The sequence below is a fragment of the Grammomys surdaster genome, unplaced genomic scaffold (genome assembly GCF_004785775.1).
Source record: "Grammomys surdaster isolate TR1022 unplaced genomic scaffold, NIH_TR_1.0 210, whole genome shotgun sequence".
Taxonomy (NCBI): Eukaryota; Metazoa; Chordata; class Mammalia; order Rodentia; family Muridae; genus Grammomys; species Grammomys surdaster.
In genome coordinates, this window is record NW_021604655.1 from 1,768,170 (window position 1) to 1,840,110 (window position 71,941).

At 46.4% G+C, this 71,941-nt stretch overlaps 1 protein-coding gene across 1 annotated transcript; it reads right to left on the reverse strand.

The window, feature by feature from the left end:
* Nucleotides 1-7,160: 7,160 nt before the first annotated feature.
* On the reverse strand, nucleotides 7,161-28,142 carry Batf (basic leucine zipper ATF-like transcription factor). The gene is made up of 3 exons (XM_028771894.1): nucleotides 27,830-28,142; nucleotides 25,411-25,515; nucleotides 7,161-7,667 (listed from the first exon to the last, which is right to left on the reverse strand). Exons 1-3 carry the CDS (start codon nucleotides 27,890-27,892, stop codon nucleotides 7,458-7,460), a joined length of 378 nt encoding a protein of 125 aa, XP_028627727.1. The 5' UTR covers nucleotides 27,893-28,142; the 3' UTR covers nucleotides 7,161-7,457.
* Nucleotides 28,143-71,941: the final 43,799 nt, after the last annotated feature.

Below are 71,941 nucleotides of genomic sequence, written 5' to 3' on the forward strand. Positions count from 1 at the left end.
CGTGACTCCTTGGGGTGGGTCAAACGACTCTTTCACAGGGGTAGCCTAAGACCATCGGAAACACGGATATTCACATTACAATTCATAACAGTAGCAAAATTACAGGTATGAAGTAGCAACGAAAATAATTTTATGGTTGGGTGGGGGGGAACGTCACCACAACATGAGAAACTGTATTAAAGGGTTGCAGCGTTAGGAAGGTTGAGAACCACTGGGTTAGGGTGTCAGGGTAGGCTGGTGGGTCAGCATTCTAGGGGGCAGGAAGCTCCAGCTTGGGCACATGCTTCTTTCTCAAACTTTGTGATGCTGACAAGAAGGGGTGCTGCTTTGTCGGAGCGGCTGCTGAAGGCCTTCTGTAATGTTGGGCAGCATCCCTGAACTCTACCCATTAGATGCTAGTAGCAGCTCTCCCCCAAGGTGCAACAACCTAGAGAGTCCAATTACCCCCAGTCATGAGCCACCAGCTGGGGGAGCTGATCTCCCTTGTGAGGTTGTTTGTCCCTTTGGCTCCCAGAATTTGATTAAGCATCATTTCACAGGAAGCTAACTCAAGCTTGTGGCCAAATGTGCTCTTTCCCCTTCATTTAGAAGACATCCAAAGCAGGCAGGGAGAGCTTACATCCTCGCCATGACTTGAGTGTTATCAGGGACCTAGAATCTCTTTCCTTTCTTTCTTTGCTCATGGTTTCAAGATAGTGGCTCCCTTTCCAGTAGTACACCTACTTTCAGGCAAAAAGGGAAGAAATGCGTGTGTTCACTGGGACAGCTTCACTGTTTCGTCTTTAGATTTCTTTATTCTTATGTGTAAGAACATTTTGCCTACATGTATGTACACCATGTGTGTCTGATTCTCTCATAGTTCAGAGGACTCAAGATCCCCTGGCATTGGAATGATGGGTGGCTTTGAGCCACCATGTGTTCTGAGAACTGAACCTTGATCCTCTGCAAGAACAACAAGTGCTCTAACCACTGACCCACCTCTTCAGTCCCCTGACAGCTTCCGTTTTAAAAGAGCTTTCTTGTAAGACCTACCTATTTAAAGTTCACGGTCAGAACTGTGTCACATGGCCAGGTGTAGCTGCAATGTAGGCAGGAAGATACAACTTATTATCTTATTGCCAAGAAAATGTAAGAATTACCAGTCTCTGCCATTCCTCCTGACCGTGGTTGTTACTGACAAGCTCAGCAGTATTTCTGCAGGACTCTGCCAGGTGAACCCTCTGAGCACAGGATACATCCGTGCAGATTTTCCTTGAAATCCTCTAAGAGAGGGCTTCTTAGTGCTGCTTACCAGTAGATTATTCAAGCCAGCATACAGTCTTTGTTTATCTTTTTAAGGGAGTTAGCTCAGATCATATATCAGCATAAAACCAAGATGAAGATTGGGGGCTGGAGAGAGAGTTCAGGTGGCAAAATACTTTGCATGCAGGCATGAAGGCCTGAGTTCATATCCCCAGCACCCACTTTAAAAGCTAGGTGCAACAACATGCATCTATAGTCCCAGTGCTGAGCACACCAAAGCACATGGCTTTCTGGCGCTCCCTGGATGACTAACTAATCAAATACCCCAGGTTCAATGAGAGACTGTCTCAAATGATGACAGGAAGAGTAGTTCAGAGATACCCAAAGTTGACGCGTGTGCTTCTGTGCATGCATGTACACACACACACACACACACACACACACACACATACACACACGGGGTGGGGGGAGAGAGAGAGAGAGAGAGAGAGAGAGAGAGAAACACAGAGACTGAAAGACAGAGACAGAGAGAGGAAAACACAGGGACAGAGAGACAGAGACAGACGAACAAAAGAGAAAAAAAAAGGAGAGAAAAGACTATAATGGCTAGTTTTCTGTCAATATGACAAATCTAGAGTCACTTGAGAGGAGAGAACCTCAGTTGAGAAAATGCTCCATAAGATCAGGCTGTAGGGCATTTTCATAATTAGTGATTGATGGGGGAGGGCCCAGCCCATTGTGGGTGGAGACACTCCTGGGCTGCTGGGCCTGGGTTCTAAAAGAAAGCAGGCTGTGTGTGAGTATGCAGTGGTTAGATGGGGGACAAAGAGAAGGGGCGCAACTGAAGCATTATGAAGATGGAACTAGAGACTCCAGGGTAGAGAGGAGTAACTTGTTAGGAGTGGCCAGCCTCACCACCTGGGACCATGGTGAGGTCCCAGCCTGAGTTGCCGCTGAGAGTCACGTCTGAGTTTATGTCTATGCAGCCGTGGCTGGGGTCACAGCGGCGGCGGGAATTGAAGCAGCAGCAGCAGTGGTCGGTGTCGATGTGAGTGGTTCAGATTACTTCTAGAGAACATGGGGATGTGTATGGCTGGGGCAGCTGCTGGGGACCGTGCGGATGTTCAGGGACTGTGCAGAGCTGGCCCCACTCCTCGTCAGGGGCAGCACTTAGAGCCGGTCCTGCAGCCCTCCACAGTGGAGCTGCTGTGGGTGAACCAGCAGAGGGCGTGAATGTGGGAGAGCTGACCCTGCTGACCCCATCACTCCACTAGTGTGGAGTGACATAGGCACCGAGACGATGGCCCCCACCCCACCTCCGATAGTCAGGAAAGCTGCCCAGAGGGTCAGGAGTGTGGGAGAGCTAGCCCTACCCCTCATCAGGTGCGGCACTCAGGAGAGAGGACCCTGCACCTCACCTAGGCAACACTGTGGAGCTGGCCTTGATGGTGAAGGTGTGCCAGTGAGCCGATGAGAGGGCATGACAACAGGAAAGCTGACCCTGCCTCCTGCTGATGGTGCGGTGGGTGGCCTAGCCAGAGTAGTGCTGGCAAGCTCCCCCTGGTGGTGTAGATAAAGGAGAGCCCATCTGCCTGGGTAGACCTGAGTGGCAGTGCTCTGACCAGCTTGGCTGACCCGTAGGCCCAGATCCAGAGCTCTGAGTTGGTCCACCCCAAATCTATATCATCTGCTAAAAGTTGGGACACGCAAAAGGGTCAGTCCAGCTGTTCCAAAGCTGCAAGTGTTCCGTGACACGGGTCGACAACAGGATAACCGTGAGAAGTCCCGATGAGGATCCAGTATTGATGGTCACAGAAGCCAGAGATCTTTAACCAGACCAATGACTCATTGCAATGAACACTTGCAAGTGAAGATGTGTGAACAGAGGGATATCCTGTGGGACACACTGTGACATACTACAGCTTCCACGATGAAAGGTTTTCTATGTTTTGGGTTTTATTTATTTGTGTGGTTTTTATTTGGGGAATGTTGCAAAGGTGAAAGGGGAAAATGAGAGAGGGACTGGGGTGCATGATGTTAAAATCACAAGGAATCAATAAAAAGTTAAAAAAGAAAGAAAGAAGGTGGTAGGGAGAGAGAAAGGAAGGAAGGGAGGGAGGGAGGGAGGGAGGAAAGAAAGAGAAAGGAAGAAGAAAAGAAAGAAAGCATGAGGAGCAAGCCAGGAAGCAGCATCCCTCCATAGCCTCTGCATCAGCTCCTGCCTCCAGGTTCCTGCCCTGTTTACAAGTTCCTGTCCTGACCTCCCTCAGTGATGAACAGTGCTGTGGAAGTGTTAGCCAAATAAACCCTTCCCTCCCCAAGGTTTTGCTCATGGTGTTTCATCACATCGCATGGTGATCTTTTCTAAGCCACATATCCCACAAGAGCTTTAGGACTGACACATCTCTGCCCCCTTTCTAGTCCTATCTCCCACTCTTTTTGTGGTACCGAAGGCTAGGGCAGACACTGCTCATCTCCATGGTAACAACTCTAATAAACATCCCTGAATCAGTGCTAGTGACCTACAATGCCACCATCAGAAGGAGCACATTCCTTTGAGTCAAGCACTATCCCTTGGCAGGTCTTAAGTTGTTAACTCTCTCTATGCTTACAATCCCTACTCTCAGGAGGATGAGGCAGGAGGATTTCAAGTTTGAGGCCAACCTAGACAGAAAGACTCTGTGTCTAAAAATAAAGAAACAAAGCAGAACAGGAAGTAGTGTTGGTCTTGGTTCCCTACACACACACACACACACACACACACCCGCTTTCACTGCTAGGACTCCCTGGAGCCACTTTGGAATGCTGAAATCAGTTGGAGGGAAGGGAACCTGGGCAGAGGGATAGAGACAGCCTACCTGTCTTCCAAGTAAGTGGCATACCCAGATGCCTCATCTCCTGTGTCACAAAACCACAGCAACAACTGTGACAGGGGCTGGAAGTATACATTCAAATATACACTGCCAGTAAGTTGTGGTCCAGCAGGCGGTAACCTGGTCTGTCTCCTGTTGTATTCCTTCTGGTGGGGAAAGAGATCCTTAGGACAAAGTAGGCACACTTCCCCAGAGCCCACAGTGCTCTATGTCTCCAGGATGCCCAGACTCCCTGAATTAATGCTCCTCCCATGGCTGCAGTTCTTCCCAGGATGGTCCTTCCTGGAGCTGGAGTCCTTCCTGGGACTGGAGTATGGACAGAATCTGATGCTTTGGACAGGAGGAGCCAAGGGCGGGGTAAGAGCAGATCGGCTGCAGCTGGATGGCTGTCTCCTCCACTACCTGCACTGATAAAACTCCATGGTGTCTAAAAAATCCTAAATGTGAAGCTGGCACTTCAGGGCAGACGTGAAGTCATCTTTGCCAGAGAAAAAGAAAATAGTCTTTAGGTATTGAGACCTATAACATGGGTCATTTGTACTTTGTCCCAGGTCAAGCAGGTGTTAGGGGAAAGTCTGGCCCATCAATGTAATTTGTTGGTCCAGAGATTGTTTTAGAAATTAGAGAGGAGTGTGGTAGAATGTATTTGTAATTCCAGCACCCAAAAGGCTGAGACAGAAGAATTGCTTCAAGTTCAAGGCCAGCCTGAGCTATTTAGTGCCAGGCCAGTCAAGGTTACAGAACCTGCCTCAAAATAAACAAACTCATAATCCAAAAACTTGTATTTCAATGCTGAAGTGTGGCTCATCAATGCTGAAGTGTGGCTCAGTGGGAGAGAATTTGCCTACCATGTTGGAGGCCTTGTATTCCATCCTCAGAACTGTAAAGGGGGAAACACACACACACACAGAGAGAGAGAGAGAGAGAGAGAGAGGAGAGAGAAGGAGAAGAGAGGAGAGGAGAGGAAAGAGAGAGAAAGGAAAAAGGAACTCATGTACAAATTACGATTTTAGCTTTTCTAACAAACTGGGAGATGGAACAATCACTATGCCTAAATTACAGCCTGACACTGTTGGAAGGAACTACAGAGACATACTCTTTTCATTTTGTTATACTCTGATTCACTGCATTCACGGTGTTCATGTGTGCTAAGAACTGGTCCAGCCAGGGTGGGTGTGAGGTGTCCTGAGCAGCTAGCTAGGCTGGGATGTCTGTACTCAGTGGCTGCCCCTCCCAGTCTCTGTGTAGAGAGACAGCACCTCAGCCGTCCGCTCTTTCACCAAGCTGATCAGAAAGGAGAAGTGGAACCACCCAGGGTCATTAGAAAGTGGGGAATGAAAGGGGAAGAAAAGTTGAGAAGTTGATGCTGAGGGATGGGAACAGCGCACGTGAGCTCACATTTCTAGTTCTGGCCCCAAGTCTCATTCAGAAGATGCCCGGGCCAGTCATGTGCCTTGTGTGGGGTTTCTAGGGGGAAATCACCATGCTACAGCAGGGGTGGGGAGAGACATCTCTGACTGGAAGGAAGCCTGCCTATGAAAGGCCACGTTGTGGTCAGCTGCAAAGAAAACTGGACCCAGAGTTTGGTGTCTTAAGATGATGACAGAGAGATGACACATGGGACACCTGAAGTGAGTGGTTTCATGCTGGGGCCACTGGGTGGGAAAGAGAGGGCCAGGACCTCCAAACCCCAGTCCTGTAGTGAACTGAAGAGAAGGCCGCTCTCCATCACATATCCCAGACATATGGAGCCTCTGCTCTGGAAGGTGGGAGCCCCAGTTTGTCATTTTGTTGGGAGACCAAAGATTAGGATTCCAGAGATGACACTGAAGGAAAAAGGAATGCTCTGTGGAGGAGTCCTGAGCAGTTTCCACAGACTCTGAGTGAGACTCAGTTTAGCCCTACTCTAGGGCATGGAGAGGCAATGGCGTCAAAGATGAGAGCCCATTCTGTTCCCACTGCCGTGATTGCTATGAGATCCTCGCATAGACAAGTCACAAGGAAGTCACAGGCAGGAGGCAGATTTGTCAGGCCTCTGAGAAGTTTAATGTTCACATCAGTTCAACACTGCCCTCATCTCAGAGGGTAAGAGAAACTGAACAGGAACCATCAAAATGAGGCCTCAGGGAGCCACAGCCACTGACCAACAGGTCAGGACTTTTTAACAAGCACGGGGCTACGTCCTCTTTCCCCTTCATGAAAGCATGGCAGTAGAAGGTGGCTTCTGCTGATCTGCTATTCTGAGGGACTATGGGCTGGGCCTACAACAGAAGCCTGGGCCTACAACAGAAGCCTGGCCCTGTGCAATCTACCTCATTGGTGCCCAGCCAGTCAGCAGAGGCGGATAGGCTCCAAAGCAGCCTTGGAGGAGACAGCTGTTCTTGCTCCTGTGTAGTGCTATGGGTAAAGATATAACATGAAGACTAACAGACTTGTGTCCTGGGGACTTCTGAGAAACAGGCAGCCATCAAAGGGAAATGAAGAACCCTGGCTCCAACCAGATGTCCAAACTGAACACAGCCCCGAGCTACTCAACCTTGGGACACTCAGTGCACAGGTGGCAGCCACCCTATTTTCTAAGGGTATCTTTGGCAGGGTGTGGCAAAGGGCTACCTATGGCCTTGAATGTGAGGCGCTGCCTTCGTGTTACTCATATTCCTGGAATGGAACTTGGCCCATGGCATCCTTGAGACTGGACCGCAGGGACAAACGGAAGACACTGACCTGTCTCTTGCATAGCCTTTTCTCTAACTGCAGAGTAAACCGGCTCCACCATTTAGAGAAAGCTTGGGGCAAGAGGCATGGTTGGGAAGGTCATACTGAGCAGGTCTGCGGAGGACTGGGAGGGAGATGTCTAGAGCTTGAAGATGATTTGAAGATACCAGCTTCTCAAACAGGGAACAAGTCACGGGGCAGACATATAAGTGGAATTCTTAGAGCCTGGAAGAGCTCCCTGAAGCCAAGAAGGAAAACCAGGTGCCACATCAAGAGAAAGTGGGTCGCAGGATGCTGATGGGGGAAGTGAGGGGAGCTGCTCTGCAGGGCTGGTTTCTTAGAAAATATTTATTTAGAAAACTATCCACCCCCTGCCCTCCTCCCTCTGTGCTGTGCGTCTCGGGCATCATCCAGACACTCCGGGGTTGTTTCATCAGTTTCTGGGTCCAGTACATTGACTATACTTTCCAGGGAGGCCTTAAGTCCCTCTGACCACTACAGTTCTTGTGTTCAGTACTTGTCCAGGCCTCTGCCACTGGGCCTCTGGATAGAGGTTATGAGGGCAGCCAGGCCTCAGTTTGCATGCCCCTCCTAAGGACCATGGGAGTTCTCTTCTTGTCCAGAAGCTCAGGGCTGGAAGCGTGGCGAGCTGATATGAGGCTGGTGGAAGGCATGGGCGCTGTATACCACCTCAGGGGGTGAGGGGGTGCCACTGGCCAGCACGGAGCACAGGGGCTCGTGGCTGCTCAGCACTGACGTGAAGTACTTCAGCTCCTCTGTCAGCTGTTTGATCTCTTTGCGCAGAGCTGCGTTCTGTTTCTCAAGGTCCTCGCTCTCCTGTAAAGAGACAGATCTGCATGATGACTAGTGTCAGGGGACATGGGAAGGCTGGTGGGGCAGGAAGGTGGTATGGGGGGGAGGGAGGAGCTAAAGTTTTCCATCAGCACAGCCATGAATAGAGCAACTTAGAATTCCTGTGCACATGAGGATGTATGCACACATACACAGATTTGTATGGGGGTGCCTATCAAGTGGGTAAATATCAAGTCGACCCGTGTGCAACTGCTGATTGTTGTCTATCTGACTAATAGGAGTAGTAACTTCACATAATCTGTCTCTTGCCAATCACTATAAGAAAACACCGGAGGCTGGGTAGTTTATTTAGATCAGCGGTCTGAAAGTCCAAGGACACGGCAGCTGAGGGGTGCATGGTGGGAAAATGGATGGGCAAGTGGGGAGCTCAGAAAAGGCGTTTGTGTGTAAGAGAGAGGCGGGGCTTGAGTTTCTTTAACAGTCCACTTACAATACCCAGACCTATCCCTCAAAAGTGAGAGAGCCGAGCTGGGTGTGGTGGCACAGATCTGTCATCCCAGCAGGAGGCAGGAGGATTGGGAGTTTGAGGTCAGCTCAGGCTAGAATGGAAATACAGTGAGATCCTTGCCACCCTGTCCCTACATGGATGAGGATAAAGTGCTGGGAGATATGCCTAGTGTACGTGTACATGAAGCGATGGAGCCCTAGGGTCCATCTCCAACCCTGAAAAGGAAGAAAGGGGGGGGGGAGAAAAACAAGAGAAACTGAGAAAGACATTAATTAGCACCTCTTAGTGACATAATCCCCCTTGCCAGCACCACCTCCTCTCAGCACTGTTGCTTCACTAGGGACCAAACACACATACAAGTTTGGTGGGGACAAACCTCAGAAAACCTTGCCTCTGTGTGTGCGTACGTGTGTGTGTGTGTGTGTGTGTGTGTGTGTGTGTGTGTGTGTGTACGCACTCATGCAAACATGCCTGTGTGTATGCCTCTGGGTTGTGTACAGCAAGCATATGCCAAGAGAAACTGGCAATCGAGCCAGCCCCAGAGAGAGCAGAAAGCAGCCTGTGAAACATTTTCTGCCTCTTATTCTCCAGCACACACCGAGTGCCTTGTGTCTGCCCCTCACGCCCTGCCTGCTTTGCTTCGGCTAGGATGTTTACAGCCTTTCTGAGTAATGAAGAGCTATGGTGAACTTGGCATTCTAGTCCGCTCTCTCCTGCCCACAAGTGTGGGCTTTGCAACCCTGTTCCAAGGCATCTGTAAACCTTGGACAATACCCAGAAGACACTACGTGCTTCCATATACATGTAAGTCTCTGATGAAGTTTATCAACATAGGAAGAGATTATCAATAAATAATCACAGAATGGAACCTTTATGACAATATGCTATAATCAGAGTTATTTAGAATGTATGAATTGTTTATTTCTGGAACTTTCCATGCAGTATCCTCAGACCACAGTTGACAGTGGATAACTAAAACCATAGAGAGTGAAACCTCAAACAAGGAGGAGTCCTGTACTCTGTGTCAGTGTAGAGACAACAGCGTCTGATCCAGAAACATCTTTTAGAGCTGTAGGGACTGCATCCTTTATCAGTCACCAGTGCTCTGGTACATAGTAGTTGCTGAGAAACAATAGCTTTTCCAGACAATGGGGTTCCCAGACCCCAATAAACAGAACCTTGCTAAGTCTTGGGGCCTCCCCAACTCCCCTGAGAGACAATGGGTGCTGGAGAGAGGCAAAGGATTCTCCAGCTCAGAGGCTTCCAGACAGCTCTTCTACAGAGCTGGGATTTGAGGAGAAATTTGGACTCTGGAATCTGGGCTTCTTTTCCACGTGTGTTTGTGTGCACACATGTATAGTGCAGGTGCACACGTGTGGCACACACATGGAGGGCAGAACATCTCCCACAGGCACCTTCCACATTCTGTTTGAGAGAGGGTGTCTCTTTGACCTGGAGCCACTGAACCACAGGCTTCCAGGGATCTGCCTCCAGTCTCACCACTGCCCAGATTCCAGGCAAACACTCCCTCACCCCGGTTTTTATGTGGGTGCTAGAGAACAGAACTCAGGTCCTTCATTAACACTTGACCAACTAAACCAAACCTCAGTTCTGGAAGTCTGAGCTTTTAACAGGTGTCTTAGGTTGTTTTAACAACCAGACAAGTTTGAAAACCCTAGTTAAATATGATACAAATGATTAAAGCCCGCTTTAATTATTTAAGCATGTATTACATGCCGGTTTAAGCGCCAAATGAACTTAAATGTTTGTTGACTGACTGGCTGATAACATCAATTGTTGGGATGAGAATGTTGACTCAAAAGTATAGCGGTTAGCAGATGTACGATAACTTGACATTTAAAATTTGCCCTAAATGATCCTGCAGGAGTGAGCTGCAGGCTAATGAGAGATAGATTTATCAGTTATACTGTCGATCACCTAAACCCAGTACAGCTGGGGTTTCCTTTTTAAGTTGTGGAGGAGCATAGGACCCCGACACTGCTCATCGAGCCGGCTTCCATTTCTTTTGAAGGTCAGATATGAGAGAGTGCTCAGCCTCAGCGACATTCTGAATGCTTTCTTAGTTAACGGAGGTCCCTAGTGTGGTGCAAAGGAAACCCCCATCTCTAGAGTGGGGTGAAGGGAAGCCGAAAGCTGGATGGTCAATCCCGGGCTGCTGCTCCTGCAGGCTGTGGCCAGCTGGGCATTTCACCGGTTTTTTGTTTTCTGGCACATCCCAGAGGGAGATCAACCCGTTACCAGGAAGGCGGCACCCCTTTACTGAAAGATGGGCGAAATGAACCTGGTGGGGCGGTATGCTAAGACGGGAACTGGGGCCCGGAGTCCTGGCCCTTTCCTCGCCCCCTCTGAGAGTTTCCACTGGTTACAGCATTTACTGTAAGTTCCGTGCTCCGAAGAGCCTGGGCAAACCCCAAGGCAGCAAGGAGGGACGGACTGGGTGGGCGGGCTCCGATCTTCTCCCCGCCTAGAGGCAGGCCCAGTTTTCTGGAAGTGACTGCAGGGCAAGTCGCTAGCAGGCTCTGAGGAGCTCCCGCTTCTCCTGTCACCTCCTGGCTCCACAGATGCCAAAGCCCACGCTGAGGCAGACCTGACTAACCACTGCCTGCTGCTTCTAACCATGAGGCAAAGTTTGCCTTTACCTCTTAAAGCCAGACTTGCTGCTTGCAAGAGAAATGTCTGTAAGCTCGGGCGGGCCCCCCCCGCGGGGACTTGCAGACACTGGCCACTCCCTAGAAAAAGAATGACTTGCAGGAGGAAGTGGCTGCTCTGGGCCCCATCCCTCTATGCTGCAGAGGGCAGCAGGGCCCCTGGAGAGGACTCATAAAGCTAAAAGGACAGTTGGGGGCAGCTGCTTATCCACAAAGACAATGACTATACCGCCCCCCTCAACTTCCCCAGTGTGGGAAGGGACAGAACTCAGTGAGGGAGAGGAATGAGGAGGTGTGTTAAGGATATTTCCTTCTACTAGACGGTGTGGAGATCAAGCGAGCCTGCCTCCCTCCGGGCTCCACCGTAGCCTGCTCTCTTTACCTTTCAAAAGGTGGTTAGGCCCATCCGTATGTCAGGCCATCTCACAATGTCTGCTGCAGTCAGTATGGCCATCCTACCAAGGAAGCCAACTGAGACCTGGAGCAAAACCATACATACTGCCTAGGTTCCTAAAATGCCCACAGGCTTGGTGGCAGCAGCTCTGAAAAGGTGCTGCGGTGCCCTTCACACGTGTCTTCTCTGAAGCACAAAAGCTTCAAATGCTGGATCCAAAGACCCACAGCCAGGAAGATCTTCTGGGCTCCCGTTGGATTCCTCCTTCTGCCTCTCCTGTATTGAGAGCCTGACTACAGGAGTAAGATGGAGACCCCCCCAGGAGCAAGGAGAGTTCTCAGCCTCCCCCCCCCCCCAAGAGACAAAACATCACATAATACCACTAGCTGAGCTGGCCACGCCCCTGAAGCCACAGATTTGCCCACTTCTATCTGCTGCCCTGGAAGAGCCCTCCATTGAGAAGTCAGGGCCCGGCTCCATGACCATGATCATTGGTGGTCTTGGCTGGGTGGCCCCAGGAGGATTCACTTTTCCCCTTGAATACCAGTTGCTTCCCCTGAAGACAAGATGACTAGTCCAAAACGGTTCTCAACCTTAGTCTGTCATTCCTGATGCTGGGTTCTCCAGGGAACACTAGCAATGTTAGTGAGGTGACAGGTTCTAACTGACTAGATTTGGGTTAAGCCTGCCATTCGGCTGTTACAGGCTACACAGGGCTTCTGTTGGACAGCTAATGCCAAGGGCTACAGGAATGGGAATGTCTCCAGTTTCCCCTTGAATTTTCCAATATTTCAGATCCCAAATTGGCTACCTAAATGTATTAGTAGACTAGAATCTGTAATCCCCCAGCCTTCTGATATTTTTGTGCATGTGCCCATGTGTGTGTCTGGCACCACCACAATTTAAACAGATATATATATATTTTTTTAATTTAATTTTTGAGAGTCTTATTATGGAGCCTAGCTGGACTAAAGGTGACTGTGTAGACCAGGCTGGTCCTCAGTTCACAGAGTTCAGCCTGCCTCTGTCTCCTGAGTGCTGGGATGAAAGGAGTGTGTCCCATGACCCATCCTTTTACGTATTTTATAGCCATCATCCTATTTGATCTTTGTAACACCACTGCATAACACCTCCCTTTTACAAAAGAGGGAAAGCTGAGGCACAGAGAAGTTAAGCAGCATGTTCATGTCAGAAGGTCACACAGCTTTTAGGCTGCAGCACAAATACCTGCCCTTTGCCTTCTGCCTTGGGAGAACTATGAGCTTGGAGTATCTCCAGCTCAGTTCACAGGCCAGTGTTACAACCTCCCAGTTTCCCTATCTCATGCTAATCCAAACACTACTGTTCCCAGCTCCCCCTCCCTCACCTGTAGGGTCACCTGATGCCACTTCTATCAAGAGCTGGGGGTGGCTAAGGAGGAGGCTTCAGGCGTGGGAACATTCTGGGAAAACCCCTGTTGGAGGGGCTGAAGAGGGGGTCATTCAGAGCGCCAGAGTGAGGGGAATCCCCAGGCTGGTCCCTCAGCCCCAGGCAGCTGAGCTGGAGAGAGATTGGGAGCAGCTGGCACCTCCTGGCTGGGGTCCAGCCTGAGCTCAGCAAGGGGGAGCTCAGCAGGAGGAGCCCAGCAGAGACTCCCCGGGCCATATATCCCTGCTTGGCTCAGCTCCTGGCCAGCTCTTGAGGAGTGCTTTGACCTTCCTGCATCTTCTTTAAAAAAAAAAATATTGTATTTTATGTGCATGTCTGTTGTGGTAAATCTCCAACCCAAATAGACCAGTCAAAGAAAACACAACTCAGTAAGTATGAATATAAGCTGCACGCCTAGATTGGGCAGATTCACCACTTCACACTCTGTTCCCCAGCTATGAGACCCTTATAACTTGTGGGTTTTCCAGACCCTGCGTTTGTCCTTCCATCTCCTGTTCCTCTGTGTCTTCCTTCTCCATTGTCCTCTCTCTGTTGCTTATTTTGACCAATAAAATCCTGAACCTTTAGTTCTAGTGTTTCCTCTAGGCTATGTTGCCAAGTCTTCACCTTATCTCTCTGTTCCTCAGACTCACTTATAAACTTCAGGAATTTCTGTTCTAGCATCTCTTCCAGCTTCTGTCTCCAACCTTCATTCTCCTCTTTCTGTTGCTTATTTTGACCAACAAAATCCTGAACCTTTAGTTTTAGTGTTACTTGTAATCTCTTTTCTAAAGCAAGGCAGTTGTGTTCTAGGATCTCCTGTTCCTTCCTGCAGTTTTCACAGGGCACTGATCAAGCCCAGCTGCAGGCTGAGTGCTGCTCCCGACTCTGGCCATAGCTCTCTGTTTGGGGATTGGGAGAGGAAGCCTCTCTGCCGTTCTTTGTAGGTCCCTCAGATTTACTCAGCTTTTTATGGGGGTTTTACCTAAGGTTAGTTGAGTTCTAAGCATCAATTTGTTTAGTAAATCTCCAACCCAAATAGACCGATCAAAGAAAACACAACTCAATAATTATGACTATAAACTGCACGCCCAGATTGGACAGATTCACCACATGTCTGTATACATGTATGTCGGTACACCATCTATGTGTTTGGTGTCTGTGGAGGTCAGAAGAAGGTGTCGGATTCCCTGGAACTGGAGTTACAGATGGTTACGAACCACTGTGTGGGTGCCGGGCACGAACCTGGGTCCTTCTGAAAGAGCAGCCTGTGCTCTTAACCTCTGAGCTGTGGCTCCAGCCCCACCTTCCTGCATTTTCTAATAGCCATTTCCAGAGGTTGAAATAACCTCTTGTTTTTTTCCTGTCCAAGGAACATACTATCGTTGGCATGGTGAGCTTCCAATACACATGGCATTTGGAGCTGGTGCCACCACGTGCCAGACATCAAGTGCCCGCAGCAAGTGGAGCCCACAGTTCTTGACAAAGGTTTTCAACTGTGAGGTGGGCTGCTCCCCAGGACAGGGAGGACCAGACCTCCGTCTGCCACCGTTGCCTTTCATGCAGGGGAGGTGTCACCATTCTTTGGGTTCTGGAGCTGCCTTCATTCAGCTCCTGGCCATCAGTAGCTGGTCAGACACACCAGTCATGCTCTCACAGTCCTGTCTATAGTCACAGGGTTGGAAGGATGTCACCTGGGCCTCATTTTTCCATGGGCCTACTGGAGGTTGGCTCACTCAGCATCACCCCCCACACCCCCACTGCTTTCAGCTTGAGAGACGCAAATATCCAGCTTTCTTGCACCTGGGGCTAAGTGCGTGCATGTGTGTGTATGTGTGTGTGCATGCATGTGACATATGTGACATAATTAGGACTGGTAATAGGTAGGTAGAGGCACAGGGACAGGGCTTCTCTTTTCTCTTACATGGTAGAGAGGCTGAGCAAGGACAAATCCATCCTCCTTCAACACAGTGAGGCCTGGAGGGTCAGCTGCCATATTGCAGCCTTGAGAAGAAAGCCGATGACGGCGACAGAGGACTTTGTTTCTCCTGTCTCTAACCTGCTCTTTCCATGTCTGAGCTTCTTGGTATGTGAGGGAAAAAAAAAAAAAGCAAGGCTTGCTGCTGCCTCCCCTCGATGGCCTATTTATTACTTGTAGCTGACGGGACTCCTGATGGATGGCTTGCTACCACAGGAAGCCCAATATGGAAAAACAAACAGCAGAGACTTGAAGTGTCTGTCAGCCACAAGGTGCTGGGGCAGAGGACTTGGAGGTAGACATATGTAACTATATGGATTCATTCCACACCAGTGGTTCTCAGCCTTCCAAATGCTATAACCCATTAATACAGTTCCTCATGCTGTGGTGACCCCCAACCATGAAATTATTTTCACTGCTACTTCATGACTGTAATTTTGCCACTGTTATAAATCGTAATGTAAACATCTGATATGCAGGATATCCAATATCCCGTGGGATATTGTCACAACCCAAAGGTCGAGAGCCACTGCCCACACATTGTGCTGCATGTCCCTGTCATCAGCCTGTGGCTCCTCATCCATTTCTGATGCCTCAGGTTGCTTTTGGCCCAGAGTCTCTGCCATTTGGTCACTTTCCCCAGGCCACCCCAGCTTCTGCTTTGATTCACACCTCATCTCCGATGTCAGGGGCTTGGGAAGGTCTCTCTGCATCCCTGCCCTATCCCTGTCCTGAGGTCACTTTCAGCTTTGCAGTATTTCATTCTTTTGACAAAGTACTTTTCAAGCTGTGTGATTAACAAGCACACATGCAGACTCTACACTGTCTAGACTCCACCCTCTGTCCCTTAGAAGCCCCAATTTCACTGTTCCATATGGGGCATAGGCATCAGGATTTTAAAAATACTTCCCTGGTGAGTCCAGTGCTTAGCCAAATTGAGAATCATATTCACTACAGATTCTTTTTTTTTTTTTTTCAAGACAGGGTTTCTCCGTGTAGCCCTGGCTGTCCTGGAACTCATTCTATAGACCAGGCTGGCCTCGAACTCAGAAATCCACCTGTCTCTGCCTCCTAAGTGCTGGGATTAAAGGCGTGTGCCACCGCTGCCCAGCTTTCACTACAGATTCTTAAAGAGTATAATAGCATAACTAATTATTAAGTTTATTTCATGTTTTATTGCATTAAATATATTTTTCTTTTTTTCTTTGTTTCTTTCTTCGTTTTGCTTTTCAAGACAGGTTTTCTCTGTATAGCCTTGGCTGTCTTGGAACTTACTCTGCAGACCAGGCTAGCCTCTGTCTCCTGAGTGCTGAGATTAAAGGTATGCATTGCCACCCAGCTATGTTAAATATATCTTTTCATAGGCAGCATAAAACAAAGAGTCTTAGGAGTTGAATGAAATTTTCTGTAAAAAATTTTCTAGAATACTTTGAAATTTCGACATGATAGATTATTGGTGAAAACAGAGCTCAGAAAACAGCTCTTAAGGTGTTAAACTTATTATTATTATGTGTGTGGGTGAGGGCAGACACGAATGAGCTGTGGCAGGCCTTTGGAGATCAAAGGTCACGTCAGCAGGCTGTGCTACAAGCGCAATTACGGAGTGAGCCCTGCTCAGGTTCCAGCACACCTGGTTCTTGGGATGGAAAGGCAAGAGGTGGGTTTCTGTGTGAGTCTCATCAGTTAAAACTAGATCTCACTAGGTCCCTTTGGATGGGTGAGTTCCCCAGGACAGAGAAGTAAGCTGCCGTTGTCTTACATGCATTGGTCCTCAGTGATGGGATAGAGACAGCAAGTTACTTGATTGGCAGCTTGGAATGTGACAAATGCCCGTGAAAGAGTCTCCTGAGTAGACCTGTGACATCTGTAATTCAGAGCAGTTACTGGAGAATCTAAGAGGTTCCTTTTTCAAAAGGCCCAGCCATATAGAGAATAGCACTGCCTTGACTTTGAATGTAATTTCCCTCCTTTGTACGTGACTTTCCCCAATCAGACCAACCCAAAGAAGCTCAAGCGTTGATTTTAGAGTTCTCATGAACCCACAGACAGAAGGGCATAGTTCTTTCTCACAAGTGACAAGACACCAGGTTGATTTGTATGTCAAGGCTGGCTTTTGCATGGGCTGAGCAGACAAACCAATGTCCTAGTTGGAGTTCTGCTTTTCTCCCTAGTAGAGATGAAAATTCTTACATTTTCCCTCTAATTCAAACTCATACAGCTTCCCATTTTGTGATAAGAATTTAGGTTCACTGTTCAAAGGCCCTTGGCTCAGGAGGCTTAGGCCTCATGTTGCTTAGGAGGTCTAGGCCGGGTGGGGAGGGGTGGGAGTGGCTTGGGAGGGATCATAGGGTGGAAGATGTAACCTAATATGATTGTTCTGATTAATGGCATGCTGTCAAACTGCCTTGTTCATATTTATACCACAGACAAGTGCTTTTATCAGCCTTGGCCTGAGAGAAGCATCTGTCTGCTATGGTCAACAGTTAATGGAGGGAAAGCTCTCATCTGTATGTGACGTGGCCAATAAACTCACCGCAGCTGACATTACTTGACAGGATCAGTGAACAGTCCAATGGGCAGTGTTAACTGGACTCAGTGGATTAAAACACTCACACAACATACATACACACCAGACATACACACATACACACATACCAGACACACATAACACATACACACGCCACACATACTGCACACATACATACACATAAACACATACCACATACATCCACACACCACACACACGACACACACACATACACACATATACATATATAACACACACCACAACACATACACACACACAACACACATCACACAACAGAGAACATGGATCATGGAGGAAGGGAATGTGTGGGTGAGAGTGGAGGCAGAGAGTGATGAATATGTACTGCCTATATACATGAAACTGTCTAAGAACTAATAAAAGCTGGTCTATTAAGAAAAAGTCTAAGTCGAGAGCAACCCCCAGCCTGGATCACAAAGATCTTTGTTTGCTCCAACTTGCCAGCCTTGATCCTTTCACTACATACCTGTTTTATCCTTGTCACTCTGGCTCTGGCTTCATTTTCCTTTTCTGATGTCTCACGTTGTGAGTTTGGCCTCAAGCCTCTGCCATTTGCCCCCTTTCCCCAGGTCTTCCTAGCCTCCTCTCTGATTTGCACTTGATCCTCAGTGTTGGGGTCTTGGAAAAGCCCCTCCCCATCACTCTCCTAACCCTGTCCTCAATTCACCTTCCGAATCCTATTGCATTTTTTCTCTCAAAGCGTTTTTTCATGATGTGTGGCTAGTGAGATCCTGTATTTGGTTTCCAGACCTATAGTTGAATGTAAAGGCCATGAAACCAAGGGCTTAGGCTTGCATGCTGCCCACAAATGCAGGAGGCTGGCAAACGCTTGCAGAGCAGATGGATCATTTGTGCTGGTGGGAGCTCCCAGCTAATAAATGAATGTGGGGCACCTTCATGTGTCACTTGAGCCCTTCCAGTTGCTGGGAGTGGCCTTTTGGTCCTAAGAAAGTTGGCTCTCTTCTTGGCTTTGAACTTTTTCACTTCCTTTGCACCTGTGAGTGACCCAGGTCACTGTCCTTGGTTCTTCCAAGTTTCCTGGGGATGACTCAAGGTCACTTGGTCCTGGTATGATATTTACTAGGTCCCTTTTTCATTCCCTAAAGAGCTCTAGCTTAGAGGATAAATTATAATCTCCTACCAAAACCTCAGTTTCCTTCAGAATTCTCAACTTAGGCCATCACTCTCTCACACACACACACACACATACACACTATGTATATATGTATATATACACAAATATATATGTATATATATATATGTATATATTATAACTATATTAAAGATCTTAATTAACCTGAGATAGGCTCTCACTATGAATCCTGGATGGTCTCGAACTCGCTATATAGACCAGGCTAGCCTTGAAATCAGAACCATCTGCCTCTGCCTCCTAGGTGCTGGGATTAAAGGCATGCATCACCATGCCTTGGCCTTCAAGAGCTTTTAAGATGTAAAAGACCCGTGATTCTAGTTCCTAACATGTTTGCATTTCTACTTACTAGCTCCCTGCCCTTTAAAACAACGTGTGTATGTCTTTCTGTAGAAGTCAATCCTAGTGCAAAGACAGTTTCTTTTTTTGCCTTTTTAATAACTTTGTGATGGCTGCACTGTCACAAATACTGTATTTCACGGCCACTTCATCAAGTACACGATCAGCAATTTACTTGAAATGGTTGCCTGGCATGGGACATTCTGATGGCTGTCAAAACGTCCCTGTTATAAATAGTACTAGAAATGACACCTTGAGCCACGCGCACTGGGCTCTGGCTTTGTTCTCTTCTCTGGGATGAATTTCTCAGAGATTAGTGGGGCAAAGGGCATCATCAGCCCCCAGTTTTAAGGAGGAATTGTTACGAGGGCCGTATAAGACAGCATAACCTACAGTGAGTGCCTGGCCCAAGATGACTACAGCTCCTGAGATGTAACATTGCTGGACCTTATGCCAACCAGAGCAGTCACAGAGGTGCACTGGGTGTCAGGCTTTCTAACCCAAGCAATCATGTCAACTAGTTTTGTGAAGATTTCTTAATGGCATCTTACTGGTGCAAATTGTCAATTTCTAAGAAAGCAAAAACAAAAACAAAACAAACAAACAAAGAAACAAACAAAAACCTAACTGGAGGAGACCGGACTGGTCTAGTGGCATCTACTGGGTAGAGTTTTACATTTGCAGCACACAAGACAACTATATAGTAACTAGAAGACCTGAGGGTATAGGCCTGTGATCCCAAGCTGCTTTGGAAGCTGAGGCAGCAGTATTGAAAGTTCAATGTCTGCCTGGGCTATACAGTGAGTTCAAGGCCAGCCTTGGTGGCTTTGTGATACCTTGTTTCAAAATTTTAAATGTAGAGGGGGAAAAGAGGGGTTATAGTTCAGTGGAAGAGTATTTGCCTAGCATACATAAGGTCTCAGGTTTGTCCTTTAATACCAAGGAAAAAGAAAAAGTATTAGACTCAAACTGTCAATCACCCTGAGGTTGAGAAACCCTGTCTCAATGTGTATTGTTTTCGTCATCAGAATAGAAAAGTAGGTTATTTTCATTTAGGTAGGAAAAATGTGTGCAAGCTTTCTGTGTAGTTTCTGCCCACTTAGTGATGGGTGTCATGATTTTTGTTGTTGTTAAAAGATGTTTTTCTTTCTTAGTATACATATTAAATTATCATGCATTTAATTTAATGGCAATATATTTTTCAAAAATATCATCAGCCTTTTGGGATCCTGCTTTTACATCTTCTAAATAAAGAGGCATTTAAACTCTAGACCTAGGCTAGTGAGATGGCTCAATGGTGAAAAGCACTGGCTGCTCTTACAGAGGACCGGAGTTCAAATCCCAGCACCCACATAGCAACTCACAATGATCTGTAACCCCAGTTCCAGAAGATCTGCCACCCTTGTAACAAGCATGCAGGCAGAACACATAATCCACATAAAAATAAACATAAACTTAAACTCTAGGCTTTATCTATCTTAATTCCTTTTATGGTCTCTTGCTGTTGGTGAATGTTTTAGAAGTAATGAGAGTCTTGTTTGTAAGCATCCTGACCATTAGTCTACTTTTTGCTAACCCTTTGCAAAATGATAGGAACAGCAAGCAAAACAAAAACAAACAAAACCCCAAACAAAACAAAAACTAAGAATGTCACAAAACAGATGCTGGCTGGCAGGGAGGCAAGAACTTGGGATCCTTTTGTGTCCCCCAAGAAAGACACTGATTTCCTCATTGGTAACATGACATATTGGCCTAGAATCTTTTGAGTTTCTGTTTTTAATGCTTTGATTCTATGAACAAGATAGCGTGGCCACAATTATTGGCATTTCCTCTGCAAGCCATTATACAGCCCCATGGTGAGACTGTAGAATGACAAGCAGAGGGGAACCTTTATCCTGTGGTCCAGTCCACTGCTGTGGGAAGCAGGAGCCACACGGAGGTGCCACCGAGGAAGGCCTCTTGATGACACCTGTTGAATGGGGTAGCTGTCAGTTGGTGACCTGGCATCAACAATCCAGTTTAGTCAGGCATTCTTCAAGACTGGGGGCCTCCCGACCTAACAGACCAGCCCATCGTCCCTGGATAAGCAGCTGGAGGTGGTAAATTGCCTTACCATGCTCTTCCCCAACTAAAATAGCTGATTTGTAAAGACTCTGAAACTATTTCTGATTGCTTAAACAGCACATATACATCATAAAAAAAACTGCAAAGAGTACCAGGAGGAAGGCAAGCTACCCAAACCTGGGCACTCAGAAGCAACCACCATTGGTATTTTGGAGACTATGTTTCCACTCCCAACATGCAGGCTTTACACTAGCAGATGGTGCTTTGCACACTCCTCGGGGCTTGTTCAACTCGATCCAGCCTCGTAGACATCTATGTGAGTCAATACACATAGACCTCCACCGTCACTTCCAGCGCCAGCCTCAAATTCTATTGTATAAATGGATCACAGTCTGTTCAACCATCTTCCTAGTTCTATGGCATCCGTAAAGTGTTTATTGTTCAGATATCCATGTTTCCAGCATCCTCATCTATCAACTCTGCCTTACACAGAAGTACTGTGTCTGAAGGTTATTCTTGTGTACAGTATTAATGGAACAATCTTCTAACAACTAGTGTATAAATATTATATATATACACATATATCACATATTTGTATAGAGAAAGAGCTATGTATGCCCACACACATACAGCCTGAGAGAGAGGAAGAGAGAGAGAGAGAGACAGAGACAGAGACAGAGACAGAGAGACACACACAGACAGCAGTAGATAGACCTTTACTTTCTTGACCAAGCCTAAAAATGAGCAGAGAAAAATAAGAATTTCAGAGGGCATTGCTTAAATAGAAACAAAACAAAACCTCAACAAGAGATTCGAGGAAGATACATATAGTATACTTATGTTTACAAAAGAGGGCTCTGAAGTTCAAGCTATCTAATCTTCAGCAGATTTATTAATGCAAAGATTTTTTTTTTATAGATCAAGTGCAACCCCACTGGTAGGACACTTAACACACAGAACTTGATCATGGCCAGGAGTTCAATGACCATCTTTTTAAAAAAAAAAAAATCAGAGTGATAGAGATACCAAAGAGGCATCTGATTCACTGGCTTTATGTTAAACGTTTAAAAGGTGAAACTAGCCAGAACGTTCCTTCATGTTTTATTATTTTACAGATCTGTGAGTTCATTATGTTAATAAACCTCAGCCGTGGTCTCCCAGAGACAAAGAACTAGAGAAATGTTGGAGGACCCTCCCAGCCTCCTCTCCCAGGCCACCTCAGCAGGCCAAGAGCAATAGCCCTGGAAACTACCATCGTTGGGAATTTCTCAGTCACTTAATTTTCTTCCAGCTCTCCTCATTTTGTACAGCATCTGTCAGTCTACGTGATTTTACACATCACAGACATCTCTTGCCCTGAACTGTGGTGAGAGTTCAGGAGCCCACGGAAGCCATCTCCTGCCTCATCTCCACGGAAAGGAGCACCATGTACTCTTGTTTCCAGATCTGGCATGGGCGTTCAAGCTACCCTGCCTCAGTTCACCCTGGAGACCAGACGTCACTCCCCAACAGCACACTCTGGGGACTCTGATGTCCAACCCCCACCTCCTCTGCTTGGAGACTTCTCCAGAGCAACGCTTTAAACTGATCTCCATTCTCTTTTTTCCCCATGACCCAGGATGTTGACTCAAAGTCCCCCTATGCTAGAAGACACCAGAGAACCCCCACTCTCAACAGGATGGCTGGCCAAGTGAAAATGACTTGACATTCCTTAGTGTTTCATCTAGTACCATGGAGCTTAGAGTCACTCAAATCTTAGCTACTCCTCCTAACTGACATTAAAAAAAAAAGATTAAAAATGCTAATGACACCCCTCCTGTCTTTCAACTTCAGTGTGACTTTTTGGAAACAACATCAGTAAGTTCCAGTGATCCATTTGAAACTTGCTTGTACAGTTAAGCTTGGACAGATTAAAAAGTGTGGCTTGGAGCAAACTAGATACTATACTTGCACTTTTCTTACCTAAGAGTTTGGAAAGGTGGGACTGGTAAGAGGGCTCAGTGGGTGAAGATGCTTGCTGCCAAGTCTTATGACTTCAGTTCGATCCTCAGAACCGACACAGTGGAGGGAGAGAACTGACTCATCCATACATGTGTGCATTTCCCCCCATAATAAACAAAAAAACCAAAAAACAAATAAACAAACAAACAATAAATAACTGCAATTTAGAAAACTTTGAAGAGGGACTGGACAGATGGCTCAGTGATTAAGGGCATCTACTGCTCTTGCAAAGGACTTAAGTTCAGTTTCTAGCACCTATGACTATAGGATCAGTACCCCTTCTGTCTTCTATGGGCACCTGCACTCATGCACACATACCCCACCTCCCATAACTTAAAACACTGTTTTAGAAAAGGAAACGATAGTTTTTCCACATTCAATTGCAACTCATTGAACAGTCCCATAACAGCACACTCAGAATGGACCGACAGCGTTCATTCAACCCCCATTCTCTTAATGAACATTTAACTCCTTTCCAGACATTCAGCAGTAGAACACCTGCCTAGCCACGTACAAGTCCCTGGGTTCAATCCCCAGTACCGCTAAACAAAAAACCAAGAGAAACAAACCGCAGCAATGACTCCCACTCAGTGCAGAGAGCTGCAGCATCCGTGGTGTGGACGGATTCTAGGTGGCACACTGCCAGGAGACAGGGAAGGTGCACCTGCCACCTGAGTGGGCCTGGTCAAGCTGCCATCTTAGGGGATTATAGCAACTTGCAGGGAATGTGATGCTCGCTCTTCCTCTGCTTTGGCATTTCCTGGGTGAGCTCCATCTTTCACCTTGGTCAGCCTGGCGAGGAAGTCTCACACCCTAATTGGCATTTTCCTGAGGAGGCCTGCAGAGACCTTACATGCTTAGGTACATCCCTTTCTAGCACATTATAGTCATTGTTCTTTGAGGTCGATCCTTTTCCTCGTCATAGAGTTTCTACATTTGCAGTAAACGTTCCTTTTTGGCTCACAAGCTTTCTAGATAACTTCCTCCTGGCTTTCCATTTGCCTTTGATTTTCATATAATATTTTGAGCTATGTAGACTTTAAAAAAGATCATCCTTTTTTCAAGACAGGGGGTCTCACTATGTAGAAAAGACTGGTCTTGAGCTCAGAGATCCACCTGCCTCTATCTCTCAAGTGCTTGTGGTGCCACGCCCAACCAAATTTTTTATTTTTTGATAAGTGTGTGTATAGAAATCATATTTGTATATCAATTTTCTTTTCTATCTTATTTGAAAAAGATTTCATGCTAAGATACATTTGCAAATCTCATATTTTCCCCCAAGATTTCTTTAGTTTCTTTTAAAAATATTTAAACTGTCTGTGTGTTGCATAAGGAATGAGGGACCCAGCCTTTTGTCTCTTCAAGTGACTCTCCAGGTGTCCCAATTCTATTTATTGGATAATCCAACCTCTCTGACTAGGCTGACATGTCATCCTGATTATTTTATGTTTATGTCGGTGTCTTGGAAATCATCACATCTCATAATTATAAAGAGAATCACAAGTACATTTTGTGCAGAGTTAGTCAATGCTGAGGGACATTGTAACATGGTTGTCGCAGGAGGCTCCTCTCCGCCTCTGTCATTTAAAAAGCAATAAGCGTGCCATGCTTGGTGACAAGACAGATATTCAACACGCTTCATGGTAAGTATCTCATACTGTCACATAAGAAGTTCGGCAACACAGACCAGGGGCCTGAATTTACAGGGAGGCAGCTAGAGACAGGGACGTACTTCTCCTGTGTCAGGAGGGAGGTGGCACTCTGGCATTCAAAGTGACTGAGTGTGCACTGGGGGACCTTCTGCTGGGAGTGAGTGGTGCAGGGGATTCTCAGGTATCAGATGTGTCAGCTTTACAGTTGTTAAGTCTCTCAGCAGTGAGATGATGTGGAGAAATACACACATGTAATATGTACATATATACATACTGGGAAATTCATGTACATTTATGTATACATACGTATGCATGCATATGTACATATATATGCCTGCTCAATCTCAGGTTTCATGCCTCTTATACTATAACTCCGATTGCACTGAATCCTTTGACTATTTACTGTACGCAAGGCACCGTATTGAGCTTTTCACTTGTGGTGACTGTCCCACATAAGTGCTTTGAAATGTTGTCCTTAGCAGCCCCTAGAGAGACCATTAACAATGGATATCTCAACACAGAACTTTCTGGATGCTCAGGGGAAAAATAAGGGCAGCATCATTGACCTCCTTCTCCCAGAGGTCTGTGGGTGACAGACCACTGCCTTCCAGAGGGATGAGATGTGCGGCCCTGAAAAGCTGGGTTCCCCAATGCACTTAATATCTAACTTCCTATCAATGTTCTGCTCACAGTGGCTCAGGACGGACAGCACCCTCTCTGCTGTCCCTTTCTACACAAGTGGTTCCACCTCTCATGAACCCTTGAGGCTGCCAGCATCTCACACATCCACCCTTGCACTCTCCTGGGCTAGAAAGGTGCAGCCTCCAGCGATGTTCTTTGCTACTGAATGTTTTCATATATGCACATGGGAGAGGGGAGCCTTCCCTCCCACATGACCCCCGCAGCCCCCCCCCCCACATACTCTCCCCATGCACCTAGCTCCAACATAGCAGAATCATCGAAGCTGGGTCCCACAGCCCCACTGGGGTGGGGAGCTGAGCCTAAGGGCAGGAGCGTGGTAAGAAGTGTGGGTACTCACCAGGTGAAGGGTGTCGGCTTTCTGTGTCTGTCTCTGTCTGCTCTTCTGGGCAGCGATGCGGTTCTTCTCTCTCCTCTGAACTTTCCTCACATCGTCCGATGAGTCCTAGGAAGCACAGGTAGCAACTGGTGGGTCTCCTCTCTTCTAGTCAAACAGGCCATTGTGGCATTGGTTTCCTCCTCCCTCCCTCCCTTCCTTCCTCCCTTCCTTCCTCCCTTCCTTCCTCCCTTCCTTCCTTCCATCCATCCATCCATCCTGGTCCTCAGTTCTTTCTGTACCATTCATCCCCTTATTTACAAAAGGTTTGTACCCAAAGACACTTTCTTCAACGTTCCCTGCTACGCGTCCTTGGATCTTCTGTGGCCTTCTTTTGATCAAAAGCTATTAGAAGGTGAAGAGAAATTGAGGCCCCAGAAGGGCTGCTTTGGGAAATACCAGTTAAGATGAGGGTCTGCCCCATCACTTCTGCTCTCTCCAGAACTCTGTGTGTGTGTGTGTGGGAGGGGTGTGAGTGTGTGTACATGTGTGTATACATATGTGTGCATGTGTATATGTGCACATGTGTGTGCACGCTAGAACCTTCTCGGTGTCCCTTTTGCTGTTTTCTTTGAGAACTTTGCTGAGCATCTACCATGTAGCAACTTCCGTACAAGCGCTTTCAGAAACACTATGATAGATTTCCCCAGCTCTCTGAGCAGGTACAGTCTTGTCTATTTTACACAGTAGGAAGCTAAGGTTCTCCACTCTGGTCCCTAAGCTCATGACCATCCAGGGGTATGACATCTTCTGGTGCTGATTCTAAATCCTTTCTGAGAATTCCCTCTTGACTACCAGTTTCATTGTGCTACACCCTTAGGCAGGGGGACCACCCCAGATCACTCTTTCTTTTATTCGTTCCTTCATTGTGCAGCCATCTTGAGACCTCCCTAGTCCTGAACATGATGCCTCCTACAAATGAGGTACCAAAAAAATATTAATTTATGAAATGAAGTGCAGGGTGCCTGTTTTAGTGAGCCACCGATAGGTGCCTCGCAGGACGAGGTGCTCTTTGGGTGTTCTCTAAGTATATCCTATAGAAGATCAGGGAAGAGAAGCCCTTCTGCAATCCCTACCCTGTCACCTATCTCCACTGGCCTGAGAGGCAAAGATCCTTGGGTCAGGTTCTGAGTCCCTTCCCTCTTTACTCAAACTTTCCAGGTCTTTTTAACAGGCAGGCATTGGGTTAGAGACAGCAAGCATGTACTCTTCCTATAATGCACCAAGGGATGAGGTTACCATGGAAGCTGTGAGTAATTTCCTTCTTAAGAAGACTAGGGTACCATCTTCCAGGCCGTCTGAGTTGCTCTGATACCATTGTGATCGAGGGACTATCTCCCTCTTGAGGTCTTCACCAGTATGGCTTTTGGTGAGGGGCTTGTGACAGATGTGAAAGCAGGTGGTCAGGTAGTTTGTGTCTACTTCATTTGTAGCGTTTGCAGCCCCCTGGATGTGTGCGAGGCAAGCACTCTACCTTTGAGCTACAGCCCCTCCCAACATGTGTGCTCAGAAAAGAATGTAGTTTTAAGGATGAGCCGTAAAAAAGTTTAATCAGTGGGTCTATGCTGGATGAGGAGGAGAAATTTCTAGGGCAAGGGTTATCAAGAATATGGAGAGAGACCCAGAAACTACGAGGTAAGAAGGGCATCCCAATTGAGGCATCTCTCAGACTGAGACATCTTGGGTTGGTATCAATCAAGGGTCTAAGAGTCTCAGAATCTTTTCCTCCATCCCTGGTTTTTTCAGGGATATTGGCTACTAGTGAAGGTCTCCGACACGCCTCCTGGACCGTGGCCTTTTTTCTTTTATCTGGAAGCCACAGGGAAAACAGATACAGGTTGTGGCTTTAGCCTCCCTCCTCTCTGGCTGTTCTAGTTACAGAGAAAGTCCGCAGGCAGATCTACCCACCCTTCTCCTGCTGTCTACCTTGCCTTGGTTTATCATGTTTCTCTTCCCTGACCTCCGTTCTGTCTTGCCCCTTGGCTCTTCCTGGAAAGCTACAGCTCTAGGATTTGGGTGGAGCTCGCGGCAGTGATCTACTGGAACATTCCTCTGCTTATGGTTGACCATACTTCTAAGCTCTGTGATATTCACCCTGCCCCCAGCTTCCTAGAAAGTTTCACAGTGGGAACCTAAGAGGCAGAGATGAGGGGTACCGCTTGGAGAGGGAGGCTTTTGCGGGATGCAAAGGCTTCACCACTTGATCCTCTGTATAGCAAACACCACAGGACCAGAGTCTGCTAGAGAGCTCCTGCCACGAGTTACTTCCTCCCCCCCCCCCCCCGCCAGAGCTCCCTGGCCAGGACAGGGGAGCCTGCCCCTCTTTTACCACCCCAGGAAAATCAGAAGGCAGGGCATGGGGGAGCGGGGGCGCGGGGGTTACCTGCTTGCCAGGGGGAGGAGAGCGGCTGAAGCTGGAGTCACTGCTGTCCGAGCTGTGCGGCATGGTTGTAATCTTCCGGGCTCTCCCACACCGTCCCAGATGCCTCTGGGCGATCTTCTCACTAGCTGGCTCCCCTTCTTGACTGCTAGGGGGCCACCAGGACACCACCTTCCACAGGTGCCTCCCCTGTTTGCCCAACAGCTACCTCCGATAGACCCCTGCGTCCTACTCTCTCTGGGGTGCAGAGGGACTGCTCCCCACAGGGACATCTCGCTTGCCTTGGGGCTTGCGCACAGGCCCTCTCTTGTGGTTTCTGGTAATTCAAGCTGGAAGTCACATGGGCGGAAACGTCAACAAGTTAGAAGGTAGTTAGAGAGAAAATACACATCTGGGAAAAGACCACAGAATTAGGTGAAAGAAAAAAAAATACACAAACCCCCAGTATCTTCCGGCAGTTTGAAAGGCAGAGCGAGTGCTCTTCAATTGATGAAGATAAAGGAGAAAAACAGCCAGGCAGGGAAAATCCCCAGCCAGAATTAGCAAGTTCTCTGCTGTCAACATGGCAGAGAGCAGCAGGAAAAAGCCTCTAGGTCACAGGCCTTGAATTTTAAACCTAAATACAGCAACAAGCCTGGGAACCCTTTCTGAGTTTAACCCGAAAGCAGCTGCCCACACTGTTTTACGCCGGGCCTTCTTCATTCACCTACAGGACAGTGTCTGGGGACAAAAACAAAGGAGGGTATTGCCTTTTACAGACGACCAAGCAAGAAGTTGGAGCTATCTGAGGTCTTGGGGAGGCTCTCAAATGGACGTTAGAGAAGTTTACTATCCCCTGTCCTCTTAGCAAGGCTTTTTCATTCTCTCTACAGAAAGGATACCTTCTGTGGAGAGGCTCCTTCAGGAGTTCAAGGTAGACCTTGAGTCTTCAGGAGTCAATGAGGTCAGAACCCAATGAGGAGAGAAGGTTAAAATGGGTGACAGAGCCTCTGGACTTGGAGTCAGCTCGACCATGATGAGAAGCCACCCAACCCCCTATCCCAACTTTCAACCCCCAGTCATACCCCCACCACCTAAAACCTACCTATCACCTTTCAGAGCAAATGAAGGATGACAATTCTAATAGGGATGTCCCCCACCCTGTGAAGCATGCCGTGGAGATGATCATGCTTACCATGTGTCCCATGACACTAGCATGTTTGTAGTTTTAGTGAACAATCCCATTCTCATCTGGGTGTTTTGGGTATTTTTTTTTTAAGTTTGGGAGCTAGAAAGACGCACAGCAGTTAGTAGCACTGGCTGCTCTTCCAGAGGACTTAGGTTCTATTCCCAACATCCACACAATGACTCACAACCATCTGTTACTCCAGTTCCAGGGGATCCTACTCCCTCTTCCTGCCTCCTCAGGTACTAGGAGTGTACATGGGGCACATACATATGCACAGGCAAAACACTCACACATATTAAAATAAAAGCTCTTGCTATATTCCCAGCATGGCTCAAATGCTCACCGCGTTTAACCTGAGGGCTGACAATATGCTATGACTCCTAAAGCATTTTAGTATCCACTGGTTAAAATTCTGCCTGATGGGGCTGGTGAGATGGCTCAGGGGTTAAGAGCACCGACTGCTCTTCAGGAGGTTATGAGTTCAGATCCCAGGAACCACATGGTGGCTCACAACCATCCGTAATGAGATCTGATGCCCTCATATGGGTGTCTGAAGACAGCTACAGTGTACTTTGGGCTGGAGGAAGCGGGGCCGGAGCGAGTGGGGCTGGAGTAAGAGGGAGAAGGGAAGGGGAGAAAAAAAAATTCTGCCCGATGACAGTATTGTTCTAAGGACAAACTTACCAAAATAAAAACCGTCAACCTTTGTGGAATTTGTATTTAGTGGTAAGAGCAGACAGTAAACAGCTGAGCTAATACATCAAGTGGTGACAACAGGGGGTGACAAGTGTCACAGGTAAGAATAGAGCAGGAGAATTCTGAGGATGGCCACTTCTATAAGCCAATCAGTAGGAAGGATTTGGTTAAGGGCTCACACTTGAGCAGGAACCTGAGCAGAGAGGCTAAGTGAAGAAAGACTCACACCTGAGAGAGAGCAGCAGGGAGGCCAGTGTCTCTGGATCAGAGGTCCCTCTGAGTGGCAGGGGATAAGGTCAGTGTGGTAAGTGGACCAGCCAGGACAGTTCTCAGGTTCTTGGAGTCCATTGAGAGGATTTTTGCCTTATTCCAAAGTAGCCGGAGAACCAACCCCAGACCCATGCCCCCTCCCTCACTGAGACTCCTGTTTGTTTTAGAGCATCTTCCATAGCCACTGATTATCTTACAACTTTTCTTCATTGGAATGCTAACTGCATTTGGGAATTCCTTACGTAATCAAACGTTCCTTGAGCAGCCACCATGCGCCAGGCAAAGCACTTGACTTTTTCTCTGAACGAGATGGTTTATCAATAAGTTTTCACTGTGTAACATATCAAGGACATGCTGAGAACTTTAAACAGGCATAGTTTTGGCTGATGAGTTTGTAGGTCATTCAGAAGATTCCAGAAGGCTACAGTAGCCCTGATCTCATCTGGGCCTCTCAGCTGCTGAGTTGGTTGATAACTGACTGGTCTATTCTGTCTGTTCTCCCTGGCCCACCCCAGGCCGCCCTCCCTGCCATCCTGCCTGTTGTTTCCTTGGCAGGCGCAGGATTCTAAAGGCAGAACTCAGAACCTGCCAAGATCCATGCCCAGATCTAGCTCAGTGTCCCATCCACCACATCCTATCAACCAAAGAAAGTCACAAAGTCACTCAATGTTCAGTGGGCTGAAGATATAGTCCAACTCTTGGCGTGGGTCCAGCTGAAGACTTGTGAGGTCATGCCTGCTGCCTCCCTCACGTGGGCAAACATTGGTAGTGCGAGAGCGGAGAAACAGCATGCTCTGACTCGGGTTTCCTGGGATCCCTTTAGACGCAGTTGAGATTTCTCTATGGGGAGGAAAATGAATGAGGGAAGACCAGTTAGGATTACAATGTTGGATTTACCATTGTGATCCCGTTGTCCTAATCAAAAGGAAAGATATTAGTAGCCTGAGTCATAGAGGTGGTGATGAAGCTGATAAGATGTTGTCCTGGTCAAAGCTAAAGACTGACTCACGGTTACAGTTGTATGTCCGGTACCTAGTAAGTACCCAATAAAGAACTGTTTGAATAAGTATCCGAATCAACTCCCATACAACTAGAAGTTCTGACTTGTATATTCTCTAAACCTAAGTATATTAAAAACCCTTTAAGGATAATAATAATTATATTTATATTGTATTTAGTTTCACCTGACATATTTCTCACTTATTATGTGTTATAACGGGAATCAAGAATCATAAGTATAAGCAAGACTGAGATGCTGTTTTCATAGAAAGAAAAACATAATCCAACAACCAAAGTAGTTATGATTTATAATGTGCACTAAGTTCTTAACTCTGAATATTCTATCACTCGACAGTCAGTGGTGGCTTTGACTCAATGGTGTCAAGTCAATACAGTGTTTAAGTACTAGGGACCAGTGGGAAGAGAAATACAAAATGATCTCTTCTGTATAGAAGGAGGGGTCTCAGTTAATGAAATACTAACAAATTACTTGAAAATAATTAAGTTTAAAAATAATAAACATCGGCTGGGTGGTGGTGGCGCACGCCTTTAATCCCAGCGCTTGGGAGGCAGAGGCAGGCGGATTTCTGAGTTCCAGGCCAGCCTGGTCTACAGAGTGAGTTCCAGAACAGCCAGGGCTACACAGAGAAACCCTGTCTCGAAAAACCAATTAATTAATTAATTAATAATAAACATCAGGTCTGAAGGTGTAGCTCCATGGAAAAGAGCTTGCCTTGCATGCACTGAGTTCCATGGTTCAATTCCCACTACTGTCAAATAATAAAGTCATCAGAAGAAAGTTTTATGAAGTTAATAATAATAATAATAAACTGGCCAGGCTGGCGAGATGGTTCAGAGGATAAGAGACTTGCTACCCAAGCCTGGTGACTTGAGCTTGACCCCTGGAACTGACTGTAAAGGTGGGAGGAGAGACTCAACAAGTTGTCCTCTGACCACCACTAGTAGATCTGGCACAGGACACACCACATAACAACAATGCTGCGGGTTTACTACAGCACAAGACTGGACAGCTAACGGCAGGTGAGTGAGGCAGGGGAATGAGGCAGGATCTCCTGTGTTACTGTTGCACAGAAAGCTGCCCCAAAGTTAGCAGCTTTAAACAGTAAGTTCTGATTTTTTTCACACAGATTTTGAAGGTTAGGAGTCTAGGAACAGCTTGGCTTCTTGGCTTAGGCTCAGGGTGAGCTCATGAGGTTGTTGTCAAGCTGTTGACTGACACTGTTGTCATCTGAAGTCCTGATGGCCTAGGAGATCCATTTTCAAACGGGAGTCCCCACACGGCTGTTGACAGAGGGAGCCAGCCTTTTATGACTCGATTCCTTCTCCCTTCTGCTTTGCTATTCACAGGCAAGGCCCTAATACCCCACTCTTGAGCAGAGACCAGAGATTCCTCACCTCTTCTGTTACTGCTTTTATTTATTTATTTATTTATTTATTTATTTATTTATTTATTTTCATGTGTAGGAGTGGTTTTGCCTGCATGTATGTCTATGCTCTATGTGTGTGCAATGCCCACAAGGCCAGAAGAGGGCACCAGATTCTCTGGGACTGGAGTTACGGTTGGCTGTGAGTCACCACATGAATGTTGGGAACCAAATCTCTGAGCTGTCTCTCCAGACTCTAGTATTGTTTTGAGACAGAATTTCATTATGCAAACCAGTCTGGCCTTGAATTCACAGAGATCTACCTGCCTCTGCCTCCCAAGTGCTGGTTTTAAAGGTGTCTACTCCCACAGGCTAAGACCCCACCCATTTAAGGTAGGGGTCTTAGCCTTATTAGTTTTTATTTAAAGAACTTGAGGATTGGCTGGTTGTGCTGGCACGTCCTTGTCATCTCAGTACTTGGGGAGCAGAGGCAGCCAGATCTTCACGAGTTCAATGCCAGCATGGTCTACATAGCTAGCTTCAGGTCAGTCAAGGCTACATTGTGATACCACCCTCTTCCCCCGCCCCCATACACACACACAGAGGACTTGAGGACATTTCTTAAACACACCATACCCACGAAACTAATGTCTAGGGGCATTTTCATCAAAGGCAAGTGGATAGATGCAGTTAGAGGGGAATCAGAAGCTGCAGTGTGTTCGTTCCTGGCTCTCCCCTCTGCTGACTTTAGAACTCTGTCTGTGCTGGCAACTTTTATGTCACCTTGACACCAGATAAAGAGTAATTTGGGAAGAGGGAGCCTCAGTTAAAAAACTGTTCCCACCAGATTGGCCTGTGGATGAGACTGAGGTACATTTTCTCATTGGATGATTGATGTGGGAGGGCACAGCTTACTGTGGGTGGCGCCACCCCAGGGTGCTATAAGAAAGCAGGCTGAGCAAGCCATGCAGAGCAAGCCAGTAAGCAACACCCCTCCACGACATCTCCTTCAGTTCCTGCCTCCAGGCTCCTGTCTTAAGTTGCTGCCCTGACCTCCCTGGTTAAAGGACTACAAGGTGTAAAACAAAACAAACCCTTTCCTCCCAGGGTTACATTTGGTCACGGTGTCTTATTGCAGCAGTAGAAACCCTAAGATAGACCCTGAGGAAGATCTCATTTCGTCTTCGTTTCCCCAGTTATAAACCTGGTGGTGGTAATTGCTGGGAAAAGAAAAGTGTTCTGGAGTCTACTTTGTAAATCTCAATTTAACGAGAGAGAGAGAGAGAGAGAGAGAGAGAGAGAGAGAACTGTCATTATTTTATGGTGACACATCAAGCTCCATTTATTTATTCTGTATATGTGAGTGTATGTATGTGTGTAGGTGACGTGTGCCCTGTGGGTGTGGAGGTCAGGCAACAGCTTGTGAGAAGTCAGCTCTCTCCACGTGGGTCCTGGGGATCATCAGCCCTTGTGGCAAACACCTTTAGCTGATCCATAGTGCCAGACCCTCCTGGTGATACTTTCTATGAGGAAGCTGGACCTAACCAGACACTCAGCTCTCCACTACATCTGGCTAATGTGCCTCAATTTTCAAAAGGGAAAAATCCCAAATCCCTCCAGCCTCGTGAGCTATCCCAAGACTCAAACAAGTCAATAGTGTACAGTCCTCTAGAGCATTTTCTGCTACATGGAGGACATGATGAAGACTTGTGAAATTAAAAGCCTAAGTGCAGGGATCCAGCTGAATACAGTAAGCGGAGAGCCCCAGGCAGCGGTTGTCATGAGCAACGGAGGTGATTTACAATCAGGGACCACTGCTTGTCCACATGTCACAGGGTGAGCCCTCAATGGTCGGAACAGATGCCAGCTCCTCTGAGTCACGGCAGACTCAGTGTTTTGGTTGCTGATTTCAGGGGGATGGAAGTGGTGGGAAGAAATGGAAGAAACTCTAAAGGCTTAGGTCAAACTGACGACTGTATTTCAGTTTCTCCATAGCTGATATTGGAATGCCTAGTGAGCGACCTTGTTTCAAATCAGCAGAATATACCATACGCAAATGGTTTCCTTCTTTTAAAAATATTTTTAGATTTTTTTTTATGTGTTCGACTATTTTGCTTACATGTATGTATGTGCATTACACGCATGTCTGATGCCTGCAGAAGTCACAAGAGAGCATTGGATCCCCCTGAAACTGAATTTACTGACGGTTGTAAGCTACCATTGGTTGCTAGGAGATTAATCAGGTCCAACCCAGGAGCAGCTAATGTTCTTCACTGCTGTGTCTTCTCTCCAGCCTTGCGTAGGGGTTCTTAAGGTCATCCAAAATAGGGTCTCTTTGGTTTTGATTTTAAGTATAACAGTATATATTCATGTCAGCCCAGGTACCTTATCTTTGCTCTTCCCTATCCCAGGAAAGATACTCATTGTAACATCCAGTTTTCAACTCAGTTCACAGGCTTTGGATTCTGACTAGCTGGTGATTGACAAGGACAGGGAGGCTCTAGTCACATAAGGAGAAACCCAGAAGAGCAGAGTGTGGTGTGGGACTGGGCTAACTGTGGGGAAGGTGCCTGCCCTGCTTGAGAATCATGTCACGAGTCTCCCTCCCTCCCTCCCTCCCTCCCTCCCTCCCTTCCTTCCTTCCTTCCTTCCTTCCTTCCTTCCTTCCTTCCTTCCTTCCTAGGAAGGTGGTGGGACATCTCCAAAGCCAGGGAGAAAGAAGGACATGCTAGCTTGACCCCCATGCTGGTCGTTCATGTGGCCTTTTTTGGATGGGAAATTCTGGACACATTGTCCAGTAGGGGACAGTGTGTGACCTCAGGGGCCAGCTTAGTGTCTCAGCAAGAGGAGGAGATTCCACTGGCCTCTGTTATCTCTTGCCTTTCTGGGATGTGCAGAAGTCAACTCTCTGGGGCTCATCAGCACCCATGGCCTCAAAATCTTCTGCCTAAAAGGTCTCAAATGGACCATCATCTATTCTCACTGCCTGCTTTGAGTTATCCAGCGACTTCCAGGCACAAAGCATCCCCACACCCCGCTTGGCTCTCACTGGTGCTCTCTGGGCCAGGTGGCAAGTCTAGCTCATATTCCTAGGGCACTGGCCTCCCAGTCCCTAGTAGCCTCTTCTCTAGTTACTAAAGATGACACTAGGGAATTATAAACAGTAGTCTCTTAAGAGTGCATGCAAATGATCCCTGCTCCCCAGAGGCTAGGCTGCTGGCTCCTGGCTAGGGGAGAAGTTTAAGGCCTCTTCCATGCTCCCACGCACTGATGCCCAGCCTTGTCTGGCTGTTTGCTGAGGCAAACCAGAACGCCCAGGTTATCAACTTTTCCTGTCTAAGCCGTCAATTGATTCATGACATTTAAACTCCCCACTCCCCTGGTTTTTCTTTTTCCTGAGCTCCCTTTTGAGGGATACTCTTGAGATGTGTTAACTTTGAAGTTTTCAAATGGGCTGCTATTTAGTTATTTGAACAAAAAATAATAAAAATCCCCTGGCTGCTCTAGTTTTTTTTTTTTTTTTAAACTTTTTAGTGGAAAAAGCACACTAAGGCCCATCTTCATAGCTTATGAGACAGACGGCTAGCAGGGAGTTTTTACAAAGTTCCCCAAACAAGTAGAGAAAACATTTACCTGAGGGCAGAGCTCTCCAGTGAAGGGGCCAGAGGGGATGGCCAGGTGATGACAAGGAAAGTCCCTTGCAGTGGCCGGTAGCCTGGTCCTCTGACTTTTCAGCCTAGATGAAGACTGCAGGAAACCCTGAGGAGGTGGCCCTCCATGAGGCTAGTATAAAAGGTAAAGGGCAATTTTGTGATATTTTGGCCACAGACATCTTTGTTGTGGGGGCTATCTCTGGCTTAGCAGGTCAGACTGTCTGGTCTGGTCCTCTAATCACCAGACTTTAGCAGAACCCCAAATGAGAAGATCTGACACATCTCTGGTCATCACCAAATGCTCTGAGGGAAGAAGCACCTACATCCTAAACTTCTGCTCCATCTGTCAGTCTCAGCCTGTGGCCTCCTCTGTCACCTCCTTCTCAAGCTCAAGCTAGACAGATGTCCTTGCTCTGAGCAGCTTTTGAATCTTCAACCTGAGGGTGTGGCCATGCTGACAGCAGAGCTCCCGAGGCACTCACTGCTCTTTGAAAAGTCCTCAGTTCAATTTCCAGGACCTACATGGCAACTCATAACCTACTGATACCGTTTTCTGGTGTGCAGATGTACATATACCCATATACATAAAATACATAAAGAAATCTAAAAACCAAACCAAACAAGAGGAGGAGGAGGAAGAAGCAGAGGAAGAAGGGAAAGAAGGAGAGGAAGAGGAAGGAGAAGGAAGAGGAGGAGGAAAAGAAGGAGGAGAAGGAGGAGGAGGAGGAAGAGGAAGAGGAAGAAGAAAGAAGAAGAAGAAGAAGAAGAAGAAGAAGAAGAAGAAGAAGAAGAAGAAGAAGAAGAGCTGACAAGATGGCTTATGGGGCAAGGACACTTTGCCAAACTTGACAACCTGAGTTTCATCACATAGATACTGACTAAGAAGTTTCCTCCTTGATGGGTAGCTTTCATAGTAGTGGTAAGGGGGATAGAAGAAGTCACCAATAGTCTTACCCAGATGTGTATTCTGGTAGCCACAGTAATGACCAACATGGCAAGATACACCTATGGGTGTACTAGTGGCACAACCATTATGGAGGTAACCAACCACTTTCGGAATAAATTTAAGACTTCCTCCAAAGAAGAAAACTCTTGCCTGGTACTGTAAATCTGGACAAAACCCATGATTGAGGCACTCATAGGCTCCAGAAGTGACCCTACTACTATTATGTTGATAAATGGACAGTTCTTGCAGTTTGCATCCTCGTACCCATAGATTAGGGAGGCTCTCAGCCCTCATCAGAGAAGTCTCTTTGTACAGTAGATGGTGGTTAATGCAAACACTTGCAACTGGTCAATGTACAGAGAATAGGTATCTGTGGAGTGTTCAGTATGAATGGCACCTACATCACCTACCTCCTCCAAGACTCAGGACTATTGTGGGAAAGGGGACAAAAAGAGTAGAAGAGCCAGAGGTTGGGGAGAAGCAGTGTGAAACGGTATCTTTTGGACACAATAGAAGCACTGCACTCATAATTCACAGCAGCTGTGGCTGCCTCGCAAAGCTAGCACTAGATCAAGCCAGTTAACATTCCAGCATAGAGTGGGGAGGAATGGCTTGAGGGAAAAGGGGACTCGGCTTTCTTGGAGAGTGGTGTCTGGTAGATTGACCTCGTTCTAGTGGTCATGTGCATTTGGGCAACACAAATTGAACTTTATGAGTTTTTAAAAGGAGGAGGAGGAGGAGGAAGAGGAGGAAGAGCAGGAGGAGGAGGACAAGACACAAAGTTGTAAAGATGTGAGAAGGTGAGAGGGGTGGATCTAGAAGGAATTAGGAGGAAGAGTGAGGAGTGAATATGATCAAAACTCATGGTATATATGCATGAAATTCTCAAAGAACAACTATTATATATTTTAAAAATAAAGTAGAGAGGAATAGAAGAAGACAGCTATGCTGACTTGCGGCATGGGTGAGTGAGCTCACATCCATGTGCATACCACAGAGAAAAGAGAAAGAGGCTACAATAATAAAAAAGAAGAGGAACTAACAATGAAGCAGCATGTCTAGAGCTATGTGTGTGCTAGAACGAGGCGATCATGGGACTCAACCCTTTATTCTTGGCAGGGAGGATGAATCCCCTCTACATGGGCCTTGCAGAAGATGTCTGGCTTCCCTGGAGTGAGGTGCTTTGGGAGTGTAATGTAAAGCAAATTCTTTTGCAGCCTCTGGCCTTCACAGGATCCTAAGATGATAATGATGGGGGGAAGACAAGGTCTAGGAAGCAAGAGGACAGGCAAGTGGCCTCTTAGCTGTTGGTTTGACCATGCAAACGCGTGTCAGGCTTTGTTATTCTGTAACCATGTGATGCCAGCCAATCACTTAAAACCATGCCTCGGTTTCCCTATCTACATAAATCATAGAAATGGACATATTTAAATTGCCTAGCACCATGCTCAGTGCCTAGAAAGCATGTGGTACCCGGTAGTTGCTATTACCATCCTATTCATTTCCTGTATCCTAAATAGAGCTAGGTTAGGGAAATAAATGGCTGAGTGGACCTAACAAGTATGGTGACTCTGAAGTGTCAGCGTTCCTTGTATTAGTGAGATCTGTTCTACATGCTCATCCTTCTTAATGTATTTTAAAATTAAAATGCAATTCACAAAGCATGAGGTTTTACTGTAAACCTGGATACACACACCGCACACATACGTGTGTATACACACGGAGGCAAGAGACAGATATCAGATTGTGGCAATGTGTAGCAAAATATCTTTTTATAAAGTGTATTTTCTTTTAAAAGATTTAACTTTTTAAGTATATGAGTGTTTCGCCTCCATCTTCCCATGCACACCCACATGCATGATCTCAAAGATCAGAAGAGGGCTTCGAATTCCCCGGGACTGCAATTACAGATGGTTGCAAGCTCCGTGTGCGTGCTGAGAAGTGAACCAGGGTCTTCTGCAAAGGCAATGGGTGCTCTTAACCACCTAACCAACTCACCAGCCCAGCAAAACATTCTAAGAGACTAAAACGTTTTCAAGCCCTCAGAGTCAGAGTTAACAATGCAGCTTGTGCTCACTCAGACTGCTATCCTACTGTGGACTCAGCCTGTTTATGTAACCTGCCTTGGAGAAAACATGTAAGCTAGGCATGGTAGCACATGCCTTTAGTTCCAGCACTCTAGAGTTCAAGGCCAGCCTGGTCTACATAGTAAGTTCTGAGAGAGTTAGAATTACACAGAGTAATTCAGAAGGTTCCCAACCTTCTGAATGCTGCCACCCTTTAATACAGTTTCACATGTTTGGTGACCCCCACTACAAAATCATTTTTGTTGCTACATCATAACTATAATTTTATCACCGTTATGAATCTTAACTGAATCTTTTCTGATGGTCGAAGGTGACCCCTGTGAAAGGGTCATTCAACCCCCAAAGGGGCCATGACCCACAAGTTGAGAACCAGTGACATAAAGAGCCCCTGTGGGGTGAGAGGAGCAATGTACCATCCAAGTTTACTTACCTTGGGTTTCCCATGTAACCAACTTTTACAGCCTAAGCTAATGAGTAGCTGTAATCTTCTTATGTACATCTACATACTCATGACCCAGAACAAGGCATGTGTATCCTTTGCTGAAAGCAGGAAATACAGAGATTGGAAGTAATCTTCTAAAATGACTGTCCATCATAAATCCTGAGCCCAATACTTACGGATATGGTTGATAAACAATGATATTTGTAGTACTGTTTATTGTCTGGGCCCATTACTTCATCCCCCGTAAAACTCTGTTAAAGGCTTTGTAGCCCAGCATGGTGGCACAAGCCCTTAATCCCCAGAAGAAACAGCTGGATCTCTTGCAATCTATTTTGATGCCAATTTTTATACAGTGTGAAAAAAAAGGTCCAGCTTCTCCTCCTCCTCCTCCTTCTCCTCTTCCTCCTCCTCCTCCTCTTCTTCCTCTTCCTCCTCCTCCTCCTCCTCTTTTTCTTCTTCTTCTTCTTCTTCTTCTTCTTCTTCTTCTTCTTCTTTTTCTTCTTCTTCTTCTTCTTCCTCCTCCTCCTCTTCCTCTTCCTCCTCTTCTTTCTACTCCTCCTTCTCTTTTTTTGAATATGTATATCCAATTTGAATACAATTTGTTGAAAAAATTTCTTCATTAATGGTCTTGACAACTTTGCTTTAAAAAAAATCGGATTGTGGCCATTCGTGGCAAAATAGAGTGTTTTGCCTCCATGTTCCCACATACACTATATGCATGATCTCAAACATCAGAAGAGGGTTTCTGTGTGAATATACACATATGCACATATATACAGAAGGATACACACATGCAGAAGGATGTGTACGTATATGCATGCCTTTGCATGTATGTGAGTGCATTTGCTTGTGCGTGCACTTGCATGTGGGGAACCAGGGTTGATTTGGGGACTCATCTCAGATTGTTCTTCTTCCTTGCTCATTGAGGCAAAGTCTCTCAAACTACAGAGCTTGTTAATATGCTAGTCTTACTAGCCAGCCTGCTCTGGGGACTCCCCTGTCCCAGTTTCAGAGGCTGGAATTACAGGTAGGCTATCGCACCTGTGGAATTTATGTGGATTTCTGGGGATCCAAACTCCAGTCCTTAAACTTCTAAAGAAAGTGTTAACCACTGAGTCATCTGCCCAACAATCCTATCATATCTCTATGTCTTTATTGAGACATCAGTCACATAACAATTGATCCTTCCAAGGACACTGAGTATATTAAAAGTTGTAATCACCAAAACACACAGACACCACACACACACCCTTAGTTGTCGCCTCTTCTCCAAACTTTCCTATTTGCCTACCCCATCCATTCATCTACTGTATGGTCATGTAGGTCTGACTATTGATCTGATGGATTTTTAGGAGGGGGCACTTTTGAGGTTTGCTGTGTCTTTGTCGGGTGTCGTCACATTGTTTTCCTCCCAATTGTCATTGATATTCTAGTAAATAAATCCAATGCCAGTGTACTCACCCACTTGATTGTTGGTGAACTTTTGGACTTGAGAGGTCCAAAAACCTTGGGAATAAAATTTTCAGTTCCCCGAAAAGCAAACCGGGCTCTTCAGAAGAAGCCATTGACAATATGCTGTTGATGAGTGATGACCCTAACTTAGGAAGGGTCAGTTTGGAGCTGAGTCAGCTCCTGGGACACCTGATTGGAGGAGATAACAAGGCCAGGGCTGAGCTGGTTTCTAAAATTCTTCAAGGTCTCACCGAATATAACGAAACTAACACAGCAATCAATCAAAACTGTACTAATGTTATTGCCCACTACCAATCAAATTAGAGGTTACCTAACCCTTCTAAAAAAAAAAAAATTCCCCTAGCCCTGCATAAAAGAGGCTATGAGCTCCTCTGGTCATCACCATTTTGATGAGTGGCTGACTCACCACATGCTTGTAATTTCTGCAAAATAAACGCTTTCTGCTTTTGCATACTATTTGAGTATGGGGTCTTCCTTCAGCGTTTCTTGTACACTAACAGATTTTAATGTGCATTTTAATTCTTTTAAATTATTTTAATGCCCAGAAAACTGATGAGCTGCCAGTAACTGAAGACTTGCTACTTTCAGCACCCTTGGTAACTTCCATCTTTTGTTTCAGTCACTGATGTCAAAATATTTACATTTCTTGTAATTAATATCAGCACTTTCACTTTTTTCCTCCTCTTCCTCCTTCTTTTTCTTTCTGAGACAGGCTTTCTGTAGCCCCGGCTGTCCTGGAACTTGCTCTGTAGACCAGGCTGACCTCAAACTCAGCGATCCACCTGCCTCTGCTTCCCAAGTGCTGGGATTAAAGGCATGCACCACCACCACCTGGCCACTTTTTCTGCTTTGGCTTTTTAAAGGGAAAAAGCAATGTATGAATAATTAAGTATTAAGTATTCACTCAGAAGGCCACCACATGAATAGGCAAAGCTAAGTACTCCGTTTCTCTTCAGCGGACAGGAAGGATGGTAACACGTGACTCAGAATGAGCCTAATAATGAGAACGATATTAGTATGTGAGAGATGGCAATGTATTTCTAGAAGATGAGAAAAATATTGGAAATGTACACGATTTGAATGATAAGCAACACTTGGGAGGCAGAGGCAGGTGGATTTCTGATTTCGAGGCCAGCCTGGTCTACAGAGTGAGTTCCAGGACAGCCAGGGCTACACAGAGAAACCCTGTCTCGGAAAAAAAAATTATAATGGAGTCCTCCAGGAGGACAAAGGCTTAATGAGGGGGGAGGGATGTGAGCAGGCCAGGAGCAGTCTGAGCTGAGCCTTATAATGGAATGGGATGGAGCCAGTGAGAGGGAAACTGGGGGTGGGGGTGGGGAAGGGTTTCAGTGCTGGTGTCCAGAGCTAGAGCAGGAAACGGGACAGAAATAAGTATGGGACTAAAGCCTGAGTATCACCCTGTTATCCAGTGGGATCACCATAGGGACGCCGCGCCCTTCAGACATGCTTGTTGTGAACTAAGGAATGCGTGCTGCAGAAGTAAAATGCATACAAGATTTTGGAGGCTGCGGGGGGGAAAAGAATATGAACTATCGCTTGGTTTCTGTTGAATTGAAATTATTTTACGTATGTTAAGATACCATAAAGGCTAGTCTCATCTCCTTTTGCATTTTGAATGTGGTTACTAGAAAATGTGAGGATATTTAATGTGGCTTACAGCAAATGGCCATTAGACTAGTGGTTCTCAACCTGTGGGTAGCGACCCCTTTGGGGTTGCACTCCATATAATCAGATACTTACATTAAGATTCAAAACAGTAGCAAAATTACAGTTATGGAGTACCCGTGAAATAAGTCTGTGGTTGGGGTCACCACCGTGTGAGGAACTGCATTAAAGAGTCACATTGTTAGGAAGGTTGAGAACTACTGAGCTAGACTGTGCTGGTCTGAAGGAACTGACCACACATCATTTACAGATCTCCAGATTGGCACTGAGCTTTACCCTTCCAGTAAAACTAGAAAATTTAGATAGAAAAGATTTGACACTTTTCTTAGGAATGATTACAGTTCCTCTATGAGTGTTAGAACGTGTGTGTGTGTGTGTGTGTGTGTGTGTGTGATCTTACTTGTACTCTGCCCCTCTACTGGAGATGTTATTCTCTAGTATACAAAGTTTATATCAATAATACCTTAAGCCAAACTTGGTGGTGCACACCTTTAATTTCAGCACTCTGGAGTTGGAAGCAGGTGGATCTTTGTAAGTTTGAGGCCAGCTGGTCTATACAGGAAGTTCCTAAACAACCAGGGCTACATAGAGAGACCCTGTCTCAAAACAAAACAAACAAACAAGCAAACAATCTGAGAAAAACCAAACCAAATAAACAACACCCCCAAACAATACCTCAACAAAACCTCAATGAAACATTTGGACCCCAGAAACCCATGATATCTCCCTGCCTGTATCAACCCGATCCTTTACTCCTAAGTGAAGGGACTCAAGCCAGCCTGAGCATGACAAACATTAGAATCTAATGGCCAAAGCGCATTAGATTCTATTCCTAAAGCCAGCCCTCAAGGTCTATCCCGTATTTGGCCACTTCCTCCTCCTAAGACTGACCAGCAAGGTCCAGCTACCAAAGTACTGGCGTCCAACAATCAAAAGCTCCCTAATTAGCATGCCCAATTAAAATTAAGCACCTCATCCTAAGAAGGGGTTTCCCCCTTTACCTTTATACACCACCATTTGCCTCTGGGCCACATCTGTCTCTTCTCTATCCAGAGGCAGTCTCCCTGGCTGACAAGTACCCCTTGCCCCTCTCCCATGCTCCCTTCTCCTTCTCTCTCACCCCCTGTCTCTTGTCTTTGTCTCTTATTCCCGGTCCTCTGTCCCTCTGGGGCAAATAAATCTCTTTTGTGCTGAGAACAGGAGTCTTGTAGTGTCCGAGCCTATACTGTTCCTTTCACTAAGGATAATTGTTGTACAGCCAAGGGTTATTAGGTGTGTGACCTAAGGAAATGACTGCACAAAAGGGGATAGAACAAATCAATTGACTACTGACCCAAGAAAAAAAAAACAGAGCTAATTAACTGTTTAAATTAGTCTCCTCAGAAGTCCTTAAGATACGGTTAGTCATGAAGGGAAAAACTGTGTAAGATCCGAGAAAGGAAATGAATGGGTGACTGAAATGAAAAGTAATTTTAAAGAATTGGAAGAAAAAGTATAAAAGTGCTCACCTGGGAGGACCAACACTTGATTAGTAAGAGTTCCAGAAGCAAAGAAAAGCAAAACCACATAAAACTCAGGATGCCGTGGAGATGGCTCAGTGGGTAGACACTAAGCCTGACTGACGTGAATCCCTGGGACCCACAGTGTGGAAGGAGACAACCTCCTTCTTCGAGTTTTCCTCTGACCTGCAGCACACATACCATGTCAGGCACATGTATACACATAGAAACAAATGTAATTTAAAAATTTAAAGTCCATAAACATAGAAAGATATATTGAACTAACTAAAGATATTTTCCCAAATTGAAAAAAAATATGCATATTAAAATTGAAAGTACAGATGGGATAATTGTAGGAAAGTATATCTCTGGACATCTCTTTGTGAAACTTCTTTTTTTTTTTTAATATTTATTTTATGTATGTGAGTACACTGTAGTTCTCTTCGGACACACCAGAAGAGGGCATCGAATCTCATTACGGATGGTTGTGAGCCACCATGTGGTTGCCGGGATTTGAACTCAGGACCTCTGGAAGAGCAGTCGGTGCTCTTAACCGCTGAGCCATCTCTCCAGCCCCCAGTGAAACTTCTTAAAACCAATAAAATAGGGAGAAAAATAAAAAAAACTTCTGGAGAGAAGCAATTGGTAACTTATCAAGGATGGGGGTACACATAGGCATCGGGCTTTGTACTAACACTGGCGGGAGAGAGTGAAATAAAGCCACCACAGTTCTGAAGAAGAAAGATGCACTATCTTGTAGGTAGAATTCTGTAGAGCCAGAATACGGTGAAGCTGAAGGGTAACAGACATCCTGAAACATGCAGGAAACACTCAGAAAAATAAGTCGACATCTCCATCCCTTTCTCAAAAAGTTCCTAGAGAATGTACTCTGACAGATGAAAATATACCCAGGAGTCGGGTCGTTGGGCAGGAGAGACAGCCTGACCTGATATGCAAAGAAAAGTACCATTAAGACTATGGTTGAAAGCAGACAGGCTTTGAAAGCAATATAACTCCTGTCCACAAACAAACAAACAAACCAAAACAGAGATGAAGGAAGGAAGGAAGGAAGGAAGGAAGGAAGGAAGGAAGGAAGGAAGGAAAAAAGAAGGAGGGAAGGAAGGAAAAAGGGAGGGAGGAAGGAAGGAAGGAAGGAAGGAAAAAAGAAGGAGGGAAGGAAGGAAAAAGGGAGGGAGGGAGGAAGGAAGGAAGGAAGGAAGGAAGGAAGGAAGGAAGAAGGAAACAAGGAGAATTATTTTCACTGTATTTTGAGTAGAAGCTGATTGGCCAGGGTAGCCCTGACTGGCCTGGAACTCACTATAGATCAAGCTGGCTGAGAATGCGCAAAGTTCTCTGTGTTATTATTAAAATGTGCTTGCCCTTTTTAAAAATTTTGTTTTTGAAATTATAATTACATTTCTCCCTTCCCTTTCCTCCCTTCAAACCCTCCCTCATGCCCTTCCCGTTCTCCTTTAAATCCATTGCCTCTTTTATTATTGCATGCATATATGCATATACAAATATATTCCTAAATATAACCTGTTCAGTCCGTATCATGTTACTGGTATGTATGTTTCCAGGAATGACTTCAGGCTTAGTTCCCATTTGTAGAGGCCGAGTCCTCGGTGTAGCGTGTTGGCTTGTTGAGGGGCTTAGATGAAGTCGTGGCTGCCGAGGGCTTTGTGCCATAGTCACTCACGGTGCCAGCTGTGCTGGTAGCTCTGTTGCTACTTAGTTTCCACAGCTGGGACAGGAATCTTCTAGAAATCCCAGGTCTATACCATTGAAGACCTTAGGGGTATTTCCCCAGTGAGGATCAACCCCATAGAGAAGACAAGACCCAGAGCCTCAGCTTCTCCCTGCTCTCTGCCAGAGGCAGTAAAAAGAGTATTAGACCCTCCTATCCATCTCAGTAATGGAGATAGCTCAAGCCCTGCTGATTTGCCGGACTTGGTGAGAGAGTCAAGAGTTTATGGCATACAAGGGACCTTGGTTATGGACTGTCCTAGGTGGCCTGGTCCTAGGAAAAGCTTAGCTATTTCCTGTGTACCATTTTCAGACAGAAATTTCAGCTCACTGTCCCCCAGCCCTCAGATCATAGGGTCCAAGTTCCAGGTAACTTAAAAAAAGGGGAAAAAAAATCACTGTCATGGTAGAACACACACCCAGATTCAGACTGGGAATCACCAAGTGTTGAGGTTTCTAGAAGTCCAAGCTAAGGCAATGCAGAGCCTCTGCCTGCTGCTGAGGTTTCTTGGTCTGAATCACTCGGCACAGAGGTAACTATAGAGAGTGTGACAGCTCAGGCCACAGTCACACATCTGGCTGGCTCCAGGGAAGAGAGATGGCGCCTCAAACCCTCCAGGGCCTCATGGTCTCTCAGGTAGAACAGTTCTCCAACATGTGCTGTGAGGTGTGTAAATTTTGAATTTCTATGTTTATTCGGCTTTTTGTTTTAAAAATAGGTAGGTAGTAAACTATGGGTTGATCATATTTAACAAATTAATGCCAGGACAAATGCCTATTGTGTAAACATATTACAATTATAAATGTTTCATAGTTATTTTATAAATATATATGCACACCAATTTGTATTTATTTATTACATTTATCTACTTACTGGGGGAAGTGGTGCATGCCACAGCACAGGGGTGGAGGTCAGAGGTCAGAGGTCAATGTGTGGGAGTCAGTTAGTCAGTTCTCTCCTTTTATCATGTGTGACCCAGGGATTGGACTCGGGTCATCAGGCTAGGCAGCAAGTACCTTTTACCCACTGAACTATCTTGCCAATCCTGTACACACACACACACACACACACACACACACACACGCACACACACACACAGTGCTTCCTCCATGCCAAAGAATCTAGTAGATGGATGTATTAGCTGTAAAGGAGTGGAGACCACAGGTTTGTCAGTCAGAGCCTGACTCCCTGCATTTGTCTTTGTCAGTGGTGACTAATGACTCTTTGCCTGGTCAGACCGCATGCTCCAGCTGCAGCATTCTCCTCCTCAACTTGGCTCTTCTCTTTGAGATGCTTCCTCTGGATTGGTCCTTTTCCCCTGATGGTCTAGCAGCTCTTACTCTTAACATTCCCCCCCCCCCCCCGGCTCAGTTGCCATCTCTGCCAGGGACCACTCTGAGGCACCGCTGGCTGGATGTTCTGGAAGGAGCATCTCTATGTGTGCATTTCTTTATTGCAGTGTGGTAGTAATGATGCAAATGGCCCTCCATAGATTCATATGTTTGAATGTTTGGTCTGAAGTGGTAGAACTGTTTGGGAAGGGTTAGAGGTGTGGCCTTGTTAGAGGAGGCGTGTCAGTGGGCTTTGAGGTTTCAAAAGCCCTTGCCAGTTCTTTCTCTGTCTCTTGCTTGTGGATCAGATGTAAATTCTCAGTTACTGCTCCGGTTCCCTGTCTGCCTAGCCATTGGCATAATCCCCGCCAAAATGGTCATGAACTCTAATCCTCTGGAACACTGAGCCCCAGATTAAATGCTTTCTTCTGTAAGTTGCCTTGGTCATACTGCCTTATCCCGGCAGTAGAGAAGCAACTAAGAAACACAGTTTGACCACCTCTCTTCTGTGAAGTCCTGTCCTGTCCTGTTCTGTCCTGTCCTGTCCACCTCTCCCACAAGCCATGAGCAGACAGACCTGTTTGCCTCTGTTGTCTAGTACCTAGTCCATCACTCAGGCTGAAAAGACCGCTGGGGTTTCTTCACTTTCATTACAGTGCTGGGCAGCTGTTGATTAAAAAAAAAAAAAAAAAACCTCTGTCAAAAAGAATAAGTAAATAAGTAAATAAATAAATAAATAATAATGTATTTTCAGGGTCTCATTCCCTCTGGACCTGAGGTCAAATTATGACCCTCATCCTGGTCCATAGTTTCCCTTTGAGACACAGAAGGAAGTTTCTGCCCCCTACTGTATTATAGGTCCTCCAGCAGATTCATAACCAAGGACTTCCCCTGGAGGCTCTGTCAGAGGCTGGGCTGAGCCAGCTCTTTCTGCAGAAACTTGATAACATCAGAACAGGAGGGTTCCGGGCAGCAGACTGTCCTTGTGTGACTGGAGAGCTGGAGGTCCCCTCTTTCTCTGAAAGCTTGCTTGCTTTCCCGCCTTCAGTATCCTGTGCTTCTATCATTTGAGTTCAAACCATCAGAAATTCCCAAGGGGCATCTCTTTTTCTTTTTTAAAAAAGATTTATTTATTTATTTATTTATTTATTTATTTTGTGTATATGAGTACACTGTGTCTTCAGATACACCAGAAGAGGGTACCAGATCCCATTACAGATGGTTGTGAGACACCATGTTGGTTGCTGGGATTTGAACTCAGGACCTCTGGAAGAGCAGTCAGTGCTCTTAACCACTGAGCCATCTCTCCAGCCCCCCTCCCCACAAGGAGCATCTCAAAGTAGTAATCCCAACTTAGAAGACAGACTCTGGTGGGTCTAGCCTAAGCCAGGAGTCCATCCCTGTCCCACTCAGTTCTTGGTCTTATTTACGCACATGGCTGTCAGGGGTCTATTCCAGTGGAGAGAGGCTTCTCAGAAACCCAAGAATGCATGCTCTCAAAAGTGTCTCTGGAGGAAGTAAAGAAAAAGGCAGAAAAGAAATAGAGTTTTTTTTTTAGGGCCACATGCTTTAAAAACGATGTCTTAAAAGTAAGAAGTTGGCTCCCTGGGGTCCCATCGAGTGCCCAGCAGTCCCACTGTGCCAGTTTTGCACTTAAGAAATCTGAAGGACAGCCGGGCAGTGGTGGAGCATGCCTTTAATCCCAGCTCTTGGGAGGCAGAGGCAGGCGAATTTCTGAGTTCGAGGACAGCCTGGTCTACAGAATGAGTTCCAGGACAGCCAGGGCTACACAGAGAAACCCTGTCTCAAAAAACAAACAAACAAACAAACAAACAAAGAAAAGAAAAAAGAAATCTGAAGGACAGAAGATGAAAATCTAACAGCTGGGAGGATCACCAAGGAGCCTAAGGTGGCATCAGAAAGGAAGGGGAGGGAGATATGGAGCCACATGTCCAAAACGTATTTACATATTGCATGAGAGAGAAGGGGAAAAGAGGGAGGAAGGGGAAGCCTGGACTCACCCATTCTTTGTCCCACCCTTGAAGCCTGGTCACATTCTTGTTGGAACTGGCTTTAGTGGAGCCCAGGATGTGGAAGAGCTGGTCCAGAGAACCAGAATCCGAGAGCCGTTGTCAGAAACCTAGTCCTACTTGGCCACTGATGAACTGTATGATCTTAAGATGCCCCAGTGGACTCATTCATAGGATGGCAATATGCTGTTACTGGGGTTACCTGGAAGCTTCTGGTGCTACCACGGGAGTTGCGAAGGCAAAGGCCACTCCTCTCCAGAGGCTCTGCACTCTGAAGGGCTTGTCAGCACAGGATGCTCCTAGCTGCCTCTGAGATGTTGACTGGCATTGTGCGACCATTCTCTACTCAGGAAAATTGAGGCCTACGGTTTCTGTTACTGGTGCCAAAGTGACTGGCAAACTTGGAATTAAGCAAATCCCATCAAGAATGGGATGATTCCAGACTGTTGTGGCACTGGAAATCTGCCAAATCCCACTGTCCTCCTGCAGGCAAAGAGGCCCAAAGAGCCCCGAATGATTCTAAGAGACAAAGGGGAGGAGAAATGTAAAGGCGAGAATCATGGGAAAGAAGAAAAAGCTCTTGAAATAGGACACAAATAAAATAAACCGCTGATCATGGTGGTGCACACCTTTAATCCCAGCTCTAGAGAGGCAGAGGCAGGCAGATCTCTGTGAGTCTGAGGCCAGCCTGCTCTACATACCACAAGGTAAGTTCTAGGACAGTGGGTTATATGTAGAAAGACTATCGAGAGAGAGAGAGAGAGAGAGAGAGAGAGAGAGAGAGAGAGAGAGAGAGGGAGAAGAGGGGGGGGGAGGGGGGGGGGGAGGGAGAGGAGGAGGAGAAGGAGAGAAGGAGAAGAGGAAGAGGAAGAGGAAGAGGAAGAGGAAGAGGAAGAAGAAGAAGAAGAAGAAGAAGAAGAAGAAGAAGAAGAAGAAGAAGAAGAAGAAAAGAAAATATTATTTTAAAAATGTTTTTATGTATCTGGGTGTTTTGCATTCATGTATGTGAACACCATGTGCATACCTGGTATTCATGGAAGAGAGGAGGTCACCGGAGTCCCTGGAACTGGTGTTACATAGAGTTGTAAGCTGCCATGTGGGTGCTGGGAATTGAAGAAACCTGGTCCTCTGGAAGAGTAGCCTTAATTGGTTGAGCCATATCTCCAGCCCCAACAAACCAATCCTTTGAACCTCCCAGAACCAGGCAGAGACTACCAAGCTCTAACTAAACTCAGCTCCCTGGGTCTCTGCACACTAATGGAGCTGCTGCTTCCTATGCTCAGAAAAAAAATCTCGAGTTGTCAGAGGTCAAATGTCAGCAATCAGAAGGATGTTGAAACTCCTTGCAGGGCCAGTATTATAGAGGACATACTGAAAGTCGGACTGTCTCTGGTCCATGTCCATGAGTGCATAGTAAAGTCAGAAGAGCTTTCGCTTTGTCTTGGCTAACTTTCTGTTGCTGTACACAGTATAGCCAACATTGGGCGATTTATACAGAAAAGAAGTTTACTTAGCTCATTTTTCTGGAGGCTGAGAGTCCAAGAAGAGATGGCTGCTGCCCGGGAGGACCTTGAGCTGCCTCATAGCTTGATGGAAAGATGGATAGGCCAAGAGACAAGACTGTACAGTAGATGGGTTTTGTAACAGCCAATCCAGTACCAAGAGCAAAACTTCATCGTTCTGAGAATTGATCAATTTCCATGAGAACAACTTTTTTTGTAACGGATTATTGTTGTTGTTGTTTTAAGGAACAAGGTTTGCACAACAATAGCTTGTAAACATGATAAGTCACTCGTAGGCCTAGACCTTTGGGTACAGAATTTAGCATTTCGGTACATAGCAACAGGCCTAGCCTCAACAGTTTTTCAAGACAGGGTTTCTCTGTGTGGCCCTGACTGTCCTGGAACTCACTCTGTAGACCAGGCTGATCCACCTGCCTCTGCCTGCCAAGTGCTGGGATTAAAGGCGTGCGCCACCACTGCCCTATCAACCTTATTATTACAACATCCTCGTCCTCTCTGTGTGCCTCAAGGGCAGGGCCTCAGGATGTGAACAGGGCCGGGGCCCCTAGCTGTGGTGGAACAGGGCATTATTTTAGTGACCCAAATACTTCTTAAACGTCCCATCTCTGACACTATGCCAAAGGCAATAGAATTTCAACAGACATTTCAAAGGAGACAGACCATATTCAAACCACAGCACCTTGCTTACAAGAAAAGATGGGCGAGCTAGTGCCAGAGAGACCAAAGCAAATCACAGCTCCTTTATTTGCTAGTTGTGTGACTTTGGAAAAAATTATTAAAATTTTCAGCGCCTTAGTCTTCTCTCCTATTAGGTGTGTGTGGTATTCACATCCTGTGAGCCTACACTTCGGGTGTAGTGGGGAGCCATAGTTACTGCTCTCTTTAGTAGGACAGTACACAACATCCTTGTCATCTCTGTGTGCCTCAAGGGCAGGGCCTCAGGATGTGAACAGGGCTGGGGGCCCCTAGCTGTGGTGGAACAGGGCATACTTGCCGATAGGAGTAAAGCACGAATCTAAGGGGTGCTTCCCTGTGACTTCTTGAGCCCCGTTTTATCATTGTATATGTGCACACATTTACATATGTGGAAATTTCCAATATTGCATAACTGACCTCGAAAAAAGCAAAGACCGGCTTCCAGAAGTCACGTCAACAACCATTCACGAAGAGTCTTCTCTCCCAGGTCCAACTCAAGTACTTTATAATCAGAGCCTTATGTGAGGCTCACAGCATCCGGTCAGGTGGAGGGTGGTAGAGGACTCCATTTTATGTATATGGAAGCTGGGCTTGCTTCACGTTGCACCATGGCAAGAAAGACGAACTTAGTACTGTGAGTACAGTCAGGGTACAGCCTGCATCTCTGGGGTGAAGGATGCTGCGGACAACAGCTGGGTTGATGGCGTGATATGACTTACTGGCCTTATTGTTATTCTGTGTGTTTTCACCTTGGCAAACGATCTAGTGGCTAAATACTCTGGGGCAGGATGCTATACTATACGGTAACATTGATTTCCATTTCCTGTTGATGTCCATTTCCTGTCTTCCAGCTGGAGACAGGCTCTGCAGTCTCTGTGGTGACAGACTGGGAAACTTGTGACTGTTGAAGGGACATGGACTTGTCAGCCTGGTGATAAATGCCCAAGAAGAGGGTGTCTCGCCGGTGCCCCTCCTCCTCCAGGCCCACCTCACTTTCTTAGCTTCTTTGCCAACTGCAGAGGGTGAGGAGGGAGAGTTTGGGGGAAACCCCTCTTCTGGTTCAGGTTGGCCTTTGTTCTTCGTAAAGCCCACTGCAAACCTACTCCTTCAGAACCCTAGATTTTAGTTTGTTTTCTTCTCTCTTTTATGAATCAGCACAGAATTAACTTCAATAGGATGAAGACTCTTCTAGAATACAGATCTTACTGGGGCCTTTTGCTCCTGGGTCCACAGACTTCTCCATCTTCAGGTTCCTGCCCCCTCAAGGGGCACAGACCTATGTTTTCTTCAGCCCAGGCCCCAACCAGCCAGCCCTTCCTGTCTTCAGGATCCTGTTCCATCCCAAAGATGACCTGAAGAGCCCTCATAGTCTGTATGCTATCATGAGAGGGAGAGGACAGGGGGAAAATTGTGGTCTGCCCTGCCCCCAATTCACCTTTCACAGGCTTACTCTCCACAGGGGCCCTGCAGAAACTAAGCCTTTCTGCCTACCCTCCACCAGGCACAGCACTGGTCCCAAGCAGGCAACTGAAGCCACACAGCCTTTGTAGTGCCAACAGAGTTCTGAAGTACTTTACCAAGGTCACTAGCCAGGAGGATGAGGCTAGGATTGGCTAGGGAAAAGGACACCCATTTTGTAACTGCCTTATATCTAGAACAGGGTTCATAGCCAGGGAAAAGGAGCACTCTAGTGAGGTGCAGTGGCCTGAGGGTGCCCAGAACCCCCAAGAGAGACTCTGTAAGCCAGTCTCTGTACCAGCCTCACTCCCAATCTCAGCAAAGGACAGACCAATGGATGACAATGGCAGAGAAAGAACAATGTTTTAGAAACACTAAAAATTGTCCCCAGCAAAGACTTGGGTTGAAATAAACCCTGGTTATTTTGTTATCCCCAGAGCCCATCAGAGTGTCAGCGACACCATATGACTTCCTGGATTCCCGCTTAAGACTTATTTTTTCCTCTTACCACAGTCCTTATGTAAGCTACCGCAAAGATGTTGAGAACTGAACAAGACACAAACTATACCGTCAATTGTTTTAGCATCTTGATGGTGATTGGTTTGCCGAGTTCAAACCTTGGTACGGGTGGACATGGGCTCAGAACAGACTAGAGAGGATTCAACTACGAGAGGTCCTCATGGAGGGCCAGGTGTGGAGGCACTGATGACCTGTGACCACACACGGGGTCTCAGTTCCACTCTTAACGGACAGCAGTTCCATATCAACCTCAAAGGGCTTTCCAGCCCTGTTCCTAGAGCGGCTGTCCCACGATTCTGAAACTCACTGCGGCGGGGGCGGAGGAGCCTAGGAGACCACTGTCAACCGCTTCCTCTGCCCTACATCGGTTTGCCCACCATTATCCATGTCACAGTTGCCACAGCCCTGCTCGAAGTGGGAACCTTATAGGCTGAGAAGTAAGCTTGGACCCACAGCTAGTGTCCAGGAGCCTGATGTCTTGGGAGAGACAGATACACAAATGTTAGAAGTCTACCATAAAGCTGGGCGGTGGTGGCGCACGCCTTTAATCCCAGCACTTGGGAGGCAGAGGCAGGCGGATTTCTGAGTTCTACCGAGTGAGTTCCAGGACAGCCAGGGCTATACAGAGAAACCCTGTCTCAAAAAAGTCTACCATAAGAAGGAGGAAGGAAGAAGGTGAAAGCTATCCCAGTACACACCTGAAGAGTCAATTTGCAAACCAGGCCATCCATTGCAGGAGACGTGAAAGCAACTCAGCCTCAGGCCCTGGGGTCTCAGCCTGCTGCACAGTGTAAGCCTGAAGCTCCCAATCTCCTTGGCAGTAAAGTGTAACCACACAGTAAGCTTTAAGTCAGTGACACGTGAACACTTCAGAAGCACTAGGGGGAGTCCTGGCCTGTATCAGAACCAATGATGGAAAAAGCCTGGATTCCCAGATCACCATAGGCAAGACCCATCTACCAAACGGGAGGACCACTATGTACCACTGCATACATGAAAAGAAAGATGCATAAAGCCACGGAGATGTGGGACCCATCTGTGACAGCAACTGGAATCTCCCTAATTTCAACCAAATAGGAATGGGGAATAGAATATCTTTTTAATTTAAAATATGTTAATAAGAATCAGCCTGACTTGCTAGTTCCTCAACCTAGAACTGACCTTAATACTTATATGTAATTAAAATGGTATAAAAGCAAAAAGGAGGAGGAGGGATGAGATAGGGGGTTTCTAGGGAGGGAAATGGGGAAAGGGGATGACATCTGAAATGTAAATATATAAAATATCCAATAAAAAAGGAAAAAATGTTTAAAAAAAAAAAAAAAGAATCAGCCTGACTTCAGGATGGAGATGCTGGGAGCTGAAATAGGATCAAACTCTACCTTGATACTGTCCAGCTATGCAGCCTGTGGATACTCAGCCTGTCTGAATTTCCCTTTTCTTGGTTGCTGAATGAAAATAAGATACCCCTTCTGAGATGGCTAATATTGTCAATTTGACAAGATCTAGATCTGCCTAAAAGACAAGATTAGATTAGCTTCTTGGGAAATATCTAGATTATGTTTATGGAGGTGGTTGGCACAGTTCTATGTTAAATCTGGCAGGCATGATACCCCCTCCCCCTGGCAGATGAAGGAGAGAGATGGAACAATCAGCATGACACAAAAGCGTCAAGGAGTTGGGGCCCAGAACCAGCTGTGGGAAACCAGAGCAGAAACCTCCTCCTACTTCAGGAGAAACACCGCCTTTTGTGTTCTGAAAGGTGTGCTGGTGTACTTCAGCAGGAAGTACCCTGAACAAAACCAAATGCGGCTCCTCTGTCACTGTGAGAACGCGGACCGCGGATCTCCCAGTGCCGCTACCCAGGCCTTTCAGGGTCTGCAATGAGCTGGGGTCTTTTGGAGGTTAACAAGATCGACACTTCCACAGGATCTTGAAAAGGGTCACGCCCCAGCACCTCACTGAATATAAATGGCTCTCAATCTCGGAAAAGCAAACCAGTTCTAAGAAACCGAGTTCCTGGGAAACAAATTAGAAATAGCATAGCCAGTTTGAGACAGTAGGCATGCTGAGGCCCCAAATAACCACCAGAGGGCAGCAAAGGTGTTGGTTAGAGGAGGCAGGGCTTTCTGCAGCTCAGACGGGAATCCTTAGAGGGTCTCCTGTCTGGCGCAAGGAGAATCCTCTGCATCAAAGATTTAGAAACGATCTGACTCCAGGCTAGTTCTTGGGGTCATGTAACCGATGCCTGTCAGTTGCAGAAAGTTTCATAATAAGAAGTAAGTAATCAAAGTAGGCAAAGAGCGCACACATAGCCCCAGTACTGGGGAATTGGAAGCCAGCCTCGACTACTGAACAAAATGCAATCTGAAAACAATGAGAGGGAAAAAAGAATAAAAGAAAGAAAGGAAGAAGGAAAGGAAGGAAGGAAGGAAGGAAGGAAGGAAGGAAGGAAGGAAGGAAGGAAGGAAGGAAGGAAGGAAGGAAGGAAAGAAGGGGAAAAGAGAAAAAATCAAGTAATAGATCTGATTGAAGAAAATACAATTAAACTATTATAATTCTATCGCCTAGAGAAGCATAGATTTAGATACACACGTAATGCAGATTTTTATTTTATAAAACCAACATCAGTCACAATATGCAAATTAGTGATCTGCTTTTACAAACATACCACATGAATCCCTCTTCCCCCACACCCCCGTGTGTATAAAATAGTCATCCCAATGTGTTTCACTTGCTCACTGTGGGCCCCTCAAGGCCAGTCCCCACTGTATCTAGGGGTGCAGGAACGGGAACCATGAGGGGTGCACAAGCAGGAGCAGTGTTCTCCAGGGCTGTTGGTGCCTCTGCTGGCTCTGTTTCCTGGGGTCTGTACAGAAGGGAGTTGTGGAGCTTTCTGTCTGAAAATACTCCACTGTGTGCAGGTGTTTGGAGTTCCGTTGAGTTTCATCAAAATGAGTCACTGAAGGTGTGAACGGGCGGCAAGGTTTAAGGAGTTACCACTTCCTGGTCCCATGCCGGTACATCCTGCACCTCAAACAGAAGTACCTTTCACACAGGCCACCAGGCAGTGGCAAACTGAGGCTTTTGCTCTCCAAACCACTTCTTTGTACCCCCAAGCAAAGCCTGAGTTCCCCCTAGTCAGCGGCTCGCTGTTGGGTTAGCTTCAAGTCAAAAACCCACTGAAAGTGCAGCCACGCCTGAAGGGAGCTTTAAATGACAAGCAAGTGTGCACCAGGTGAAGAGGCCCCCACCACCTGCACTCAGGAGCCAGAGTTCACACGGTGGTAGGGGTGCCACTGCCCCCAACGGGGTTTATTGTCATGTGATTCAGAATGCGGATTGTCTGGTTCTGGATTTCAGTCCCTTACATCCTCACTTTCTCTTCTCTGGTGGCAGGGCACCAGGCTTAGTAGGGCTTGAGATCTTAGCATGACTGACTCCATGATGGAAATGTCATTCAGGCTGTAAAACTCAGCATGAACAACACCATCACCTGCCAAAATGAAAACAAAGGCCCAATCCATCGAAGTCCACAGTTCTGGGAAAGTCTCAGAATGCACTAACTAACCTTGCGTTTCAGTTTGTGTAGTTCCACTTCTGGCTAACTGCCCTTGTTAGTTGAAGCATGTCGACCCAAAACATAGGTTTTGTGCTTTAAAAGCTCATCCCAAGAAAGGCTCAGGACTATACTGGGATCCTAAAACACCCAGTGGAATCACCGGCTGGCTAATAAAGACTTTCTATTGGCTTAAACTTGTGTTGGAGCAATCTCCTCTGGTGACTACCTGACAACAACATGAACTGGTTTAAATGAAGCCAAAGTACAGATATGGGGAAGTTAATTAGGAAATATCAACTATGCAGTTCAGTCAGAGCAAGAGGAAAGAAGCCAAGGAAGGTGACCATTAAGGGGAAGACCACCTGGAGCTACAATGACATATAATATATAGTTTTGTTTTGATTTTTTTAAGGCATGTTCCTATGAAACCCAAGCTGTCTTAGAACTCACAAAGTAGCTGAGAATATCCTTAAATTCCTTCAGTGACTAGAGCTAGGAAACACATTTATTAAAACTATGTTTTACAAAGTGCTGGAATCACAGGCATCCATGTGGACAGTGCCACTATGTCCAATTCGTGCAATGCTGGCAACTGAACCTACGGCTTCATGCATGCTACCCTCTACCGAGTGAACTATTGCCCTGGTCTGTCATGTAATGATAGCAGCTTTGCCCTGAATAAAGAGTTAAGGAACAAAGAACATCGAAGGAAGTGCATTGTAAGCTAGACACACATGTCACTATCTTCTCTTTGGGTGTTTATCATTGTCTCCATGGCAACTGGGCAAGCTTCTCAGTCTGCCTCTCCACCCTAGCCATGCCCACAGGATAGCTGTGCAACCTGTCATCTCTACCTTCTTTGATGGCTTGCAATCATTTTAAGATGGCGATCTTTAACTTGCAACCTAGCCCAGTTAGGGTTATGGGGTGCGAGTGGGGGAGACAAGGCCTTTCTAGCAGCAGAGGGCTCCTGAGCAGCAGCAAAGGAGTGATTTTCAAAGGCAGCCTCCCCCCCGCACTTAAGTGGCTGGCAACAGGCAGGAGCCCAAGTTGTCACAACTGTTGTAAGCAGCAACACTTCTCCCACTACCTGACTTCACTCAGCCTTTCCTGCTCAAGTAGCCAGACTGTGGGGCAGAATTTCAGAATCCCAGCCGGTGGGTCACATAAACCTTGACTGAAATCCTTCTCTGTCCCCAACAGGCTCAGCACCTTGGCCCAGTGAGGTGAACTCTCTCTGCCTCTGTCTCATTGCTTGCTCAGTTTAAATATCTATCTATCTATCTGTCTGTCTGTCTGTCTGTCTGTCTGTCTGTCTATCTATCTTTCTGTCTATCTATGTATCTATGTATCTATGTATCTTTCTATCTATCTATCTATCTATCTATCTATCTATCTATCTATCTGTCTATCTGTCTGTCTGTCTGTCTGTCTGTCTGTCTGTCTGTCTGTCCGTCCGTCCGTCCATCCATCCATCCATCCATCCATCCATCCATCTATCTATCTATCTATCTATCTCATTACGTTGGGCAAGATGCTGCATATCTGTAATCTCAGCAGTCAGAAGGTTGAGGAAAGAGGATCTCTGTAAAGGTGAGGCCAGGCCGGGCTGTAGTGCAACTGAGACCATGTTCCAAAAACCAAAATAAATATAAAGGAATAAACAATTATCCATGAACCCCCTTGGTGACTGAAAGAAGCCAAGAGGTACAAGGGCTCAGTGCATCCAAGCGAGACTCTTTGTTACTAAAATGAAGGTTTGTTTTCTGCCTCTACTACTGGTCTGAACTCTCCTGGGAGGGCTGAATAGCCTGCTCTGTGTCCACTTTCCTGTGACAAGCCACAATCACTTAGCCATTGGGCCAGTGGTTCTCAACCAGTGGGTTGCAACCCCTTGGGGGGATCAAATGCACCTCTCACGGGGATTGCCTAAGACCATCAGAAAACAGAGAGATCTACATTACAAATCATAACAGTAGCAAAATCACAGGTATGAAGAAGCAGCAAAAATAATTTTATGGCTGGGGTCATCACTTGAGAAACTGTATGAAAGGCTGGAAGCATCAGGAAGGTTGAAAGCCATTGCTTTAGGCCCTATGGAAGCATTACACAAGGCCTTTGATACTTTTAGGGGCATGTGGAGGCCAGAGGACAACCTCGGCTGTCTGTCCTTACCATCTCACCTTCCACTTTACCTGACGCAGAGCCTGCCCACTGCCAGGCCGGGCCAGCTGGCCCTCCAGCTTCCAGGGAACCTCTTGTCTCCACTTCCCATTTCATTGTCAAGGGTTAGACATTGAAAGAATTAGACACAGTGCCACATGCAGCTTCACTCAGAAGCTGGGGCTCTGAACTCGGGGGTCCACATGCATACACAGCAAGCACTTTGCCTACTGAGCTATCTCCCTGACCTACAATTTCTTTTAAAAGCAAGAGAAAAACTGACTACAACCCAGTCCGATTCTGTTAACATACTTTTTTTTATTATTATTAAGGTAGAAGGGGCCTTTGGGCAAAGTTTTTACAGCTTAATGAAGGTCTGGGGACAAGGAGGAGGGCAGGAGGCAATCAGGGGGGACCTAGCTCCTTACCAGCTGAGAACAGAACCAAAAGGATGGTACCAAGTCATTAGTTTATCTGAACACAGGGTTGTTTGAAAATCCTACCTCTCAGAACAGTGGGATACATACAAACACGCGCACACACACACACACACACACACACACACGTTTCTCAGTTGTTCAGTCTGCAATGCTTGTGTTCCATGAGGGCAAGGGGTTTGTCTATTTTCCATCCCCACACAAGTGGCTGTCTTACTGTGTGTCACATGTGGTGGTATTTCAATGTGTGGCATCCATCACAGATTATTTCAGGCCCATTTTACAGGTCAACAAACTGAAGTCAAATGATCCAGTGACTATCACAAAATCACACAATAAGAAGTTTGGGAGCTCAGAATCAAAACCCTGGGCTCTCCATCTCCAGTCTACCATGGCCTGAGGCTTAGCCCAGAGCCTGGCAGGCCACAGGGAGAAAGAAGCAGAAAGTGGTGTGGGGATGGGGTTGGAGAAGCATTCAGAAACAGAAATAAGGTCTGTCCTTGACAGACTGCAACATCAAGGAGGCCTGTGACATGTCTGACAGGAAAGCTCAGGCATGAGAGTATGCTGAGCTCAGTGTGCCAACCAATCATCTGAAGCTCTGTGCTTCACTTACAGGCAGCTCCCAAAGGCCCCAAGAGCTACCAGATAGCTCAGTCCCAACCTGGACAGAGCACAGCTTCCCGACCTCCCGTCCCCTGCCTGTTCCCTCTGCAGTGTCTCTTGTGTAGAGGACTTAGCATTGCGCATTTCTATTTGATTTTTACAAAGACTACCTTTTCTGACTTTAATCTCAGCACTTGGGAGACTGAGGCAGGAAGTTCAAAGTCAAGAGAGAGTTCCAGGATAGCTTGGACTGCATAGTGAGACCCTGTTTTAAGAAGTATATTTTTTCTAATTAAAAAAAAATGCATATATTCTCATTTTTAAATTATTATTATTTTTTCTAGACAGGATTTCTCTGTCTTGACAGAAACTGGCTGTCCTGGAACTCACTCTGTAGACCAGGCTGGCCCCCAACTCACAGAGATCTGCCTACCTCTGCCTCCTGAGTGCTGGGATTAAAAGCATGCTCTGCCACCATCTCTGCCACCCCCCCCCAGCTTCCTCATCTTATCAAGACAAAATTACAGAGCTGCGAATACAGTTCAGTGGTAGAGTACTTGGCTTACACACATAAGACCCTGGGTTTAATCACTGGCACCACCGAAAACTGAAGGCAAATAAAATTAGACAAGCAGTATCTTAAAATTTTAAAAGCAAGCTGTGCTTCATGTAGTGCCCACGTAATGTGCTCAAAAAACTGTTCTTTCTACAAAAAGAAGCATTAAAATAAAACTCAATATACATAAAATGAACAAGAGAAAGCCATCCATAATCTTGCCATGAAGAATATTTTTACTTTTCCACTATATTCTTTTTTAAGTCTTTTTTTCATCACACATGAACACTCGTTTGCCCCCGAGACTGTGTGATCACACAGTACAGCTTTTTATAAACTGTTATGTAAAGTCTGGGGCCTACAAGATGGTTCAGCATCTAAAGGCACTTGTCATGAGGACTAGGGACCAGAGTTCAATCCCCAGAACCCACACAGTGGAAGGACAGAATCAACTGCCACAGGTTGTCCTCTGACCTCTACAAGTACACTGTGGTACACATGGGCCCACACCGCACACACCAAAAATAAATCACAAAACTAAAATTAAAAAGGCAAAAGCCTAAAGGAACACTTACAATTGGAATGTTTGAAATATATGAAATGAAATTTAAATCTGGACTCAGTGCTTCTTACCTCCTTGTAGCTAACCGTGGCCACGGTGGTGCACATAGCGGGCAACAGGTGGTCAGAAGTGAGACCTCCCCCACTTATGTGTCATGAGCTGACGGATTTGACCACAGCATCTGTCAACCTAGATAATAGTTGGCTGCTCAACAAATCCATTTTCCTTTCCCTGGACATACATCTAGGCTATTCTTCTGTCTCTGTTGAGGTTAGGTACGATCAGGTGTCTGAATTGTAGCCACTGAAATGCAGGTGCAAATATACATTGGTCATCTGTTGCCTCGTAACAAAATATCCCCGGACTCAGCAGTTTAAAACAAGAATCAGTATTTTCTCTGGGAGTGCTGACAGCCAGGAATTCAGGGGTGGTTCACCTGGATGACTCTGGCTTAGGGACCTTCAGGAAGTTGTAGCAAATGTTTCTGTCAGACCTGTGATGTCTGAAGACTGTGATGACTGAGACAGGAAGGCCAGCATTCGAGGTCACTCAAATAACTGTCAAACCATGGTCTGAGAAACTCTGAAACCGTGAGCCTGACAAAATCTGACTTGAGTACATGCGTGCGGATTATGCATAAATACATATACATATATACATATATACATATACACATATACACATATACATACACATTACACAATACATATGCATGTGTATATGCAACTCAGGTGTATTATTTACTTTTTTCATTGTTGTAACAAAATACCTTGCTCATCTTGTTTTTTGTATAGAACCCAGGACGACCCAGCCCAGGGATGGCATTACCCACAATGGGCTGGGCCCTCCCTCATTAACCACTAATTAAGAAAATGCCCTAGAGGCTTGCCTACATCTGGATAAAATGGAGGCAACTTGTTAAGCCCTCAGGTCTTTATATTGCTAAATGCAGCTCCACTGTAGAATGTATCAGCTTGCTTGTGCACTCACGGAAGGATATATTGTGTTTGTTGCCTATTTAGAATCTTTTTTTTTAAAATTGAAACAGGGGTTCTCTATATAGCCCTAGTTGTCCTAGAACTTGTTGTACAGATTAGGCTGGCTTCAAATTCACAGAGATCCACTTGCCTCTGCTTCCGGGAGCGCTAGGATTAAAGGTGTGTTCAACCATGCCCAGCATCAGCTCTCGTTGATATACATATTTCGGAGATGAGTCTTTTATCAAGATCTTTTTGCAGATATTTCTATTACCCCCCCCCTCTTTCCCTCTCTCTCTCTCTCTCTCTCTCTCTCTCTCTCTCTCTTTCTCTTTTGGATTTTTGAGACAGGATTTCTCTGTGTAGCCCTGGCTGTCCTGGAACTCACTCTGTAGACCAGGCTGGCCTCGAACTCAGAAATCTGCCTGCCTCTGCCTCCCAAGTGCTGGGATTAAAGGCGTGCGCCACCACTGCCCGGCCTATTACCTCTCTCTTAACTATGGCCGTTTGGAACACTTTTGCATTTTTCCAAGTAAGCGTTTAAATAAAGGCAAAGCTGAGCAGGGACAGTGTGGTTTGGTTTAGCCACCTCTGCCTAGCTACACTGCTAATACAACTATCCCAGAGAGGAGAAACCGACTGGAAATGCAATCTATGCCCAAGGAATTTATCCTCGTAAACAGTTCTCATAGTTACACAAATGTTTTACTAAATTCCAGCTACTGTTGAATCTATCTGTCTATGATGAAAGCCAATCCCCTTTTCCAAGTCCCAGCATCCTGCGCATCGGAGGGATGGGAACAGAGTACATGGGGGTCACCTGCTCAGTGGTGGAGGAGTCCAGATGCAGTTGGACTCAGCAGTAATGGGTACCTGCCTTCCAACTGCCTCACACCAAGCAGACCATGGCCTACTGGCCCTGATTCTTCCATAATGTGTATTGTGCCTATTTCATAGACCCCGGCAAACGCCCTGGACTTTCCTCTACTCTCTTTCTAACAGAGCAGGGCTGTCTCTAGGGCAATGGTTCTCAACCTTCCTAATGCTGCAACTCTTAATATACTCCCTTATGTTGTGGCGGCCCCCCCACTACAAAATTATTTCTGTTGCTACTTTTTAAATATAATTTTGCTACTTTTACAAATCCTGATGTAAATATTTGATATACAGAATATCTGATATAAAACCCCAAGGGGTTCGCAACCCACAGGTTGAGAACCACTGCTCTAAAGCCTGGCAAGAGGCTTTGATAGGAATGAAAAATGTCTCTGCTCATGGATCTGACTGCATTCAAGAAAAGACCCTGTGACTTCACAGAAGGATCTCTGAGCAGGGTGTGTGGCCCAGTAGTAAGGTGCTTGCCTAGCATGCAAGAAGACCTGGGTTCAATCCCTAGCACAGTTATCATAGCATTCCGGAGGCCAGCCTGGGATATGAGAAACTCTGCCCCTACCAACACACACACACACACACACACACACACACACACACACACAAACAAACAAACAAACATACACGAAGCGCTTTTCCACAACTCTGAATAACACTCAGGTCCCCAAACCCAAAGGAGTTGTCTTTCAATCAGCATTGCAAGGCTGGGTTACTAGAAGATTAGTCTGAACCTTTATTTCAAGAAATGGGGAAAAAAACCTCAAAAAATAACAGAGAATGAGAACACCCTTACCCTTCCCGTTTGGGCTATAAATATTGCAGAAAGCAGGGCTAGAAGGACTTGGGGCCTGGGGAGGGTGTATCTGTTGAGGCCTGTGGTGGGTTTGTTGAGACTTCTTCCTTCTGGAGCACTGCTGAGCTACTGAGTCTCTCGTGGCACCAAAGACAGGAACAGTGACTTGGAAACATAAGGGTTCTTTGGAAAGTCAATCGGATGATGTTTTGCTGGGGCAAACACGTGAAGGAATGTTTAGTTAAAGTGGACACAGGTGAAAGGCTAAGGCAGACTCCTGAAGGAGCATTTAGCTGAAGCAGACACAGGAGAAAGGATGTTCTGCTGAAGCAAAAATGTGAAAGGACACGTGATGAAAGATTCTTTGCTAACGACACATGTATTGGTCTGCCTTACATTGCATAGTTGAGATGCCATAGAGAGAAAACACACCAGAAAGCTTCTTGTGCTGTGCTGCAGTTTCTTGCCGCCTCCAAGGACTTGGGCTGATTGGATGCCCCTGCGGAGGCAAGACCTGTGCTGAGGCAAGGCACATGGAGGACACAGGACACATGGTGTTTGGAGGGTATAAATAAGACTCCAAGAGTGACAGAGACAGAGCTTGGCTTGCTGGTACAGCCAGCTGTGCAACGCTTGTGGGTCTTGAGTCTTCTCTGATCTTCACTTCCCTGAGAGAGGCATAGCTGAGAACTTTTCTTGATGTTTCTTTTGTCCTTCTTACTGACTTGAGCCTAGTCTGAGGCCTGGCTGTCTCTGCTAGGTCGTGTCATTGCTGTTGATAACCCAAATCTACCAAACAGGACTGTTGGTGTATCCATGAGGTGTTTGTGAGTGAATCGAGCTGCCCCTGCTAACCTATGAACTGAACTGCTGATTTCCAGACAACACAGATGGAAGTTCTTCCAAAGAACCTTCCTAAACAGGTCTACTTCCCCCGTATCCTTTCTTTTCTACTACCACTGGTGGGTGGTGGGTTACAAGGAAGGTTGAAGTGTGTAAGAACTATCTTTAGAAATAGGGTTTGAAACAATTAAAGTTGCAGGACAGCTTCTGGTCCCTAGATGAGGCAGCTCCAGGGTAGCTGAGGAATGGCACCTGTACTGTAGAGATGGGAATCAGGGACCAGGGCTGCTGTAAAAATATTGAAATGTTAGCACACCAAAACAAACAAAACAGGTACAATTCTCTAAGCCATAGCTCGTGTTCAGTGTAAGAAGGGTTTTGTTTTCCACTGGAAAGGAAGCAGCTTGTTACCTCACAGTTACCACGGCCTAGCTCTTACCACACAGGCCTGCCTACTGCCCAAGAAGCTATGTGTCCATACTTGCTCTCCAGCCTGGAAGACACTTGTGCTAGCTTTTCACAGCTGAGAGAATCAGCTTAAAAGGAGGACTGTTTTGTTTTGGAGTACAGTGTCAGTCTCAAGTCCATGGCCACTGTCTCCATTATCTCTGTGCTGTTGTGGGAGCAACCTGGCGGCCAGGGGTGTGCATCTCATGTTGTCCGGGAAGTGGAAGAGACAGAAAGGACACAGGGACAAAGTTTATCTATCCAGGGCATGTCTCCACTGACCTGCTTCCTCTAACAAAGCCCCACCTCTTTATCTCTATGGGAATCTAACAAAGATTCTTCAATTGATCGAGCCGTTGCCCTGAGGATCTAATCACCTCATGAAGCTCCACCTCTAAGCACTACTTCATTGGGAAGCAGGTCTTTAAGGGGGTAAACTTCATAGCTAAAGCATAAACGAGCTCAGCTAACACTGGCTGAATTGAATCTAGCAGTGTGAGTTGTGTGATACCGAGCTAGTCTCAGCCAAGCCTCAGTTTCTTCAGCCACAGAATGAGTCTCGGTAATACCAACTGTCTTAGTAAGGAAAGCATTTGATTCCGGCTGGCTTACAGTTCAGAGGTTTAGTCCGTTATCATCAATCATCCCAGGAAGCATGGCGGCGTCCAGGCAGACATGGTGTTGGAGAGATAACTGAGAGTTAACTCTACATCCAGATAGGCAGGCAGCAGGAAGTGAACTATCTTGAGCTTCTGAGACCTTAAAGCCCAGCCCTAGTGACACATTTCCTCTAACAAAGCCACACATACTCCAGCAAGGCAACACCTCCTAATAGTGCCACTCCCTGTGGACCAAGTATTTAAAAATGGTCTATGGGGACCACTCTTATTTAAAGCACCACACACAATTTCACAGAAACTCAGCTGGTGGGTTTTTGTTTTGTTTTGTTTTGTTTTGTTTTTAGATTTATTTATTTATTTCATGTATGTGAGTACACTGTCACTGTCTTCAGACACACCAGAAGAGGGCATCAGAGCCCATTACAGATGGCTGTGATGGTTGCTGAGAATTGAATTCAGGACCTCTGGAAGAGCAGCCAGAGCTCTTAACCACTGAGCCATCTCTCCAGCCCCCAGCCGGTGTTTTAAGTGCTTACTAAAGGCTTCCATCTTTTCCATTCATCTTAGGGCATCAGGGAGTCACGTGCCAGGGAAGAGAGGCAGGACATACAGTTTGCTTTTGTAAAGCTAGGTAATAAGAGGCTTACAGTTTCAGTCTGTACTTTAACGAAGAAAACAGTGAATCCAGATCTTAAAGTTAAAGCTGTGGGGCTGAGAGTTGCATCAGCAGTTAACAGCACTGAGAGGACTTGGTTTGATTCTCAGCACCCACATAGTTGCCCACCACCATCTGTAACTCCAGTCCAGGGGATCTCACACCCTCTTGTGGCCTTCGCAGGCACTACGCATAATGTGGTACACAGACACAGTACAAGTAGGCAAAACATCCATGCACATAAAATAATATAATATAAAATTAAATTAAAAAAGGTTTTAAAATTGGGGCATGAACAAAGACAGAAAGGCACAGCAGGTCACCATGTGCAGAAAGAACTGTTTTCAGGATGATTATCTGAGCATGGAGGAATAGATACAGCTTTGCAAAGCAAAACGAAGTTCCATGGGACCACATTCTCTCATACCTTAATATGAGGGAGAGACAGTTGCTTTCCACATGACCCCCTCCCCTGCCCAAGCTGTAGAAGAAAGAGGAGAAGGAGGAGGAAGAGGAGGAGGAGGAAGAAGAGGAGGAAGAGGAGGAGAAGGAGGCCATTTCAAGAAACTGTTGTGTTGCCGGGCGGTAGTGGCGCATGCCTTTAATCCCAGCACTTGGGAAGCAGAGGCAGGCGGATTTCTGAGTTCGAGGCCAGCCTGGTCTACAGAGTGAGTTCCAGGACAGCCCAGGCTACGCAGAGAAACCCTGTCTCGAAAAGAAAAAAAAAAAAGAAAGAAACTGTTGGGTTGAGTAGACTCCATTTATATCCTGAGTGTCTCTGGGCAAGGGATGGCAAAGGACTTCTCAGCACCAGGTATAGGTTAGTGTGGGCTACCTTGGGCTCTGTCTAGTGGAACCATCTAGAGGAGGCCAGATGTGGCCTGGCCTTTTTTTGGCTCTGATGTATTATTTTATATGGTATAGATGGAGGATGAGCTACAGGATAGACAAGCTGCAGAATCTCAGAACTAGCAAGTTTCCAAGCCACTGACATGGACTAGAGCACTGTCCCTGATACTTATGTATGTTGTCTCCAAATCCAGAGGTCTGTTAAGGCCATGGCTTTCTCTGTGGCAGGTGTAACATGCAGTAACTTGAGCCTCCCTTTGAAGGGGATGCTTTGGGACATTTCAGACCAATGGAGAGGTGAGAATGTTGTCAATGTGACAGGGCTACAAATCCACCTAGAGTTTCTCTCCTGTTGTCTGTCACCTCTGTGGCTTACCAGGTGTCTAGCGATTGCCAATTCTTGCTCTGTGGGTCTCATGAGCATAATGACATCCATCCAGTGGGAGCTTTGGGAGACTATGGATATCGAGAGGCCCAAACTTCCTGTGAGTCACACTAGGATGAAGAGCAGGAGAGTCAAAGCAATCCCCAAGCTAGGTACTGGATGCACACCTCTGCCTTTCCCAGGTGAGGAAGCTGGTTTAGATTTCCCCCCATTGGTGAAACGTGATAAGAATATATTTATCAATTAGAACTGCAAATAGTTGTCATTTGTATTAATCAGCTTTCCATTGCTCCAACAGAATACCCAAGATAACCATGCAGTTGGGATTAGTCTTCGCTAATTATTTCTGTGGCTTTGGTTCCAAGTTGCTTGGCCCTGTGGCCTTGGGCCTGGGATGAGGCAGAGACCATGGCACTAAATTCATGGCAGAGGAAACCACTCATCTTCTAGTAACCAGAGAACCCAAAGAGAGAGGAAGGAGCTGGGGTCCCAATATCCTCTTTGAGGACACACCACTAGTGACCTAACTTCCTCCTACATAGCAACACTTCTTAAAAGTCCAACCACTTCCTAACAACACCACAGGCTGAGGATCAAGTAACTAACACATGGGCTTCTGGGGGACGTTCAACATCCAAGCAATGGTACCAACTAAAGTGAGCTATTATTCTTTTTATCCTACCTATTGATGGAGAGTAAAAAGAATGCATTACCTGAGTGATCACGTGGTACTATCAGTTCTAATGATAACACACCTAGCACACTGGCAACAATAGTCTAGGATCACAGTAGTCAACCATCACCCTCTGCAATCCACCCTTCTTAGGGGTCAGTGAGCCCAGCAGTGGTCTGGTGGGGACCACTAACACCGTATCCTCTGGGTTCTTGCTTCAGGCGCCCTTTCTCTGCAGTTGCGCACGCAGAGGATGAGGTATCATTTCTGATTTCTTGCTGGGGTGGAACAGTTTTAAACGAGTCTACTCAGCTTTTCCCATCAAAAGCCACTGAATGTTGACAATGAAAGTGAGGACTCTGCAGTCCCCAAGGGTCTTCATCTCAAGTGCACACCTTTCGGTTTGGCAAACACCGATAGGAAGGATGTGACTGTAAGTCACCATTGGAGCCACTGTGGGGCAGACTGGAACCAATCACAATCCATCTCTGTGTCCCCAGATTGACAGTTCTCAGGCTCTATCTTGGTTAAGTTTCTATCACTGCGATATGATGAAACACCAGGACCAAAAGTGACTTGAAGAGGAAAGGGTTCGTTTCAGAGTATAATTCCATAGCACTGCTCATCACAGAAGGAAGGCAGGGCAGGAGCCCGGAGGCAGTGGCTGATGGAGAGGCCATGGAGGGGTGAAGTTTACTGGCTTGCTCCTCATAGCTTGCTCTGCCTGCTTTCTTATAGCACCCAGGACCACCTGCCCAGGGATGGCCCCACCCACAATGGGCTGGGACCTCCTACTTCAATCACTAATCAAGAAAATGTACCACAGGCTTGGCCCCAAAGCCAACCTAGTGCGAGCATTTTCTCAATTGAGATTTCCTCTTCCAACATGACTCTAGCTGTGTCAAGATGACATAAATCTAGCCAGCATGGGTCCCCTGGTGTTACTGTCACCTTGCACCCTTTATACTGATGACCATGGAGGCATGAGATTCAACCATCCTCAGAAGAGCTGAGACATCCATTTCCCTACTATAGAGTGTTCTGGGGATGTAGGATAACCTCAGCAGAGTCCCTGGTGCCCTTCCATCCCTGCGTTCTGGGTCTGCAAGACGATTTCCACACCGATGAGGGCTTTGACACCCACAATGCAATGATGCTCTTCATGTCTTTACCAAGCCTCCCCCATTCTGCACTTCCATAATCACCGTCAATGCCAGGCAGCACCAGTCTTAGGGCAGCTTTCCCATGGTCAGCCCTTGCTGCAGAGTGGCCAGTGTCAAGCTTCTCCGAGACACTGGTGTCCCTTACCAGAGTGTTTCTCTCACCTCTGGGTCTCAAAGGAGCAGTCAGATGATGCTCTTCCCGTCTTGTGTCAACTCTCCCCGGCCTTTCTTCAGCAGCATCACTTACAGGCATCATCATCTGCAGGCTTTGTGGGGCTACACGGGCAGTGGAGCTACACACATCCCAGATGACGCTGATGCTCCAGGCCAGGGTGAGCGCTCAGTCCCACTTTTCCAGTCTGTGGCTTAACACTGACGAGATGCAGCCTTTCCCACATGTCTTCTCTTGGATCCTGCAGATGCCTGTCATCCAGAGTCTGTGCTTCCTCCAACAAGCGAGCAGCCACCTTTCGGGCAGGTATTTCCCTGGTCTGTGCGTGTCTGCCTGAAAGTGAGTGTGGAGGAGGTGGTCCTGAGGGCAAACACCATCCTGCTTCCCTGTGCAAGCAAGCTGATCTCCTCTAAGAAGGAAGGAGACGCTGCTTGTCCATAACATTCAACAGATTCTGGGGCTCATGATTCTCATTTACCCAAATGTCCCCTCCTAATTTCAGGTGTTAGGATCTGCTACCTCAGGGTGTTCTTTTTTAGGGCCCTGAATTTAGTGTAAAAAAAAAAATTCATCAAGGGGCTGGTGAGATGTGCTTGGTAGGTGAGGGAGCTTGCTGCCAAGGGTGACCACCTGGATTTGATCCCCGGAACCCACATGGTGGAAGAAGAAAACATGGTGGAAGCCTAAATCCCTTTAGGGTATTCTTTGAACTCATTAGCATGCTGTGGTATGTAGACAGACAGACAGACAGACAGACAGACAAATAAATGAGATTGTCTTCCTTTTTAGGTTTTGGTTTGTTCAAGGCAGGGTTCTTCTGTGTAGTCCTGGCTATCCTGGAACTCACTATGTAGACCAGGCTGGCCTTGAACACAGAGATCTGCCTGCCTCTGCCTCCCAAGTGCTGGGGTTAAAGGCATCATCACCACACCCAGTAGCTTCTTGAAAGGAAATTCATCAAGGATCATTCATTCATAGATAGGTCTGTTGCCTTGACAATTTGATTCTGGGTTCAGTCCTCAGCACAGTGTGACCTGATGTTATACAGCCAAGGGTGCCCTTAAACTCTACCAAGGTGATTTCTGGTTTTCATGGAACTGGTAGAACTTCTGGCCAGCTGACTTCCAAAACTGCTTTGTAACTAGCCCTCAGAGCACTAGGTGCCACGGGTGTCCTTTCTACCTTGTCACATGTCAATCCATGTAGAATATCCAAGTAACTGTGCCCTACACAGACAGGCTGTTCACCATTTCTGACAGCGGTTGGCTTAGCCTGGCTCCTGTAAGGCACATCCTGAAACAAAGCCTTATCCTCAGGGCAGGGCAGAGGGGGAGCAGGAAGGAGACAGTAAGACAAAGAGAGGGACAACCAGGACATATGTCACAGGGCCAATTCCCCTCTACAGCTCCCCTCTGAGCCTCCCCTCTACAGTTTCCCTCTGCAGCTCCCTCTTACAGGCCTTCTCTAACCCTGTAAGACCTTCCCAGGGACAGCAGGAGAGGCCTCAGGACCAGGCATCTGGAGGATGAAAGGGAAGAGAATTCTCTTTCCACACTTTCTTTACCCCTAGCAATCACAGAAGGCTCTAGAAGCATCGACTCCCTGAATCTCCAGGTTGTGTGTGTGGCACAGATGATTTCTAGGATAGAAAGCAGGACTTTTAGGGCCGGCACCTGTAGGAGGCGCCATCTGCATGTGGCTGTGTAGAGTTGTTCCTACCTGCTCAGAGTGGGTTATGGGAAAAAGCAGAGTCGGGACTGGAAACAAACATAGTAGGCATCCAAGACAGACCACCCAGGGTGTGCTGTCCTTTAGAGCAGTTTAGGAGCATATGTAATTTTGCTGTATCAGAAGCCTAGCAAGAAATCAGTCTCTCAAAATAGTTAATATATGTATATTTATTCTTTGAGAATGTCATATATTCATATAATATTTTTGGGCCATAGGCAAGCCTCGACTCCTCCTCATTCCTCTGGATCCACTTTCTACTCCTAACTTGAAGTCCCTTAAAAAATATCTATTAAGTCCAGTCGGTGGAGCCCATAGACACGTGGGTACAGGCAACTGCTAAAGCATGGTCAGTCTACCAGGGGTCATGCTCTTAAATAAAGATGGCTTCCTGCCTTCAAAGCAACTGTTAATAGATCCTCAGC

What these genes read in the sequence shown, in the direction of transcription:
- Batf (XM_028771894.1), bottom strand. Translation starts at nt 27,892, where the DNA reads ATGCCGCACAGCTCGGACAGCAGTGACTCCAGCTTCAGCCGCTCTCCT. An exon ending in CTCCTCCCCCTGGCAAGCAG is followed by an intron (nt 25,516 to 27,829) that starts GTAACCCCCGCG and finishes TGTGCTTCCTAG; the next exon opens with GACTCATCGGACGATGTGAG. An exon ending in AAGCCGACACCCTTCACCTG is followed by an intron (nt 7,668 to 25,410) that starts GTGAGTACCCAC and finishes GTCTCTTTACAG; the next exon opens with GAGAGCGAGGACCTTGAGAA.